This window comes from Mesoplodon bidens (assembly GCF_964165515.1).
Source record: "Mesoplodon bidens genome assembly, chromosome: 12".
NCBI lineage: Eukaryota > Metazoa > Chordata > Mammalia > Artiodactyla > Ziphiidae > Mesoplodon > Mesoplodon bidens.
In genome coordinates this window covers 71,431,134-71,503,222 of record NC_138168.1, presented here as the reverse complement: position 1 = coordinate 71,503,222, position 72,089 = coordinate 71,431,134, and positions in this window count along the sequence as shown.

Here is a 72,089-nt window from a genome sequence, read left to right as displayed (position 1 = left end):
TTATCTAAATACTAATTGCTTTTTTTATTCAGTCTATTCACTTAAGGTGAAATACTAATTAAGGGTTTTCTCTTCATGATTTTTTTTCTGAAGACAACAGGACAGCTAGTGAATGGAAGGGTGTTCAGAGTTTTCAGTGCATACAAATCAATATATATAAGGAGTGTGTATATATTTTATTAGGGTTTTTTTCAGATAACAGATGCATCCTGGTTTGCATAGATTTACCATTAATAAAATTCTCTTGAGTTTCTAAGAGGTCAAATATGCCATAATGGGAGAACAGAATTAATCCCTTGATGTATTTGAGTGAGGCTCCCTACATCTCTCTATAACTTCCCTATCTCCTTCGTGCTGCTGTTCTCCCTCTTCACTATATTACCGTGCTTGAAAGCCCAGCAAGCATGTCTATTCCTGCTGTGAGTGTGTGTGTGAGTTCAAGTTCCTTCAGGAGGCAAAGTCATACTGATAATAACTTTCTATTACTGGCCATTCAGAAAAGCTAAAGACTGCTGCATGCCTATGCTAAGTACTATCTATTGATGTAGATAGTGTTTAAATGTGTTTTTTTTTTGTGAAAAGAAGCTCAAGTTTCTTTAGAAGGAAAAAACGGTTTCTGGTAAACTTGGTTAGGCCTTATTTGCAAGATGAAATGAATAAGTAGTAGAGTATGAAGTTGTTGTTTATATTTTGCAATAGTTTAACTCATAATAATTTGCAATATAGAGCATAACCTGTGATCAGTTCTCCTTCCACTCAGTTTCCTCAATAATACCATCTTAGGTTTTCAAAGCCAGGGAACTGATGTTCATACAATGCTATTAACTGAACTACAGACCTTATTCTGATTTTACCACGTTTTTCATGCACTTGCTTTTGTTTTGTCTTCTGACATGCAACATGATAAAACTTTTATCATACGTACAATTCCATATAACCACCACAAAATCAAGATACAGACTGTTCCATCAAGACAGGGAAAATCTCTAATCACTGATTCCCTCACTACAATTTTGTCATTTCGAGAAAGTTATATAAATAAAATCATGTAGTATGTAACATTTTATGGTTTGCTTTTCCCACTCAGCATAATGCCCTTGAGATCCATCCAAGTAGTTGAATATATCACTAGTTATCTTCTTTAATTGCTGACTAGTATTCCATAGCATGAACATTCTTTTTTTAATTCATGTTTTTTTTTATTTTGTTTTTTTGTTTGCTTGTTTTGTTTTGTTTTAAGAAAGACATTTGAATTGTTTCTAAATTTGGCTATTACAAATAAAGTCACAATGAACATTCGGGTACAGGTTTTTGTGTGGACATAAATTTTCATTTTTGCTGGAATAAATACCCAGGAGTGAAATTGCTAGGTTTTAAAATAGTATTAAAACACACAGATTCATCTCTGAAGTACGTAAAGATATATGAAAAGGAATGGCTATGAAACAGTCTACCTTGCAAATGCATTTAAGTTTTAGTAAGCACACTGAATGTTATTTCCAAAAGGTATGTCCAGGTAGACTTTCTAAGCACTCTCTGTCCTTTACCACTTTCTGATGTGGCATCAGAAGCAGCCTTACAAAAACTTGATCACAATTTTGGAAGCATAAAAACAAAAGGTCCATCTGCCAAGAAGTTTCTTTTTACATACTTGTGCTTAATCACATGGAACTGATTTTTGATATCATTTCATACATGGACATATTCCCAACCCTACCATTGATAATTATCACAGTACAATTATTTAGAATATTCCATCCTTTTCTGATCTGAAATGCCATTTTCATCATATATTAAAATTCCTTATTCACATTTCTGTGTTTTATATCTATTCTAATACTATACTTGTTTAATACTTTCACTAAAAACAGTGTCACAAATTTTAGAGTATCTTAAGATATTAAAATTTCCTATATATCAATATGATATTTAGATACATATTTCTATGTACTATAATTTGATAAAATTTTGTAATTTGTTCCATAAACATCATGCTCATCTTTTATTAGAGATATGCCTATGATACATACACACACACACACACACACACACACACACACACATACATGAACACACATATGGAGAGAGATAAAGTGATTAAGTTGAGAGATTTAGTTGAATTGAGATTAAAACAGACAAAGAGTTGCTATGGAAAATGCAAACCTTTCAAAATTAGGTTTTCTAACTTTGTTGTTTCAGATAGAAAAACAATGATTTTTGTATATTGATTATATATTTACCAAAGTTGCTAAATTCTCTCATTAATTATAAAGATTTTAGATCCCATTGGGTTTTCTACGTAGCCAGTACTTTCTAAACATGACAGTTCTGCTTCTTCATTTATAATCTCTATGACAGTATATCTTTCTCTTTATATATATACTGGCTAGACTGCTTCATCTTCTTTACTTCTTTACTAGAAATGATTGATATGCTCTTCTGGTTTCCTCCCTGCTTTTCTGGCATCTTATTCTCTGCTTCTATATTTTTCCACCCTGTAAATGCTGGATGCCCCAGTAATCAGACCTATGATTTCCTTTCCCTTGTATCTATATTCCTCAGGTAAACTCATTTATTCTTGCTGCTGTAAGCACATAAGAACTTCAAGACTTTCAAGTTTATAAATATAGGTTAGTATTCTTTCTTGAACATGATGTTCATGTGACACTATTAAGTTTCTCCAACTTATATGCCTATTAAGGATCTGAAACTTACCATCTTGGAAGACAAAGTCCAAATACTGGTAAGCTGGAGCATGGGCAAGTTGAAGTGTAAGAGCAGGTAAGGAACAGACTGTGAATTTCATTACAGACATTATGAAATTTTGTCTTTGTTCTAAAAACAATGACAAATTATTGATATAAGAAAGGAATAATAACTTCAAATTTGCCACTTTAAAAGCCCTAGCCATGTATGTATGTATGTAGAATAGATTGACAAGGTACATGAGTATATAAAAAATGCATCCCAGAAATTATCAATAATCTGGATGAGAGATGATAGTAGCTGAGATGAGAGTATTTGGTAGTAGAGATAGAGAGAAAGAACTGCACTTGAGAAATGACTTTTATATACTAAACATACTGAATGCTTACATATAGCTCTGCTTCTGTTTTATGTATTCTAATCTGTTGATTAGATTTTATTCTTGCATAAATACCATACTACTTTAGTTAGTGCAGTTTTCATATGTGTTTTAATATTTGGCAATATACTTACTCATTTTTTTGTCTTTTTCCTCAAATCAAAACAATTTTTACCATTTACTTCCTAGAACAGAACTTATAAGACAAAATATTTTTCTAGATATTTTTAACCAAGCCAACATTTTCAAATAAGGGTATTTTACATAAAAATTGGATTATTTATTTGTCCAGAAATGTCAGAAGATCCAATAATACTATTTCTTATATTTCAACAACTGGCAGGAACTAGGAGACTGCCCTCTTGAGAGAGGATGGTAACATACATGTTCTGGTTTTTCTGGGATAGTCTGGATTATAACTCCTCCCTGGAATAATAATTAATGGTGCCTCTTTTTTTTGCTTATGTGTACTGGGTAGGAAAACAAATTATAGATTTACCCTACCTTTGCATATTTGTAAATGTCCCTTCATTTGTCTTAATTTTGTTATTTAGGTTAACTACTTGGAACCTGTAGGCATTTGAATTTAGGAATATTTTTCTAGATGAACATTAGAATAAATTTGTCGAGTTCCTCAAATCCCATTGCATTTTCAATGGATATATATTGAATTATAAGTGATTTGGCAAGTGATATTTTTGTTTTCATTCCCAATATCACTTGTTTTATAATTCTTGAGTTTAGCTATGGGGTATAATTCAGATTGCAAAGATAACTCTTTATTGGCTTAAGTTAATCAGATTCTGAGATTTTCCTCACCATAGTGATTAGTTAAGAGTTGAACACATCACTTAAAGTTTGACCCAGTAGAATGTACTTCAGGATTTTTATTTGAAGTTTGTGAAAGGCATAGATCTCCCATTCCCTCACCTCCAACGTGGACAAGAAATCCAATAATCCAGGGAACTCTGGGCAACTAACTCACAATCAGGAAAAAAGACAAACCTTAGAATAAAGCTAACAACATACATGGCAGAACATAAAGATCGAAAAATAAACTGAGACTTTGGACGTAAGTCAATAAATTAAGACAACCTTGAATTTCAGTTTTCTCCTGGGCTTCCAGTTACATGAGCCAATAAATACCCTCATCCATAAGGCCAGTTTGATTTGATTTTATGTTAATTTTCACATTAAGTGTCCTGATTAATACAAGAAGAAATAATGTGATTTTTGTATTTCATCTTTCCAGTCAGGAAAGGAATATGACCTGCATTTGTTTACATCTTTTCCACATGCTGCAGTAAAAGTTTGTCTGTTTGTTTTTCTATACATCTCCTACCACTTTATTCATTGTGATCCTCCTGGAAATATTACTATATTGACTAAATTGTCAACATAATCTGAACTTCAGATTTTATATACACTAGCCATACATGCAAAATAGTGAAGAAAAACATTGTTTAGGAATTCTTTAAAAATTCAAAATATAGTTCATATGTTAAAAACAAAGTAAATGTAGCAAATTTTCACTTCTGAAAAGTATACATAAAAACCTAAAATTGACATATTACTTGAAAAAATTGGAGAAAATATCCTGATCATGATTCATGGCTCACAGAACAGGAAATTATATTACAAATGATTCAAAATAGACTAGCAAAAATTTAAGTTTCTACAAAGTGATACTTAAATTTTGACTACAGGTGAAAAATAAAAGGCTTTTATGAATATCAAATATATTGACAGGAAGTTTAAATTTACCTACAACCCTTAGCTTTTGACAAATGGAACATTTCCTAAACGGCTACTGTAAAGACAAATTAAAAACGTTGCAGAAACCTTTAAAAACGATTTAAAATATGAATTCATGTGAAATTTATAAGTTCCTAAAAGAAACATTGCTTTATTAAATTAAGCAAAGGTAGTGAAATTTTTTTTTGTTGAATTGATCATTTGGTGTTTCATTTTTGAAATGGTGTTTCAAATGTTTGATCCATTTTTGTTCCTAATAATATACTATTTGTTCTAAAGCTTATTGTAAAAATTCTTAATTTTTACGTCTTTTCTCTGTATTGGTATTCAGTAACTCTGTGCTTGATATTTCTAAATCAAACTGCAGTATAAACTATATTTGCTTTTTGAAATGTCTATCAAGCACTCTATGGCTCCTAAGCCATTGCAGTTTGTAAAAGAAGTATAAACAACTTTGAAGTTTTGCAGTGGATATCTAATTCTGAGTATAGCCTTTCTTTCCATTTCCTAAGTCCACAGTAAACACAAAGATTTAACTTACTTTTAGAACCTATATCCACAAACTAGATGCATAAATGTTTCAATATAATTAAAATTGCCTTCTGAATTGTAGAAAGAACTAAACTACAGTTTGGCCCAATTCTTAGAAGACTGATTAATTACACACAAGAGACTAATTATTCTTCCCATTTTAAATTAAATTAAATTGTAGTGTGGGTTCTGTGCCTTGGGGTAATTAAGCACTTGTTTGTTTTTAAGGATTAACCCAAATGGCTTACATTAGAGTACTATACCCTGGGAAATCATGCTTTGCTTTAAAGGCAACAGTGAAGAAATGCTAAAATTTCATTGTCTTTTTTACCTTAAGATGATATTTACTTTGTTAAATAATTAGGGCTTTCGTAATTATGACCAAGTTTTACTTTAAAAATAAATGTTATAAAAATGTCCAGTTTAAATACCAATGTTAATTAAATGTAAATAAGTCAATTCTACAATTCATTTCAATTAAGGTCATCAGAAATCCTCAAAACACTTTCACATAAAATAAAGGGCAACCAAACTGAAATTTATCTAATAATGTATGTTTCTGTAATTTATTTCCATGAAAATGGTACATATTGATAAAATGCAATATTTTTTCTTTGATTTGAGCTTTTGAATCTTGCTTGCTTCTTTTAAAATTGCAGATGTGAATTTCTCACTCTGTACTCTTTTGAAAGTTGTATCATCTTGACAAGACGCTAAACTGTATTTATATTCTAACTATAATAATAATGTAGTGACATTATTCAACAGCTTATCTTCAAAGAGCTCAAAGGCTGTAGATAACATGTTATCACACACCTCATAACATTCTTGTGAATTTTGATGCTTTCTTTTCTTTTCTTTTTGTTTGAATTAAATAATCCCAGAATAGGGTGTCGAAAATGAAAACACTTCATATTGGAAGCATTATGAAGAGCTTAGTTCATTATTTTCTTAAGCTCTAAAATAGGATATTTGAATTTGTAAGTTTAATCAAAAGTTACAGAGACATTTAATTAGAAAAAGAATCCAATTAATCTAATTCAACCTCTATCCTACAGCAAGATTACCTTTACTTTATTCCATACACAGTGTCACTCAGTTGTACTTAAATTCCCTTATGTTGGGAGACAATCTCTTCCAGTGTTAAATACTTCTACTTCCCTAAAATACCTTTTTAATATTGAGCTGAAATCTGTCTACATGTACGTTTCACCTTTTGGGTCCCATTCTTTACTATAAAACAACACATCACTTTCTGATCAAAATCCCAGGCCAGTACTTAAGCAGGATTGAGGCATAGCATTTAACAAGTAAAGGCTTGTTAATGTCAGGGTATGACCTGCAGAGGGCCCAGGTTTACAGTCTCTGGGCTTTCTATAAACCATGGACAGCCATGTTTTTTGAGAATGAGAGAGATTTTGAAGAGAGAATGTTGCATTAAGAGAATAAACTGGACAGGGCAGATGCTGAGTATCAAGAAAAGGTTTGCACAATGACCTAGGAAAAAGAGAATGGGGACCTCATCCAATAAGATAATAATAAGGATGAGAAAAGAGAAAGAGTTTGGAATATTTTAGAGTTGACTTGAAGACACGGTGACTCACTAGATATGGGGCAGAACTGCATCAAAGATGACTAATATTTGGAGCCTGATTGACAGTAAGAATTATAGTGATATCAAGAGAGTATCTCTTGTAATCAATAGTTACTAAAAATTCATTTTATATATATATATATATATATATATATATATATATATATATATATATCCCTTTTTAAAGCTTTCAAATGGTTGCTCATTGCACATAGAATAACAATGAAATTCTCTACCATGTTCTGCAAGATCTACATAATCTATTCTTTCCTACCTTTTTTACATCATCTCATGTCACTCCAGCCCATATTTACTGTCTTCCATCCTCACTAGTCTTATACATTTTATAAGTTTACTTCCTTGCACATTTTATCGCAAGCTTGTTATTGTACACTAGTGTTTAATAAATTTGCCATAACCCACCCCTGAAATACTCATTCCTGAAATCTCCATGGTTATTCAGGTCATAGGTAATGTATCATCCTCCTAGAGCAGACTTCCTTGACCAACCATCTGCATTTTTAGCTCACTTTCAATTAAACTGTGGTGTCATGTTTTCTTAGTTTTATTTTTATTTTAAAAATATGCATGTATCATGCATTTATATTTTTTCATTCCTTACTCATATCTTTTACTATATTTAATACATTTTGTTGTAGGAGGTTACTTTCCTAGGACCTTCCATCTTCATACTTGAATCCCAGTCAAGTTGCTTTATTGACATAGTCCTCTTTCTTGTCTTTTAGTGATTGCTTTATATTCATTCCCCACCACCTCCTTTTTGGTATCCCATCACTTCCTCTTTCTTCGTTGGATAAATACTATAAAAAAGAAACCCCAAAGTGAATACTGGCTCAAACAAATTATAAGTGTATCTCTTGACCACATAATAGCACTGGGAACATGAAAACCTTGGTGGAAAGGTCTCTGCTGTATTCTTTTTCAGGGACCTAGATTGATGGAAGTGCTGAGTTTTTCAGGTGCAATCTGCAATAGGGTTTGCGCAACAGGAGCTACTTTTCCATCACTGATAGCCAGAATTCTGGGCATAATGTCTTAACTAAAGTGTTCTTCTTCTGTGGTGGTTCTTTATTTGCCCCTCTGCTTTAACCTTTGTCTCTGCATATACACTTAAAATGATCTATTGGCAGCATTTCTCTTTACTCAGGATTGATGTGCACTGCCACAGATCCATCTAAAGTGAGTGCCCTCATACATTCTGTTTACATGATTTAGGTGAAAATCAGCATTTTTTTACAAAGGCAGCTGAGTTCACCACTGTCTCTGATGATGGAAGAAATTCTAGAGCTCTATTGGTACAAATTGCCCATGACTGATTGGGGTTTGAACCAAAAGTTTCCTCATTTGTGCAAAAGACTAATGGTCAAAATATGAAAGAGATCTTTGGAGGTTATTGTTTGGCTCCTTTCTATTTATCTTCTTGAAATATAAGGTTCAAATATTTCACTGAATCTACATACCACAGGCTCTGCCCCAAAGAAGAACTTCACCACTTATGTTAAAAAAAAGAAAAACCTAAATGATAAAGGAGATTGTGTATAAGATTGTATCTGCAATTCTTTCGGGGACCTTTAAGTGTCACTTACTATGATTAGAAAAATTTTTTCTCTTTCTAGTTTACTTTCCTATTTTCCACATTTGTTTGAGGATAAAATTATATATAGACGAATGCATAGATCTTAAATGTACAATTCACTGAGTTTTGTTGTAGCACGAAGATACAGAAAATTTCAGTCTTTCAGAAGGTGTCTTCAGGACTCTTTCCAGTCAATATCCATACTTACACTCATGTTTTTTTAAGATCAATTTTTGGTTTAAGGCAAAATTGAGAGAAAAGTACAGAGATTTCCCGTATAACACCTGCTCAGGCGCATGCATAGCCTCCCCCATTATCTACGTCACTCACCAGAGGGGGACTCTTGTTACGACTGATTAACTTACACTGATATATCATACTCACCTAAAGTCCATAGTTTACATTGTGGATCACTCTTGGTGTTGTGCAGTCTGTGGGTTTTGACAAATGTATAATGACATGTAGCCATCCTTATAATATCATAGGAACTAGTTTCAACGTCCTGAGAGTCCTCTGTGCTCCACCTGTTCATCTCTAACCCCAACCCTTGACAACCACTGTTTTTTTTTTCTGTCTCCATAGTTTTTGGCTATTTAAAAATGTCATATAGTTGAAGTATATAGTATGTAGTTTTTTCAGATTGGCTTCTTTCACATAGTAATGTAAATTTAAGTTTCTTCTATGTCTTTCATGGCTTGGTAACACACCTCTTTTTACTGCTGAATAACATTCCATTCTCTGTATACCATAGTTGGTTAATTCAAAGTTTTGGAAATTATAATGACACTGCTATAAACATCCACGTGCAGGTTTTTGTGTGGATGAACATAAGTTTTCAACTTCTTTTGGTAAATACCAAGGAGTGTGATTATTGGATAGTATGGTAAGAGTATATTTAGTTTTGTAAAAATCACTAGACTGTCTTCCAAAGTGGCTGTATCATTTTGCATTGCCACCAGCAAGGTATGAGAGTTCTTGTTGCTCCACATTCCTGTCAACATTTGGTGCTTTCAGTGTTTTGGATTTTGGCCATTCTACTAGGTGTGTATTGGTATCTCACTGTTATTTTAATTTACATTTCTCTGATGAGATATGATATAGAACTTATTTTTTTTTTTTTTTTTCTTTTTGCGGTATGCGGGCCTCTCACTGTTGTGGCCTCTCCCGTTGCGGAGCACAGGCTCCGGATGCGCAGGCCCAGCGGCCATGGCTCACGGGCCCAGCCGCTCCGCGGCATATGGGATCCTCCCAGACCGGGGCACGAACCCGTATCCCCTGCATCGGCAGGCGGACTCTCAACCACTGCGCCACCAGGGAGGCCCAGAACTTATTTTTATATGCTTATTTGCCATCTGTATATTTTCTTTGGTGAGATGTCTGTAAAGGTCTTTGATCTATTTTAAAATAAGATTATTTGTTTTCTTATGGTTGAATTTTAAGAGTTCTTTGTATATTTTTGGATAACAGTTCTTTATCATATGTGTTTTTTGCAAATATTTTCTCCCTGTCTGTGGCTTGCCTTCTATTTCTCCTGACATTGTCTTTCACAGAGAAGAAGTTTTTAATTTTTATGAAGTCCAGCTTATCAATTATTTCTTTTATGGAACAAGCCTTTCACATTATTGAATTCCCCTTTTTATTATTGCTTTGTAGTTTTTAAAAAGATATTCTGGAAACAATTGCTTTGTTATGTCTATATGTATTATGAATGATTTTTTTCTTAATGGTAAGCAGATGCTTTAAATTTTAATGAAGTCCAACTTATCAATTTTTTCTTTTATGGCTAATTTTCATGTGTCCTTTCTGAGAAATCTTTCTTATCCCCAAGCTCGTGAAGACTTTCTCCTATATTTTCTTGTCAAACTTTAGAGTTGTTTTATGTTGAGCGGTAGGGTTCAAGGTTCATATTTTTCATGCATCTATGCAATTATTGTAGCATCATATGTTGAAATAGCATTCTTTTCCTTATCAAGTTGTCTTAGGACTTTTGTTGAAAATCAATTGACTTTTTGTGTGTGAGTCTATTTGTGGATTCTATTCTGTACTATCGATCTATTTGTCTCTTCATATTTTGATACTACACTCTTGGTTACTGTAAGTCTATGAGAAGTCAGTTTCAATTGCGTTCCTAAAGATTGTTTCAATTATTTTACGTTTTTGGCATTTCTATGTAACTTTTGTCAATATGTCAATGAAAAGAAAAAGGAATTGGAATTTTGTTTGAGATTACATTAAGCATATAGATTGGCTTGACATCTTAATAATATTAAGGCTTCTCATCCATCAACATGGCATATTTCTCTATTTATTTAGGTCTTTAACTTCTCTCAGCAATGTTTTTTAGTTTTAAGGTAGAGTTTTCTACATCTTTTGTTTACCTTCCTATTTTTATTTCTAATAAATGTCAGTAATTGCTGACATTTTGTTTCCAATTCTTTGTGGCTAGAAAGTAGAGATACATATGGCTTTGTATGTTGATTTTTTATCCTGTGTCCTTGGTAAATTGATTTTCAGATTTAGTCTTTTTCTTGGGTATTTTAAAAAATTTTCTATGTAAATAATTATATCATCTGCAAATAGAATTTTACTTCTGCTTTTGATATCCATGCCTTTTATTTCTTTTAGTTGTTTTTAGTGCACTTCAAATGTCAGTATTCTTTTGACAGGGCATGATGAAATGGGACATCCGTACCTTCTTCCTGAATTTAAATGGAAAATATTCAAGTTTTTCCCATTATGTATGATGAAAACTGAAATATAAGATTTGTGAATTTTCTCAAATGCCTTTTATTAAAAATTTCCCTCGTATTTCTAGTTTTCACACAGTCTGCACCATAAGTGGGTATTTAATATTTTCAAAAATTTTAAGATAACTTGATCTTTCTCTGTTATTTTAGCAATAATAATAAAATAAAACCAATACATTATACATATCCCCAATATTTTCATATACACTATATATATGTCCCAAATATATATCCCATGTATATATGTCCCAAATATTTTCAGAAGTTGGATTTCTCAAACGGAGGAGAGAATCACATAATACTACAGGGAACAATGAGTTCTGGGCTCAGGAGACTCCCAGACTATTCTCCAGGATAGATTCTTAAACACTCTCCTAATAGAGGCATCAAATTCTGCCAACTCCAGTTCCTTGCCCATTCTCATCCATTCTAAATCCACTTCAACTCATATTTCAATTCATAACGGAAAATATTTATTCAGTATTAAGCACAATGTTATTTAGTACAAGTGAATGATGGTACAAACTTTTTTGAATGGCTGGAGTAGAGGCTCTAAGTTTAGCCTCCACTACCGATTCCCAGAAAACACTGCAGAATCGGCCAGCAAGGGAGCTGCCACTTCTACCACACTCACAAAATTGGGAAATAAAATAGCTGCTGTCCAACTGCTGCTCACTGCATTGTACCAACTTAACTTTGATTTCTGGATCGGAAGTCTGCCATGCATATTTATTCCAGTTCTCTGTCAACAGAATGAATGTCGTGTATACAATACCTTCTTTTCCTACCCAAATCATTCAGCTTAAGTTTTCAAGAAGTGTACCTCATTTGTTTAGCTTTCCAGCATCTGTACACCAATGTCGGAAGAGATATTGAAAAGGTAATCTATCATAACCATTTTAGAGGGTGCACTCGAAATCTCCAGCTGTCTGAATCAAATGAGAAGAGTTTTGTCTGGTGGAAATGTGTGAAAAGAGCAATAGTGTATTTTCACTTAGTGGATAGTTTTTCACCAAGAATCATGCCAATAATCATAACCTATATGGGAAAAGAATCGGAAAAAGAATAGATATATGTATATGTATAACTGAATCACTTTGCTGTACACCTGAAACTAGCACAACATTGTAAATCAACTTTACTCCAGTATATATAAAAAAAAAGAATCATGCCTTTGTGCTTTGTTTCTTTTTTTCTGTCAGGAATATGTCCTAAGACCTGAGACAGAACTTTTCTTTTTCTGTAAAGAATATCTCCTGGCTTAATTTCAATTAGGAAAATCAACTATACTTCAATTTAAAAAGTAAATAAATAAAAAATAAAATAAAATAAAATATTATCCAAAAATAATTCAATTGAGAACTACTAATTTGAGCTACTTTTATCTGGCTAAGGATGTTTTTTTAAATACATAATATAAAAGGTTATAGAATGAACACAGAAAAAAATCAACCCAGGTAATTCAAAGATGGAACACTGAGTAGATAATAGTACCTATAGCAGAATAATTGGAGATGTTTGTTATTTTTATCACTTTGCAATGAAACCCATATTTTTTTTTTCAAAAAGTTCTGTCAAAATAGGTAAATCTATAACTTTATTAGCCTTATTCTTTTGTGGATAGAAGAGTTTATTCTTTCATTTTTTAAAACAGAGAAATGGATTAAGGGAGTATGGCTAAAGAATTAATACAATTTTCATTGTGTTTATTACTAAAGAATACACAACATAGTCTCTCTTCAGAGATTTTATAACAATACCTCAAAGAAAATAAAGTACTGAAATCATGCAGGATCAGCAAAGGTAAACCTTCATCCTCTTTGTAGGGATTTGAAATAAAGTGGAAATAAAGTTGTTAGATTTTATAAGGCAGGGATGTATTAACTTATGAAATAGACATTTCTATCTTGTGCTTTTCATTCCAAAATTGAGATTATGAAGCTCCTGAGTGAGAACATTGGTCAAAAATCAATAAAACCAATTATAGTCTGTTTTCAACTTTCTTAGATTTGGGACTTTTTCATCACATAATTGTGTTGATGAGCTAAAAAAGAATAAGAGTGAGTACCTTTATTTGATATATTTTATGATATAAATAGTATTTCTGCACTTCAGTAAAACATTTATTGTTCTAAGGATTTTATAAAATAGGTAGACATATTTCCCAAGAGTTCTAGTTTTTACAGCTGGTAAATAGAATAAATGGAGACAGAAATACATGAGCAATGATTTGGGAAGAATAAAATGTGAATCTATCTTCATTGAGTCTTATACATTAATATTTTCTTTTACTAACAAAACATGCCCATGTAATGCCCCAATATACGTAAAATATTCCCCAGTAACCAAATGGTACCCATAAAAACTGGGTTTATTCTAGGTGTATAAAGTGAAATGTTAAATGTGTGATCCTTATTCTACTATATTGAAAATTTTAGTGGGGTTAACACATACTCCTTTCATAAAATAGATATTAGGTTTTGCTTTGCTTTGTTAGTGGTCGTGTTGCCATTAAAAGCGTTTTGAAAGGGAAGTCTTATCTTTTCCCCAGATGTTTCTTTAAAGACAATTTTGTCACTATTATTGTGCCATTGGATATCAGGAGATTTTGTCAACATCATGGAACTGAAAGGAAATACTGATGTAAGATTCGTCTTATGTAAATAGGTGTAAAAGAAGGAAACCCTTAGAAATAACTTGCAGACTCCAATAGCAAAATATCTTCTCTAACTTCTCTCGGATTTACCCCATCTGGTCACCAGAATAATCCACAACTGATAATAAACGAAAAAAAAGAGCAAGCCGAGCTGTCTTCATAGGCATCTGCTGGGGACCACAGAGTGTTGTTTTAAACCAGTACCTTTTAATTCATACATAAGTTCTTAATAAACTTGGCCTTCATGTTGAGGAGGATTGGGTAGTATAAGAGAGGTAACAGAAAATTCAGATGAAAGGGGAAATAAAAGGACCACATAAAAAGATTAAAGAAAGAAACCATAGGCTTGAAGATCTATTGGAAAATAACTATCTAGACATTGTGAAATTATGAGTTGCATTCCAAAATCTAAATACAGATCTGGTTCTGTAATTAATATTGGCAAGTCACTTTTAAGATGTCAAGTTTTTAGTATTTCATTTCAAAATGAACTTTAAAAATAGGGATTTCTATCTTATAAAACAAACTCAAAGGTCATTAGGATAAAGTTCAGAAGATGACTTACAAGGATGTCAAAATGAAATGCCTTTCTGCTGTTTCAAATACAGAAAAATCATATGTCTGTTTTGGTGAAGAATTCTAAATAACTTTAAGAATACAGCTGTCATCATATTCTGAATCCTTGGCTGTTTCCATTGTGATTTAAGGCCTGGGGACTTTCTCAGCAATTACAACAGTTATTTAAAACAAATCTCATGCTGCATAGATAGTACAACATTACTTTGGACTGATTATGATGTAACAACTTATATTAGGGTGTCATTAATAAATTATTCTTCTTGCATTTCCCAAATCAAGCTACCAAAATCTGCTTATTCTACTTCTGAACCGCCCTCTATTCCTTTCTGATTTCCCATGCTGTTATCTTGTTACATTTTGCTTGAATCACTGCAAAAGCCATTGTTACTCTCTAACCCTCTTTCCATCATTCTAACTTCAGAGTTATATTACATTACATGTGGATTGCTGGTATGGCAGGAATTGATGAATGTGGGGTTATTATTTGTTTCCCAACTAAATTAATGATACATTGTCCTAAATAATATTTCAGTAACCTAAGTAGTTAAAACAACTTCTTCAGGATATTGGACACTGGCAATACCTACTCTGTGTCAGCTGAACTCAGACTGTTTTCAAGAGGTGATGGACGCCCTGGACCTCTCATAAAATAATAAAAGCATTATTGCTAAACAACCCAACAGAATATTCCCTTTATTATCTCATTCTTTCAGTTAATTTTAAAGGTAGTTGGTCTTTATATAATCATATTGCATCCCTGGCCACACTAATGGAAACTGCTTGTACATGGCATTGACAGCCATCTGAATCTCTATGAATTAGTGCACAGTCATTCCCTGTGGAAAAAAATCAATTGTCGTCTGTGTATCTTGAGTTTAAATCAACTTATTTGTTTAAGATTCCTGGTTAAGAAAGATGAATTCATTAAGAAAATTATAAAATAAAGGTAGCAGATCCTATTAGGAGAGAAATGCCTACAAGACTCACTCTGTTTTAAGGAAAATATTTTCTACTTGACATCTCAGTTCGAGCAGAAAATGATAATCTTGTAGACAAAGAAATAAATATCCGGGTTCATTCACATCTGCTTTCTAATAATTCTCTATAGTACAGTTTTGTTGCTTTATAATAATGGGCTTTGCCATGAAGAAAAACATTTTTTTCTCGGCTTTCCCACTGTGATGAAATACAATTACTTTCTGATAAAGTACAAATATAACTTGGCCAATATTAGTGAATACTAAAAAACTTAAGATTACCATATGTACTCAGTTTCTCTTCTTTCCACAGAAATCTTTCTGCTTTAAATGATGAGTGGAGTGGGTAGATTATAAATTCTAAAATCATAATATTTGTACAATATGAATGTTGGCTGAAACATAGGGCTGTAGCCATCAGCTGACTCCTACATCATATTATTCGAAAACACTGGTAAGGATTGAAGTGGAATTCTTCCTGAAAATGTTATGAGGGGAATGTTGACACAGAACTGGCTAGAGTGTTTAGCTAAGTTTTAAGTTAGAAAAAGGTCAGCTTTTCAGAAAATGTTTACTTTCCAAGGAGCAGGGAATGTGGGAGGGAAATGGAGCGAGTTTCCTTCTGAGTGGTTAGAAGAGCTACAACATTTTATTTTCATAAATTGTCTTATCCACAAACTCCTATTCAGAAATACAAATTACGTATTGCCTATTTTTACTTAAGCTGAACAGGAAATCTCATAAAATAGCACTCCTCCTACTGGGTCGTTCAAGCAAGGCTTGGAGACAGTTTCAATTAAGATGGGCGCCAGCAACATGATAGCAACAATTATGGAAGTAAATGGTGAAACTATGCTAATTCTTGCTTTTTTTAATGTTTCTATCATTGAAGATACATATTTAGTATGTAAACATATCCTCTGGAATTTGGAAGATAAGATATACAAATATAGTAGCAGTATCCAAGAACATTGAGCAGATCAATAATTTTACTTGGATAAATGAGAGAAATTCTAACAGGAAATGTTGAGAATATTTTTTATTATGTTATGAAAGCTTACCTGGGTGTTTGTGTTTTACCACTATGTTTTTATATTTGAGTCTCTGTTACTGAGAAATGTGACTTGAACTATATTTTCTTTCAAATGTCTTCCTGGGCACTTGCCTAAGTGAAATATCTGTTTTAAATAACCTGAACTTAGCATATAACATCATTTTATATTAAAAAATTAAGCAGTATTTTCAGATGATTTAATGTATACTGAATTTTCTGGGAGTAAATTTTCTTTTGTCTGGAAATTTACCATGTGTTGTTCACCATTTGGAAACTACCCCCAATAGAACAGCTCATAGTATTTAAGTCACCGATACAATCTTCCTGTATTGATGTCTATTTATAACATAAAACAATATCTATTTCCAACATCATGTTGCTTTCAGAATGATTCCATATATGGGGGAAAGTAAATCTCCCTATTTCATTATGACTTCAAGTGCGGCTGTCCCTGAGTACTTACCTATTAAAATACATATTATTTTAAATTACCTTATTTTTTGTTTTATATAGTTATTTATTTTTTAATAGATAATACATAGGTATATTATCTACGAATACTTTTAAGAGAGAGTAAATGGCATGTGACAAAATAGTTGCTATGAAAAGTGGGGTGATGATTTTGACTGAATTGAACACCATTGTCATATAGGAATTTTTACAATGTACACAAGGAATAATCATGATTGTTCATTGTAATATGACTAAAATTTGGAAATATCATATATATCTCTTCACAGGAAAAGAGAGGATTTTTGGTCTAAATACCAGAAACCCTATGCAGCTATTAAAATGAATGATTCTAAGTTACAAGTATCAAATACATAACTCTTAAAACAATACAGAATTAAAAAAATAGCTTATACATTGATATTATGGCACAGAATAACTTATATGAAGTTTAATATTTGCTTAACCTTATGATACACTTGTGATACACTGTAAAAGCATGTAAAAATGATAAACACTAAATAATGGTATTGATTCCTCCTGAGAATATATCAAAGAGGAAGGAACTTGAAAAAGCACATACATAGGAGATCTAAATCACATCAGAAATGTTTCTTAATAAATAATGGGTGTAGAAGTGTTATATAATTATTTTAAAATTTTGTTTTGTCTGAATTATAACTTTAAAGGGACAGTTTTAATACATTTGTACAAATATTCACTTTAAAACAAGGTAGTTTCAATGGATTCATAGAGAATAAAATATAATGTAGGAACTAATCTCATGCCAGAGCTGTTTTAAGTATCAAAATGAATGAATTTTTTCATATATTCCAATAGCCTTTTCAAACCATACAATTTTAACACCTGTATTTTGACCACGCTTTTCTTGCACAATGGTTTTTCTCTGGTGCTTCTAATTATCTTCCCTTTCTTGTTGACAGATGGCAAGTAAAAAACAAACAAACTATTTTCCTCATACCATTAACAGCTTTCAGATATTTAGTCAACTTATTTGTTAAATGATTTAGCATATACTGAATTATTTCTAGGCCTACTTTACAACTGTCATACTACAAATTCTATTACATGCTCAGATTTCGGTCCACTATATCAAGGATCCCATGTGTCACTTTTTTTTTTTTCCTGAATTATTTCCCCAAGTTTTGTTGTTGTGTGCTTCGGCATGGAATTCTGTGTTAAAATAGTTTTCCTAGAAACTTAAAGACTTTGCTCATTAATTTCCAGCATCTAATATTAAAAAGCTCTTTTCAATCTTATTTTTGCTAATTATTCTGGTTTTTCTTATCTGTAAGATTTTATGCTCCTCAATTTTTCTTTGAAATTTTATGAAAATGAGTACTTTACAAAACTCCTACTTGCTACTTTGTGATTTTTATTATCTGAAAACTTGTATCTTTCTCTAGCCTTAGCAAATCTTCTTTCTGCCATCATTCCCCACCCTTTACTTTCTTTGATGCCTTGTTCTGGTGCCCCATTAGGTGATGTTGGCTTTCTGAACTGATCTTCAGCCAGCTTTTTTTCTCATGCATTTTCTCTCTTCATCTTTTGGCTCTACTTTTCGGGTGATTTGCTTGGCGTTTTCTCTCAATCTTTATTTAGATGTTTATGTTGGCAAACTTTCACTACATAGTATTGTAGTAACAAATAACTGTAAAATATTAGTGGCTTATTCTAACAGTTGCTTTGGGCCAGTGTTAAGTTTTGGCTGTGGCCCTGCTCCAAGTATCTTCTTCTCTTTGAGACCTAGGATGAAAATACAGTTATCTGGTACCTGCTACTTTCTTGGTGGTATGAGAAGAACAATGGTGGAGTCATGCGAGATCTCTTAAAGTTTCTTCTTAGATGTGGTATTTATCAGTCTGCTTGGATTTTATTGCCCAAAGCAAGTCACAAAAGAAGGCCAAGCCTGACATTAGTGGGGTGGAAAACAGACCGGAAAGAGTGCCCAACAGGCTCATTCGAGAATTACAGATCTATTCTGAGCCAGTAATAGGGCTGGCACACATCTTTGCCTTCTTTCTTTTCCTCTGATTGCCTCCTTTACGTATTACCCTGATTTCTACTTTGATCGCAGTATTTAAAAATCTTTCTGAGAATTCTAATTAGATTCTTGTTGTTCTTATTTCCTCCTTTTCAGTAAATTTTTAATGTTTATTCCTGGGACAATTTTTCTATTGTTTACATTGATAATTTACACTTTTGCTGTTGGTTTTCCTCCATTGCTTGGTGATGCCAGATCATGTTTATGAATGTTAGCCTTACTTACTTAATTAAACATTAAGAATTGATTTTCTATACAATCACCTGCATCATTTTTGAATGAGGAGCTTTCCCTGTGTGTGTCTGCTTATCTTTTGACAGGTTATACTTTACTTGAGCAAACTGCAGGGAATCAGAGAGGATGGGCTTTCAGCCCCAAATGTCAAGTTTGGATGGGATGTCAACCCTGACTCTGTGATGCCAGCCTCCACCCACCCCCACTTCCACTCCTGACATGCGGCTTCATTTCTTTAGAAGTTATTTCTCTGACTTCAACCAGCGGGTGAATGGTAATAGTGGAAGTACAGGACTCTGAGTAGTAACTGTGTATTGAAGGCCAGTGAGGGGTAAATTCCACATTGATTCTATAGCCAGTTCACCAGTCAAATTACTTTAGTGGCCAGTCCCCTCATACTCCAGGTAGGGGGTACTGCTGCTTCTTCTGCTTTTCCCTTTGCATGTTCCATGCTCCATCCTCTTAAGCTTTGAGTTAAGGATCAGTTTTGTTCCACGAACACTTTTTTTAAAAAATTAATTTATTTATTTTTGGCTGCATTGGGTTTTCGTTGTTGCTGCAGGCTTTCTCTAGTTGCGGCGAGCGGGGGCTACTTTCGCTGCAGTGTGCAGGCTTCTCATTGCGGCGGCTTCTCTTGTTGTGGAGCAGAGGCCCGAGGCTCATGGGCTTCAGTAGTTGCAGCACGCGGGCTCAGTAGTTGTGGCTCGCGGGCTCTAGAGCACAGGCTCTGTAGTTGTGGTGCACGGGCTTAGTTGCTCCGCAGCATGTGGGATACTCCCGGACCAGGGCTCGAACCCATGTCCCCTGCATTGGCAGGTGGTTTCTTAACCACTGCGCCACCTGGGAAGTTCCCACTAATACTTTTAATACATTTTTCCCACCTACAGTTCATATTTGATTTGTTGAAGTATCTTTTATTATTTCAGTGCCTTAGTAAATGTGTCCCTTTTTAAGACATTTCCCTCTTTTGATAACAGTGACTTTTTAGCAATAAAGGAAGGGAAGCATAAGGGCTATTCGCCATTGTGAACTAGAACTGGCTGAGTGTATTATTTAATTGTTGAGGGAAACTGCTAACTTCTCCAAATAATTGTATTAATTTAGTCTCTCAACATTAATGTGTACAGAATGATTATTTCACCATATACTTGCCATCAGGGAATATTACAATGTTTTATAATTATTGCCAATGTAACAGGAGTGAGGTGTTATCTCATTGTGGCTTTAATTTACATTTCCTTGTTACTAGTGAGGCCAAATGTGTTCATGCATGTTAATTTGGCATTTGTATTTTTCTTCTTTTGATTATTTATTTACTTTGCCAAAGTGTCTCATATTTAATTTTGTTAGAGATTTTAGAATAATTTTATATTTTTCTTGTTTGTTGTTTATCTTTTAACACTTTTATTTTGTCTTTTGCTGCAGAGACTTTTTAATATGATTAAGTAAACTTTCCTTTGTAATTTTTGATTTCATATATTTTTAGAACATTTTATCTAACTCCAGATTATTATAGTTTTATCCTACATTTTCTTCCTTTAATGCCATTTAGTACTTTTACAATTTTGTGTTATACATTTTGATTCTTAACCAACTGAAATATATTTTTGTGTGTGGTATGAATTACATATTTAACTCAGTTCTTCTCCATATGTATAGTAATTTTCCAAGGCCAGTTTCTGAACATTTGTATGTTATTTGAAATACTGCACTGATCCTATACTAAACCTCTCTATCTGTATAGGTATGTGTATATCTGTGTGTATGCATGTGTGCAAGCATATATATATATATATATATATATATATATATATATATATATATATATATATATATATACGTATATCTTAATTCTGCTATGGTTACTTCATTCTTTTAAAATTTTCGGCATCTACTTTTAGCACCAATATCATATGGCTTTACTTAACATTGCTGTTAGCATATTTTGATATCTAAGTGAGAGTGTTTTCTTTTTATTTGGTTAACACTTTTCAGGGTCTTTCCTTTTGAAGACTTGTGCCTTTCATTAACCTTGAGACTTGGTAAATTAAGAACTTCACTAGTCTTTGAAAAATGTTTCCTTATTCCTCCTTGTACATTTTCTCTTCCAGATACTCTTTTAGAGTTAGAAGTTTACTTCAAAGGCCTTGTTTGAAATATTTTAGAAAAAAATTTAAATGTGAAAAGAAACATTTATTACATTAAATGCTTCAATGCATTAATCTGGCATATATTTCTATTATTCGGCCTTCTAATATGTTCTTCATTATCAATTGTTCCTCACTCTGGGTTTGGACATTTCAAAACAGGTTATTACCAAATCTTTTATAGGCTTGTATTGTATTTGTAAACATCCTCCTCCTCCTTCCCTTCTGTCCTCTTATACTTTACATTTTTCTTTCAGTACTGATGAATAAAAAAACAGTGGGTTATATAAATTGAAATATCTTGTAATACCTGATAATTTTTCAACTAGTATCTTGTGTTTCTCTGTAGACTGTTGTATAAATTACCAACTATAATGATTATTTATTCCTTTCCAATATTTAAAAGTCTTATTTTTTAATCCTGCTTTACTGTACTGGGAAATCCTTAGAAAACAACATAGAAATTTAGTAGTAATGGCAAACAAACAGACTCCAACAGAATTGGAGAAAGTATTTGCAAAAGACATATCTGATAAAGGACTATTATCCAAAATATACAAAGAACCCTTGAAACTCAATCATATGAAAATGAACAACTGGATTAAAAAATGGGCCAAAGACCTTAACAGATATCTCACCAAAGATGATATACAGATGGCAAATAAGCCTATGAAAAAACGTCCCACCTCATATGTCATCAGGGAAATGCAAATTAAAACAACAATGAGGGCTTCCCTGGTGGAGCAGTGGTTGGGAGTCCGCCTGCCGATGCAGGGGACACCGGTTCGTGCCCTGGTCCAGGAGGATCCTGTGCGTCTGGAGCCTGTGCTCCACAACGGGAGAGGCCACAACAGTGAGAGGCCCGTGTACCGCAAAACAAAACAAAAACAATGAGATACTACTACACAGCTGTTAGAATGGCGAAAATCTGGAACACTGACAACACCAAATGCTGGTGAGGATGTGGAGTAAAAGGACCTCTACCTTGTTAACGGGACTGAAAAATGGTACAGACACTTTCAAAGACAGGTGGGAACTTCTTATAAAAGTTAACATCGTCTTATCGTACAATACAATGATCACACTCCTTGGTACTTACTTAAAGGAGTTGAAAAGTTATATCAACACAATAACCAGAACCCAGAGGTTTATAGTAGCTTATTCATGATTGACAAAACTTAAAAGTAACCAAGATGTCCTTTAGAAGGTGAATACACAAACTATGATACATTCAGACCGAGGAGTATTATCCAGTGCTAAAAAAAACATGAGTTATCAACCCATGAAAAGACATGGAGTAAACTTAAAATGTATATTATTAAGTGACAGAAGCCAAACTGAAAAGGCCACATACTATATGATTCTAACTCTATGACATTCTAGAAAAGACAAAACTATGGAGATAATAAAAAGTTGCCAGGAGTTAGGGGAAGGAGGAGTGAATAAATGGTGCACAGAGGATTTTTTAGAGCCATAAAACTATTCTGCATGACACTATAAATGTGGGTACACATCATTATACATTTGTCCAAAGACATGGAATGTACAACACCAAAGCGGACCCTAATTTAAATAATGGGCTTTGGGTGATAAGGATTTATCAGTATGGGTTTATCAGTTGTAACAAATGTACCTCTGTGGTGGGGGGTGTTGATGTGGGGTGAAGCTGTGCATTTGTGGGACAGGGAGAAAAATGGAAAATCTCTGTACCTTCTCAATTTCCCTGTGAATCTAAAACCGCTCTAAAAAAAGATCTATTTGAAAAATAGAATTTTATTAATGATGTAAAACAAAGAGACTTGTCTTTTTCTAGACTCTATTTGGAATAACCTGTGAAATAATGTTGCTCAGGATGTTTATTTTTCATTTCTAGTAGATAGTTAAGCTTCCCCATAGCTTCTGTCATGATTCTTATTGCTTTTTCAGGTTATGAAGTTTTGAAGAAGCTCAGAAAAAAGGAAAGTTTGGTTTGTTCTATGATTTGGCATTTGTAGATTATTTGCACTTAATATTGAATATTACTAAAATCCTTGTTTTGAAATTTTACTAAGTAACATATAATATGCATTGTTATATTACACAAAATTTGTTGATTCTAATGAAAGGTGAAAAATTTAAAGAGAAGAAAAATTGCAATCCATTTTGTGGCAACAGCAAAATTAATGATATTTTGTAGTCACAAACCCAAACATCTGTTTTCTGTATCTGTGAGTCTGTTTCTGTTTTGTTATAGTTGTTCATTTGTTTTAACTTTTAGATTCCACATACAAGTGAAAACATACAGTATTTGTCTCTCTCAGAGTATTTTTATAGAATGTAAGACTACATAGAAATGAAAGCAGATGTACTACTAGTACATACAACTACATGAATGAATATCACAAAGGTAATTTAGAGTAAAAGAAGTCAGTCACAATAGAAACAACATGGTTTCTATAGTGTACTCTATGTATTCATAGAGTACTCTATATACTATGTACTCGTATGTACTCTCTTCACATGATTTTCTGCAGTAGACAAAACCAAATCTGTTGTGATAGAAATTAGGAAAGTGCTTAACTTTATCAATATACAGTAATGAATGAGTGGGGAAATGAGCATGAACCTTTTGTTTCTACGAATATTCTGTTTCTTGATGTGGGTGATTTTTACAAGGGTATGTTCACCTTGTGTAAATTCATCAAAGTACACTTAAGATTTTACCTTTTTCCATCCTTTTCATTTTAACAGTTTACCTTAAAAAAGAGAGAAAAATAAAGCACATAGGGTAATTTGACACTGCAAATAATAGAGAAGAGAGCCATTCAATTAATTCAATCAATGACAAATTTATTTTATAGATGATTTACTGATTATCCATTACAGTTTGACACATGTTATGGTATAGCTAATTAATAAGTTAGTACATTTTTAGTAGCATAAAGCTTTAATTAAAAAAAAAGACTTCCAATGGTTTCTTTGAAACAAAGAATATATTTTCATTTTCTGGCAAAAAATAAACCTATTGCAATCATAATTAGAAAGTCAGGTAATATTTTAAAACCATTTGGAATTCTCTCACTCCTTTGTGAGCTTATGCTGGAATTTGTCCTTGCACCCGTGTGCTATAAAAATGTTATTTTACTCAGATATGAAATTGCATTGCTTCTCAACACTATTATCATGCCTCACTTAAAATGTGTCTCAAACCTGTAATGTCTTAAAATTTTTATCTTGCAGCTAGATATAGCATTAATTTAGAATGATGTGTGGCTTGTGAACAGCAATTTTGACATTCAGGTAGATCATTTCTCTGCTCAAAGGAGCTTCTACGTTGTAGGCATAAAATTGTGTGTGTATTAGTATCATGGAAAGTTTTATGAAACTTTATAAGAAATTAAAACACAACAAGTTGTAGTAGAAATGCATGGAAAATTACAACACAAATATATTGGTTATATTTTCTTTGAGAAGAAACAGACACAAACATAGCTATACTTTACCTTTTTCAACATAAGCTAGCTTGCTGTATCACTAATATTTATCAATTTAGCAAATAAAAATATAAAAATAGCTAACAACATATAGAAAATGTAAATTATCTGAAAGAAGAAAACATTATCCAAAATCATATATTCAAAATGTAGGCGGGATAAAAGAAAGATTTATTGCATAGAAATGACTGTATCTAGATAAGGAGTAATGTCCAATTGAACTGAAATATGGAATTCCATTTGACAGTGTTTTGTCTATTAATTGAAAAGATTAATTTCTAATATTTACTAATTTTAATGAAACTATGTTGTGTCAGCATAAAGATCTTCCAAGAAACATAGATAATTCTTTTCTTTTTAAAGAGGCTGTGGTAGACTTTTCTTTTGGTGATATGACTCCCTCAAGCCTGATGGTATTCATGCCCTGATATAGTTCTCTCCCACACCGATTTAGGATTTATGCAATTTTTTTTTTTTTGCGGTATGCGGGCCTCTCATTGTTGTGGTCTCTCCCGTTGCGAAGCACAGGCTCCGGACGCGCAGGCTCAGCAGCCATGGCTCACGGGCCCAGCCGCTCCGCGGCATGTGGGATCCTCCCGGACTGGGGCACGAACCCGTGTCCCCTGCATCGGCAGGCGGACTCTCAACCACTGCGCCACCAGGGAAGCCCAGGATTTATGCAATTTTAACGTTAGAAATCATAATGCAAACAGGCACTTGATAAGCATATATACATTGGGACATGTTCTTTTGATTCACTCTTGAGACCAGACACTATATAAAGAAACAAGGTAGCTACATGAGGACATTAAGAGAGAGAGAGAGAGAGAGAGAGGCACATGAACAATTGCCTGAAAAGGAGAAGGAAAGGAAGGAGAGGGAGGGAGAGGAGGAGAGAGTGAGGCAGCACAGTCTTTAAGCTCAAAGAGTCTTCTTATGGTCAAGAACCATTTCTTTTAGTTCATTCTTTGTCACCATTACATAGTGTAGTCTCTGGACGAATGAATACGTGCATTATTACATAAATTAAATACACATCCAGGAGAAAATAGTTTGTTACTGGGTTTTTCTATTACATTCATAATGAAATAAATAATTAGAGAGAATTACCTTAAACTTGTTTATTTAGAATAAAAAAAATAGATAGCTTTGGCTTTATGCCCTAAAGCTTTCACAGGCTCCAGAAGTGTTCTCAATTTCTATTATACTGGTTGGCCAAAAAGTTCGCTCGGGTTTTCCGTAAGATGTTACAGAAAAACCTGAACGAACTTTTTGGCTAACCCAATATTTACCCTTAACAGTTTAACTCCAGTGATGACCGAGAGTAGGAAAGTCTAGGTTATGAAGACCGGGAAGTTAGAATAACAACTAGGACTTTTGCCAATTTCATTGTTAAAAAGCAAGCTACAGTTATCAGAACCTAGAAAAGAGCTGAGTCACAAGTGAGCATACTATTTCTGAAGGTTTTTCAGATATTTTAAACTGATAATAGTGAAGAATAGTATCCATGAAATCAAGTAGGTTTATAGTGACAAGTATAGACAGAAGAGTTTAAGACAAGAATCATAGCAATAACAAAGCTAACAAGCACACAGCCAGAATAGAGATATTTTCACTCTGGCTTCCTATATGTTCTCTTATCATCTTAGATCAGTGACTTCATATCCATACCTATACTTCCTTAGCAAATATGAGAGAAAGGAAGAATCAGAGGCCTGACACTAGGCTCCAACATAGACAGAGGCAAAGGAGCTAGAATAAGAAGCTGCAGGGCATAGTGACTACCCTGCTCTCTAACTCAAGTCCATATCAGCTTTAGGCAACAGAGTTAAGACTGGCATACTGTCCTGTAGGGAGGAAGAATGATGGTTTTCAAGGCTTTGTCACGTAGGACCATGGAGCTAGAGATAGTCAAGAGGAGTTAGAGATAGTCCTCACCATGAAGGGCTCTGTTCAGTTACATCCCTTGACCTGTGCTGAAACGAAAACCTCTATTTCTAAGAGTAAGTGATCCAGAATGACTCATTACCACATCTGTGGTGAAGGGTCTTGGTGAGTAAAACCTGTCCAGTCATTTCTCCACCTCTCTGTTCTCTATAAATTTCAGAGGCACTGGTGAAAGGAAATGAGTGAATTAGAGAAATTCCTCAGAATATCAGTTATACAAAAATTAAAGGAGTAATAAGGGTTTATGAATTTTGAGAATGAATATGTTTTGCAGCAAAACCAGGTAATTATGGTAGATATAGATAAGGAAGGTGGAATATTGCTTTTTTGTCCTTAGTTTTTCCTTGATGCTTCTTGGAAAAATCATTCCTACAATCACCACAATGTGATTCTCAGGAAATGAAGAAGGTATTTAAAAATATTAATAAGGTCAAAAAAGTAGGCTCGAGCAAATTACAAAATAGTTTATTTCCAGATGGAACTAATGTTGAATTGGAGTTTGAGCCATAAAACATCTTTTCTTGTCTGACCCTACTTTTCATTTCTTCATATTAGCGCCTATTTCCCAATTTTCCCTGTTTCATTTCTGGACTTAAAGTTTATTTTTCTTTAAGGTTCAGCATTCTTATCTATCTCCAAATTATTTCAAGTGGTTCCTTCAGAATCAGGTAAGGACAATGAGGACAGGTTTTCCTATCAAGTGATGCAGGATGTAACGGCAGAAGAATAATACAGCAACACATACTATAATTACACTTTAGATTATATTATTAAGTATATTAGTTTATGTGGTCTTTTAAAATGCAATATAGAAGGTGATATCATATCTTTCCTTGAGCAGAGAGTTGTTTTCTTTTGTGTGTGAGCAAGAGCCACTGGGATATCAGAAAAACAGTTAAAAGTTTTGTTTTATATTTGTGTTGTAGCCAATAGAAGTTGAATTCTTTGTCTTCTCCAAACTCTTTGCCCACCAACCACCCTGATTCCAGTTGTTCCTAATTTCCAGGACAAGATTTTCACTTCATTTTAAAAACAGTTTCAGCTGTATAATTTCTTCTACATACTTTAGTTTAACTTAAAAATCCAATTCTGTTTAGGGGATACCATTTTCACTCCAGATTAATCTCACCTATAAATTGAATGAAATGGTCTTTCACTCCTCTACTACCTGATAGTAACTTACTCTTTTTGCCAGTTTCCCTTAAAAATCTCATGAAATTTAATTAACATATAAACATATAAAGTAGTTGTTACAAACCAGAGACCTAAATTCAGGCCAGCAGATGAGTTTTGTTTGGTCAGGACAGTGGGATTATCTTTAAAATTATTCATAAGTGCTTTTAGGTGAACAGACACAGTGTGACAACACAGTCTTCACTATTTCCTATTACTTCATACCTAATCTGCTCACACTATTTTACCTTTCTAGTCCCTATAAGAATTTTCAGTTTTGGCATTTTAGTAAATGCCAAGGGACACAATTGCAGGATGGTGTGGTAAGAGTATGTTTGGTTTTGTAAGAAGCAGTTGAACTGTCTTCCTAAGTGGCTGAACCCTTTTGCATTCTTACCAGAAATATATGAGAGTTCTTGTTGCTCCATATCCTTGTCAGAATTTGGTGCTGTCAGTGTTCTGGATTTTAGCCATTATAATAGGTGTGTAGTGGTGTGCCATTTTGTTTTAACTTACATTTCCTTGATTACATATGAGGTGCAACATCTTTCTATATGCTTATTTGCCATCTGTATACCTTTGGTGAGGTGTCTATTAAGGTCATCGGCCTATGTTTTAATCAGGTTTTAGTTTTGATATTGTTGCTATATAACATAAAATGATGAGCATATTTTCCTTGCTATACATTTTTTCCTGGACAAGAAGACTGAAGTTCCAGTGGTTTTGGATAAGCCAGTTCATGTCACAAAAGTGCAGGTAATAACTAGCAATAGTATAAAGAAATAAAGTGACACATAAGAGTGAGTGGAATTGGTCTATGGTCTCATTTGATAAGTTCCATACTATTCCCATTACATTCTTCTGGGGCCCTTGGTAAATGGGAAGTTAAAATATTGGGTGTCTGTCATATGATACGGGGTACAAGGTGAGCTGTATGCAACAGGCAATAACTTCTGAAAATTGTTATAAATTCATAATCTAGAATTTTCATTAATGGACATTACCCATGGATGTGTTGGAGAAGTGAAAACAACTTTTGGAGAAGCAAAAGCACTTCAAATCTCTCTTTCCAGGGAAGGTCTGGACCCCCTTTCTAATGCTCACCAAATCAGCTGAGCCCACTCAAGACAGTCTCTCTTTCCATGAACTCAAATCCGCTAAATAGGGATCTTAATTACATCTGGAAAATCCCTTTTACATTTGCCTAATAATGTAACCTAGTCACAGGAGTAAAATTCTGTTATATTCACAAGTCCCATTGAGAAGAGAGGATTATATAGGGATGTATATCAGGGAGTAGAGATTTTGGGAACCATTGTAGAATTCTGCCTACGAGACCATCTTTAACTAGAAGTCTAGTGAGTTCTATTTGGCCTAAACATCTTTTGTATGTCTTTCAAGCTGATTTCAAATGAGCACATTTACTATTGAATAAAAATGATGACATAAAAAAATGGTGACATATCTAAAAACTAGACCTTCTATAACCTGATATCTTAACTAAAGGCATAAGTAGTTATGTAAAATCAGTGACTTATTGAAGGTATGAAATTTATACATTCTACAGTATAAAATCTGATGTGTCATTATTGCTTTAGGCATTTTAAGAACACTAACAATAATATCAAATTTATAAGATAAATCTTCATAGGGGTCAGGTAAATCCTTTCCAGGATTATAGCTTGTATTAGTTTCCTAGGGCTGCTGTTACAAAGTGCCACAAACTATGTGGCTCAGAACAACAGACATATATTATCTCACAGTTCTGGAGGATAGAAGTCCAAAATCAGGATTTCAGCACGGCCACGTTCCCTTCAAAACCTGTAGGGAAAATGTCGTTTCTTGCCTCTTCAAAGCTTCTGGTGGTTTATTGACAATTTTTGGCAGTCCTTGGCTTGTAGATGTAACACACCAGTAACGTGGCCATCTTTTCCCCGTGTGTCTTCACATCACCTTCCCTCTGTGCATTCTGCCTCTGTGTTCAAATTTCCCCTTTTGTAAGGACACCAGTCATACAGGATTAGTACCTACTTAGTGACCTCATTTTAACTTGGTTACCCTGTAAAGACCTTACTTCCAAATAAGGCCACATCCTGAAGCATTGGGGGTTAAGACTTCAACACATCCTTTATGGGGGGAAACAATTGAACCTATAATATGGGCATCTTTAATCCTTGCTATTTGGGTACTACAGACATATCAGTAAGTTTACATGCTCTGTCCCTTTCCCCTTTTCTAGCATGGTCTCCCATTCCTAGGGTGGAACATAAGCCTTGTCATATCCATTTTATTCTTTAATATCTCTCAATTCTAAACACTCCTTTATTCCTACTACCATGTCTTTAAGCCAAACTTCTATCATCTCTTATTTGCACTATTAACTTGCCTACTAATTGGTCTTACATCTACTTTTTCCTCCATACAGTCTCTTCACTGCAATTAGGGACATCTTTCAAAAAAAAGTTTCAGTAAGTTACCGACGTGTTTAAAATTCTTCTAAGGATCTCATTGTTCTAAGGATGAAGAATAAAGACAAATAAAGATTAGTAAGATCAAGTGAAGTGGTCCCTGCTTACCACTTCAGGCTCTACTGAATCCAGTCACATTCTTCTCTCTTCAACAGCTACTGAGCCCTTCTCACAATATGTTGGGTGCACTCTTCTGTCTTCTACCACAGGGCCTTTGCACATGTTTTTCTTTTTCAGGAATGCTGTTCTCACCTTCTCTTTCTTCCTTAACTTGGTGAACTCCTATTCATTATTCTAAATACATTTCTAACTTCACTTCCTCAGAAAAACTTTCCCTGACCTTCCAAATCAATGAATTTCCTTTTTCATGCACTTTCACAGAAATGCAGATTTTTCTCCCAGAACACTCAGTTTCCTTTTGAGTTTTTCTCAGGCAATTATGCTTTAATTAATGTGATTATTTGAAAAAAAAACCCTCTGTTCCACTAAACTATATTTCATTGGATCAAAGACTGCCTTTTTATCTTCATTATACAGAGTGTTCATCACCTAGTAAATATAAATATTTCTTGGATGAATCAATGATTTTGCTTCATGACCATATTTGTGGTCACTTTAGTTGAATGCATCAGGTTTAGGGATACTAACCAGAGGAAGACAAAGAGCTGATCTGGATTAATATTCTCCATCCTAGGTATTCGGAACCTGTAGTAACAGAACTCACTGCAGCTGGGCAGTTAGCACTAAGCTGAATTTATAAAACACATCGGTTACATGCCTGGATGGCTAAAGTTTATAATGTTCAGACAGAGAATACTAACCTGTAGGAAAAAAAGAAAGAAAAATACAACAGTCCTGCCAAGAGAAGCAGAAATGGAAATCATGTGGTGCTTGAGAAAGAGAGAAGCTTGTTTCTGATTTCTTATTCCCAGCTCTAGTCCCCTTAGCTGTGTTTGCCTCATTTACATTCTGTGAAATTCCCATTTGTGCATGTCATGAAATCCCAGTGGAGAATAATTCTGTTTGAGTAACCATACATGCTTTGACTCCAGCAGTTCGTATTCCAGTTTTCAAATATAAAAAGAATCATCTAAAAGAAAGCAAAGGAATGAATATAAGCAAATGATTTCTTGACCTGGCAAATAAATATGTCTAGGATAATATTTTTCTAACACAAGACAGAGCTCATTTGAGAATGATTCAGAGAGGAGTAGATTTTTTTTAACTTTAAGTTAGTAGAGCAAAATCATACTTTTCAATAAGTTCTTCATTTTAGAATGGTTTACAACTACCCCATACGTTTATTTAAAATTCTCTGAGATGCAGTTGACATTTCTTTAAAACTCTATATTTTCAGTGAAATGTTATTTTGATTTTGGTGCTAATGATATTCAACTGTTTATCACTCTCCAAATATACCCAAAGATCCCTTCCATGGTGTCTCCCACTGAGTACAAAATATGCTAACATAGTCATTAGTGTTTCTAATTTAAATCCATTAAAAAAAGAAGATAATATTGAAGATGTTACCAATTTGCAAAATAACCTAATTTATATGCATTTTCTACTCTATTTCTCAACTATAGCTATGTTGGCAGGACATAAAAGCAATTTAAAATTTTCTCTCAAAATATCCTGAGACCATTTAAAGTAGAAAGACACTCGTGATTGAGTTCTTCTGTAGAGCTAAAAGAGGAAATATCGGCAGATTCCCACAAAGTTAATACATAAAAGATGCATATAGGTATATAAATATAGTATAATGCTCTCTTTTCTGCGCTCTCTTAAATCACTATTCAAAATTATTTGGCTCATAAAGCTTTCCATTTGTACCATATTTATTGGCTTTATGTTCATTCCAGGGATTTTGTTATTTAGATTCTACATTTTTCTTTGTCAAAAAATTTTTTGAAAATGTTTAAAGTTGTCAGGTATTAACAAGATTTTAAAGACTTTTCAGCTTTTCATTCACGTGGGTAATAGGTAATGAAAACTGTACAGAAGAAAAAAAGTAATATGCTCTGGGAGTGTAGACTTTCGAAAGCAAAAATTCTAAAAAATAAAGTGTGGCTATGACAGGCGTTGATTTATCTGTGTTACCACCTTATACCAGGGATTTTGGTCCCTGACCCCAAAAGCAATCCATAAGGTTTATAGAATAGACAAGTTTGAAAATCTTGTTGCAAATTGAGGTTTCATTTCTGATTCTACCCTCAAGAACATTGTGCTGGATGACCTTGGAAGAAATTGCTTATGTTCTCAGTCTTACTTATTTTCTAGGAAAACAATATTTGTTATTGAGACTAAATTATTTTAAAAATTGCCTGTATATGTAGATGAATGCACTTGGTACTTCATTCTGTTATTTATTATACTGCCTCAATTTAGGATATGTATAGAATTCTTTCTCTTTTGCAGATAAAGATGTATTATGATGTTTCTGTGATGTTTGAATGAGACACAGGCAGATATATTCTGTATTTTAGTTTAACAGATGAATTAGCCCCCTTCTAAAATATATACTCAAACCCACACATGGGAGAGGGACATAAGCAACTCACCATGACACTGAGAACTGTGCAGCTTTTCTGTTTGTTTGCTTCTGGCATAAAAGTATAATGCACTTGGAAAATGAAATACTTTTTATTCTAGCTTAATCCTTTAATTCATATGAGATATTGCATAATTGATGCCTGTCAATTTAAACAATACTTTATAAACATCAAAAATAGTTTATTTTTAGCAGCTGAAATACATTGACATAGGAAATGCAGAAAAAAAATTTATGACATAAAAATGTTAATTTTGCATTACTCTCTGCAACCCTACTTAAGCCACACTATGTAGCATCTTGGTTCAGGTTGGAAATGACCACATAAGAACTTCTGGAGAGAAGAGAAGGAGGTAGCCCTGAGGGAAGCAATGAAAAGAGGTGGGGTGAGGAGGGTAGTGTATTTCATTCTTTATGGCCTGATGCTCTCCTCCTACAAAATACCAGTTTTTTTTCTTTTATAAACCATCTAAAGTCTGTCTATTCTATAATTTCAACTCAAATCTTATCTTCTCCATAAAATTTCTCTGAATCTCTTGGTGCCATCATCATCATCATAATAGTTAATATTACATGCCCGACATCCTTATAAGCACTTTTCAGATATTAATTTACTTTTTCCTACACATACCCTAAACTTTAGGACTTTATTTTACAGATGAGAATGCGGAAGCTCTCAGTAGCCAGATATTTTGCTCTAAGTCTGCTAATTAGAAAATATTATAGTTGGGGTCGGAAGTCAAAGAGAGTATCCAGAATCTGTACACTTAATCCTCATGTTTAGATTCCCTCTTTTCCTTTGAAGTCTTAGAATGAGTAAATTAAATAGGTACCATGTTTTATTTGGTGCTTATCTTCTCGTACATGCATGTCTTACTTTACAATGTAGAATACAAGTTTCTTGAGTATAAGGACCCAGAGAAGGATCATATAACAATACTTAAAGAAGCTGCTGAGATTTTTCGTGAGTAAAGTCAGTAAAGGGACATCCCAGAATCTGCTGGGCAGCTGACCTCCCTCCTGTACATCTCCATAATTTAGACCAGGGTTTCTCAATCTTGGTGCTGTTGCCATTTTGGACTGGGTGATTCTCTGTTGTAGGTGCTGACCTATGCACTGTAGGATGTTTGTCAGCATCTTGAGCATCAGCAAACTAGATACCAGGGACACTCTTCTTCCCCCATTCAGACTTGTGACCGAATGTCTCCAGACTTTACCAAATGTCCCATTTGGCATAAAATCACGCCAGGCTGAGACCACTAATTTAGACAGATATTCTTGCCTATTATATGGACAAAGCTTCCTTTTTTGTAAATTCTGCTTCTGTCATCATTTAGTCAATCAAGTTCAGCCTTCTAGAGAAACATACATCCTGTCTTCTCATTCATTTTAACGGGAACCCATGAACGATTTCAAGATATATATCAAGAATGCCCTTAGTCTTGCCTCCTTTTAGGGCCAAACATAAATTTATTTCTTTAACTTTTTTAAGGGAACATGTCTCCATACCTTTCAATTTCTTGCTTTCCCTCCTGTTTAGGCTCTTAGATCATCTGTGATCATTATTAACTATGGAACTGAAAACTGAAGTAATTGTTGGACACTTGTTTCCTGTCACTGGAATATTTTAATTCTATATCTGCAAAAAATGTTACATTAATTTTATTTTTATTGCTAATCTTATGACATTTAATCTAGTATTTTTATCAAAAATATTTTAGATTTTGATAATTTTATTTTTGGAGACTTTAAATAACAAGATTAATATATCAATGTAGAAATCAGTGTCATTTTCTCTATATAAATATTTAGAATTGTCTCTGTAAGTGATAAATTCAATTGTTTATATATTTTAAGTTCATGTATTTTAATGTATACTTTTTTCTGAGTTATCTTTTCATTTCTAATGACTTGTATGGCACTTGGCAAGTGAATTGAAGATTTGAACGCAGGGCAGTGGCTGTCGGCAATTTTGAAATGACTCTGAGTTTAATAATTTGTATGGGACCCAAAATTAAAAATTACATATGCGATATGAGTCTTCATTTAAAAATAAACTCTGCAGTAGATGGATTAGTTATGTAAACCCTTCCTGAGTGCAGTATAAAAGAATATGATGGGTCATATATGAGTTGTGTCATTCAGAAAAACTCTGTGGAAGCCAGAACCCAGAAGGTGATTTGAAAAAGAGTTGATTCATCTAAGAATATAGCAGTTTGTTCCAGAGTCGTGCTGTAAATGAACTGGATATAATATATCATAAAGAGGAAGGAATGGGTGAAATGGTAAACAAAAATATTTAACTGGTTTCAGGAGATGTAAAAGGCAAAAGGAAACCTTTGGGGTGATAGTGATATTCTATATCTTGATTGAGGCAGTGGTTACATGACTGAATACAGATCTCAAAGTTTATCAAACTCAGAACTTCTATGGGTGAATTTTATTACATGTAGATTATACCTAAATAAAGAGGTGGGAGGCAGGGGGTAATGTCAGTGGTCTCAGTAACAATTGTGTTAGGTAGTTGGAAGCAACTGCTTTAGGTACCTCTACCTCACAGGGCATACCCAACTAAGTCTATCAGTAGAGTGTTGGCTATTGCTAAATCGGCTTTTTCATAGAAAAAGCTGACTGAATATTATTATTTTCATGTTTCCTGTACTTGGGAATATGTCCTGTAATGATCCCAGTGGAGCAGGATAAGAGATTGAGACTGATATTTTTGAAATCTTTTAGAAAAGAAATAATTGAAGTTGTTGGGTGAACATCATTGTGCATATATATATATTATAAATGTATATAAAGTTTTAACTTGCTTAGTATTTCAACAACAATTTACAAATCATCGTATAATATCAGATTTCTATATTCTTTCTGATGCTTCAATTATAGTTCTATTAGCAAATGTAAGAAACAGACAATAGTGCTTATACACAAGATTACATTGCAGATTAACTCATCACCACAGTAACCAGATGAGATTGTAAAACTTCATCAAAATTTGTTTTAAAGAGAATTGTCTTAGAAGTTTTGTACACAAATAATATTGATATTTAGTCTTTGATATCAAAAACATGTGAGGAATTTTATAATTCTTCCACTTTAAGAAAACATAATTTTATTTTTAAAGTTCTTTCAATTTTATATAAGTCCACTCATTTCAATTTAAAAATCAAAAGTAAATATAGTTTTGGATGTTAAAACAGATTTTTATGTGTGTTGTATGAGTTGAATTCTTGGATTGTTTTTTTACAAGGTCACAGAAATTTTCCAAATACTACAGATAAACAAATGATGTGTAGAGGGAAACAGCCAAGAGGAAAAGACAAATTGCAGATACATAGAGTGAAGTTGAGGCAAAGTTATCAAAACATTATTTTTTGTGTGTGTTGATTGAAGTTAGCAAGATTTTCTATGTAAAACACTCACCGTGTTAGACAACAATTCATTCAGAGATTAATAAATAATATTCCTACTTTTAGAATCTGTAGTCAATTGGAAAAATATACAAGCAAACATAATTAAAACATAACTACATGATAATTCTATAATAGAAATATGTTCAATACGGTTAAGTACTAGTAAGAAGAGTGATTAATTCTGTTCAGATGAGTTTGGTAAATCTTCCTGGAAGTGGTACTGTTGATTGATTTGGGACTTGAAAAGAAAAGAATGAGGAGTTTGCCAAATGTATTAAGTGAGCAAAATCATTATAGCAAAAGGGAAAACAAGTTGAAAGCTAATAAGGTATAGAGGAATGAAAGGTATGGCATGGTTGGTGAACTGTGTGCCTGGAATATAAGATGCATACGAAAAAATTTGAAATGCTATTAAGGGTGTATTCATCAACTTGGGCTGCCATAACCAAATGCCATAGACTGGTGGCTTAAACAACAAAAATTGACTTTTTCACAGTTCTGGAGGCTGGAAATCTGAGATCAGGGTGCCAGCATTATCAGTTTCTGACAAGAGCTCTCTTCCTGGCTTATAACTAGCCACCATCTCTCTGTGTGCTCACATGACCTTTTCATTGTGCATGTTCCGAGAGAGAGATTTCAGGTGTCTCTTTTTATAAGGGCACTGATCCCGTCACGGAAGCCACACTCTCATGACTTCATCCAAACTTGATTACTTCCCAAAGGCCCCATCTTCAAATACCATCACATTGGATGAATTTTTGGGAACACACATATTCAGACCACAACAAAGGGGAATTAGCATTTTAGAGACAAATATACTGGAAACTATTGGAGGTTAATAAGATAAAATGCTCCTGAGAATATTTTAACAAAAATTATAAATGTATATTTTTAATAGTTTCTAAGTTTAAAACTATGAACTTCTCATCCCTTCCCTCCATTTCTCATCTTGAACTTTTTGCTGCTTTTTTCTACATCACTAAATATCTTGCAAAATTTGTATACATGGCTCTTCAGTTTTCAACATTATCTATTGATATCTCAAAATGAAATACTTGATTATTCCAAAAGTGAATAATTGATATCTAATATACTTCCTCCACAGAACAGTTAGGTAATAAACTTTGGTGAGCTTAATATTCAATTTTGCGTTATTATGACCATGCATATTATTCTTATTTGACTTGTGAAAGGTATTATTGATTACATTTACTTTCTGGAACAACACTCATTTTCCCCCATATTGCAAGTTGTCTCTGATTGTGCTTTGTTTTCTATGGTCATAATTATTTCATCCCCAGCATTTATCACAGGAAAATAAATCTCTTCACAACATGATCAAAAATATTCAGAATGCTATAAATTTCATCTTTTTATCGGATATTTTTTTCCTGGAATGCTTTGACTTTCTGCTCTAGCCAGAACTATTTGTTCTCTGAGTCTACTGTATGGATGTTGACCTAGGATTTCCCTTCACCATTATCTGAGTGATTATCTTCATCTTGCTCTTTATTAAACTTCTTGGTTTTGAATCTCATTCCATTATTTGTGAGACAGGCTGAGTTCTCCAGACTCTGAGGTTGATCTGGGCATAGAATGTTCATTAAGACGTACCTTGGGATCAACCAGTGGGAAGAGAGGGGGAGAAGCAAGCCTTGTCAGAGGGGAAGGTTGATTTGCAGTATGGGTTCAATGAAACTTGGCTGATCCTACAAGAAGTCCTAGAGTTAGAATGGCTCTTCAGGAGTTGTCCTAGCGTAAGTCAAAATGTGCAAGTCTTTATAACTACACTTTGGTCATGTCTTTGATATGACCCACCCAGGTAAATGCTATTATCTTGGGTAAGGCAAGTCTCTGCACCTGAGGCAGTTCCTAAAGGGATCAAAAGATGAAGGCTGTCTGCCAACAGTTGAAGAAATATGACCTTAATAAGGAGGAATCTGGACAGCTCCTGAGAGCGTCTACCACATTCTGTTTTGGTTTACTCTCTCTTTTTGGTGGAGCACATCCTCCAGTAGTTGCCATGTCCAAAGTCAACTAGATTTTCTCCTTTGTTATCTTCTAGGAATTTTATAGTTTTGTGCTTTACATTTAGGTCTATGATCCATTTTGAGTTAATTTTTTGAAGGTTGTAAGATATGTGTCTAGATTCATTTTTTTGCATGTGAATGTCTAGTTGTTCCAGCACCATTTCTTAAAAAGACTATTTTTATCATAAATGGGTGTTTGCCTTTGTCAAATGTTTTTTATGCATTTATTGATATGATCATGTGATTTTTCTTTTTTAGCCTATTGATGTGATAAATTGCATTAATTAATATTTGAATGTTGAACCAGTCTTACATATTTGGGATAAATCCTACTTGGTTATAGTGTATAATTCTTTTTATACATTGCTGGATTTGATTTGCTAATATTTTGTTGAGAATTTTAAAATCTATATTCATGAGAGATATTAGTCTATACTTTCTTGTAAAGTCTTTGCCTGGATTTGGTATTGGGGTGATGCTGGCCTCACAAAATGAGTTAGAAAGTATTCCTTCTGCTTTTAACTTGTGGAAGAGATTGTAGACACTTGGTATACTTCTTTCCTTAAATGTTTTGTATAATTCACCAGTGAACCTATCTGACCAGTTTAGCCATTTTTAAAATCTATTTGTTATTTTTTTTAATAATTCATGAGAGGGCTATATTAAGCTTATTTGTTCAATATGCCTTGTTTACTCAGAAATCTGACAATTTATGAGTTAATTGATACAAAAGTTTTAATTTTTAGAAAATATACTTTTTTTTTTTTTGGCAGTGGGAGAAGCTAGGAGGTCAACAGATAGGTGATTCAGAAATAAGATAGGAAGTTTGCCACCTGTCCAGATGACAGATCATAAAAAATCTGGGTTAAGGAAATGAGGGAAAATTTTTGAGAGAATTAGTTGAAGATTGTGTTTTGTAAGCCAAGGAAGAATAAATATTTAAGAAGTATCACCTGGTCAGTTATATAAAGTGCTGCAGAGAGATATTGAAGACTAGGAATATATGATTAGATTTGATATTCACGGGATCACAAATGATCTTAAAAAAAGGCAGTTTAATTAGTGTGTCAGAAAGAGTAGCCAGATTCCATAAAGTTGATGGGTTATCTGTATAAAAAGTGTAGTGATTGATTGACTTGATAATACTCAATCCTTTGAATTTGATTCCTGCAGTATATTAGAGGCCCAGTATAGTATGGCAGTCTCTGTTTACTCAAACTATAACTCATTTAATAATTTCAAGTTATACTTGTTTTGGCTGACAATGTCCCAAATAGGTAGAAATGGCAACACTATATCAGCAGGATAATATAGTTAGAAAAATTGAACACTGAGTATGTTCAAAATTGATGGAAAGGAATAAGAATAATTTATGTATAGACTCAGAGGTAGATATTTATTCCAGTTCCTTGATTCTCTGTATATACTGAATTGGATTCAGTTAGACTGGCAGAATTATAAATCTTTGAACCATGTTATGGAACCCTCTACAAGAGAGCTTTTAGTGAAATCTATTGTAATGCTATACATTTGACTTTACAACACTGAGTCATATAATTGACCTTTCTTTTAATTATAAAAGTCTTATTGGGTTTTTGACTCTTATATTGAACATATGCCAAAGGTACAATGGTAAAATTTTGTCAAGTGGTTTTGAGGGAAACTGAGATTGACATAGACTAAGGATCAGAGCAGAAATGGAAAATATGACAGGCATTGAAGGATAACTGGCTGACATTCTAGTTCTTAATTACATGTTGGCAACTGCATGGGGACTCTCAGAAATGACAGGGAGTGACTTTGAATGCGACTAGAAGTTCTTATATGAGTAAGTAGGGTTAGGGACCTATTTTTTTTTTTTCTTTGATGGTGTGATGACTACTACCGTGGACCCATTTTTACCTAAAAGGCGAAGAGGCCTGGGAAAAACTTAGTAATATCTATTTTATTAGTCTTATTATATGCATATCTTCTTTCTCATAATCTATTTCAAGTCTTCTTGAAAATAGTCTGATATAAGTATGTTATATAACTTACCATTCATATTAAGCAAATTGAATTATACAGAGAAATATTTTCAAATTAGAGAAAGATAGAGGCCTTATTTGTTAATGGTGATGATGTAATGATCTTGGGGATATGTTAGATTATAAAAGTGCTAAATTGTGATTTAAAAACATGATTTGGTAATATTTCATATTTTAGACTAAATATAGAGCAGATGAAATAATTGAGAAGAAAAAATTTCTGGAAAAAGTTCAGGTGTATTCAGAAATGTAAGATACTACATAATAAAAGGAGATGATATATACATATATATGTTTTAAACTACTTGATTTCAAGATTAATATAAATCTACTGTAATCAAGGCAATGTGATATTAGTGAAAGGAGGAACAACTGATATATAGAATAAAAGAGAAGAGGCCAGAAATATAACCACTGGCATAAGGTCAATTTTGACGTATTTATCAAGGAAATTAAATGGAGAAAAAATACTGTTTTCAACAAATGGTGCTGAAACAATTGGATATCTGCATGCAAAAAATGTCAACTCATACCTTGCATTATACAAAAAATTAACTTGAAGTGAATCATAAACCTAAGTTTAAAACTAAAGCTATAAAACTTCTAGAAAATATGGGAGAAATATTTGTGAACTTTTGTTAGGAAGATGGGCCATAAAAAGCACAATTCATTAAAGAAAACTTTGATAAACTGGAAGTTATAAGCATTAAAAATTTTTGTTCTTCAAAATACATTATTTCTTCAAAAGAAAATAAAATTACAAGTCACATTCAGAAAGAAAAAAATTTGTAAAACATATTGGTGATAAAGTATTGATAACCAAGATATATAAAGAACTCAAATTTCATTAGAAAGGAAACAACCTAATTAAAATGCATAAAAGTTTTGAACAGCACTTTATATGAAGAAGATACACAACTGGCAAATAAGTACATGAATGTCATAAATCATTAAGAAAATGCAAATTAAAACTACATATAGATAATACTACATGCTTATTAGCATGGGTCAAATAAATAAAAACTGATGTTAACACATTCTTTTAAGGATGAAAGCAACTGGCCTCTCATAATTGCTGGTGAGAACACAAAATATTACATCCACATTGCAAAATAGTTTGACAGAGTCTTATAATGTTAAACATACATTTACCATACTATCCAGAAATCCCATTCCTAGGTACTTAACCAAGATTAAGGAAGACACATGTTTGCACAGAACTTGTATGCCAATATTTAGGGCTGCTCTACTGATAATCCCTCAAGATGTTAACAACAAATACCCATGAACTGGTGAATTGATTAGCAAACTGTGGACTATTTATACAATGCATACTACTCAGCAATAAAAAGGAATGAACTAATGTTACATGTTACAACATGAGTAATCTCAAAATAATGATATCTAGTAGAAGAAGGTGGTTGTCAAAACACTGCATACTATATTACTCCATTTATCTGAATTCTGGAAAATTACAAAGCTAGAGGGCAAAAATACAATCAGTAGTTTCTATAGATTGGGAGTGATGGACAGGAACAGACTCAAATTAGGGAACTTTCAGGTGATGACAGTATTTTATATCTCGATTGTGGTGATGGTTATTAAATTGCATGAGTTTTTACAAACTCACAGAACGAGGGGACGTCTAGAAAGTTTTCACTTTACTGTATGTAAATTATACCTTTATAAGTCTGACAATTTATTCTGAAAACTTAGAACAAAAATAATATAGCTTCTGTGTGATTCCTAGTACTATCATTGTGTATTCTCCAGCACGTATATAATTTTTCACCTCTCCTTATAAAGAAGTATAATCTGTCATGGTCAATGTATCTCTCTTTCATTCCTAATGTTTTTCCAAAGTAGGATGCATGCATCCATTGGTTTATCTGTCTTTTCCAAATCAACACAAAGTTCTTAGGTCAATTTTACATTCTAGTATTAAATCAATTCATAATCATACAGTCTTATTTTATTAATGTATACCATAAGCTGTTTCTAATTTTTTGCTACCCAAAAGTCATAATACCAATTTTGTTTTTCATTAAAATAAGCTTATTATGTAGGAGAGATCAGAGTTAAAGTAGCGTATGTAAAAGCAGCATAGTATGGGGAAGGAGTTCAGGCTGTCATCACAGTGTAACCATATTTAAAATCCTGAATATAATGCTTTAAGAGTTGTGTAGCTTTGACTAAATTACATATTCTTCCTGAGTCTTAACTTTTCACTCTATAAAATGGAGATAATTGATGCTCTCAAGTTGTTCTTGATAATTCTTCAGAAGAGTTCTACTTCATATTGTAAAATAACATTGATGAAATTCTGACAGACAAATCTTGAAAATCTACACTTAAAGTATTCGTTTCTTTTTGTTTTATATTTTTATTTTAGTAATTTATTATAAACTGAGGCATATTTTATATTTAGAGAAATTATATAGTGAAATGTGTATATCTTATGTTTATAGATTAATGAACTGACAAATGCATACACCTGGGTAATTCACAGCAGTATCATGATAGGAACATTTACATCAGCCCATAAAGTGCCTTTGCATCCCTTCCTCCCAGTCAATCCCCACCCCTACTTCTTGAGGCAACTATTGTTTGAACTCATCACCATAGCTTACTTTCACCTATAGAAGTTCCTGTAAGTGGAATCACATGTAATATACTCATTTGTCTCTGGTTTCTTACAGTAGCCATAATAATTTTGAGATTCATCTACAAATACTATTATTACTGAGTAGTACTACATAGTATGGGCATACTAGCTTTTTATTCATTTCCTGTTCCTGAGCATTCTGGTGTTTGGCTATAGTGAATTAAGATATTATGAATATTCTTGTACATATAGTATAATGGGTATATTTTCATGTATCTTATATAGATATATAGAAAGAGAATCACTAGATTATAAGGTAGGTGAATTTTTATCCTTAAAAGAAACTGTCAGTTTTCCAAAGTTTCTTCACCATGTTTCTCTCCTACTAGTAATTAAAAGAGTTCCAGTTGCTCTATATCCATACCAACCTTTGGTGTTATTGTTCTTTTAAACTTTCAGCCAATTCCAGGAATATATAGTGAAAACTCATTTTGATTTTATGTTTCCCTGACATCAAGTAATGTTGAGCATATTTTATGTGCTTATTAGGTACTTTGTTTAATTTTGTGAAACATTTGTTCAAGAATTTTCCCATTTTTATTGATTTATCTTTTTATTATTGACTTTTAGAATTCTTATCTAGCCTCATTACCCGGTGTATTGATTGCATATATTTTTCCTCAGCCTATGGCTTACTGACTTACTTTCTTAATGGTGTCTTTTTTTTTTTTTTTTTTTTTTTTGCGGTACGCAGGTCTCTCACTGTTGTGGCCTCTCCCGTTGTGGAGCACAGGCCCCGGACGTGCAGGCTCAGCGGCCATGGCTTACAGACCCAGCCGCTCCGCGGCATGTGGGATCTTCCCAGACTAGGGCACAAACCCGCGTCTCCTGCATCGGCAGGTGGACTCTCAACCACTGCGCCACCAGGGAAGCCCCTTAATGGTGTCTTTTGATGAACAAAAGTTTTAATTTTGCTGAAGTTATCATTTTTTCTTTTATATTTAATCTATTTTTCTATTATCTCATAACTTAATATAGAGTAAAATAGGTAAAATAGTAAGTAAAATAATATGCTGGCAGGCAAAGTATATTTTTTGATGAGAATCTTATGATTCATAAGACTAGTAGAAATAGCACAGGTGCTTATTCAAGTACAAAAGCATTGAGATGACAAATTAAATCCATCTACTATAACAGCATTACAAATGTTGTTACTTACTGTGAAATGTAACTTAGACAACAACCAAAGATCAACTATTAAAGGACAATTGATATTCAGTTTATAGAAAAAGACAGCAAGGATACACAAGGAATGTTAAGTAAGCATGGGTGAGAAATATTCCATTCTACTCAAATGAAAAAAAGAAAGGAATAAATTGACTTGAGAATATTATTTTATCTGAAATAAAATAATTTTCTCAGGGGTTCCTAATCTTAAAGTGATATTCTTTTTTACTCATTCAATAATTTATTCCTGTATTCCCTGAATGAGATTCATTAATTATTCAAGAAATATTTACTGAATAGGTACTATGTACTAGACTCGCTTTGATTTGACTTAAGGATGAGGGAATGATAAAGTAAAACCTGTGAGCTAAGCAAGGTGAGGATGCCGCTTGCTTCACTGTGTTCCTTCCTTGTATTTTAAACAGTGGAATTCAAAATTCAATTTTAAAAGTAAAAAAAAGATTAAAAGTGAAAGAGAAGGAAGAAGGAAGCAGTCATGGCAGAGCTTATTACTGTGAGTTTACTAGGGAAGCATTAAAAAACTTTTAATAGTTGGTAGTTTTGAATCTATTAACTGGGCGACCTGAGCTAAACAGTTTGTTTATTTGTCTGTGTGTGTTTGTTTTTTTAATGAGTCTACTTGAGTTATTCTTAACTTTGGGATCTCACTGGTTGTGTTTATTCTGTTATTTTTCTTTTATGTAGATCATTAATAAATGTTTGAGAAAGACAAGGAATTAAAGGACCATGAAGAATAAATGAAAAAGTTATTTAAATTAGTGATCAAGGCAAAATATGAAGTTATACACTTCACAATTTTATAAATACCACTCGGCATCCAGTCATTTCAATAGTTTGTAAGTACTTATTTCATAGTGGACAGATTAAATGATTTCTGAATTGATATTCTTTATGTCCTTTAGAGAATAAGTAATTGCATTTAGAAAATTCTGCATCCTTCTGGGTGATATTCCTTGATCTTAGCCTATTAATAAGTTTCACTTTAAAGGTAGGTTCTGTGATATGTCCTCTTCAGTCATGCAGCATATCCCTAAAATATCTACCAAACCCACTTAAACATCCATCAGGCGTATTTCTGCTTCCAATCATTATGTAGAAGCTATGGCAGCTTCTACATAATAAATCATTTCCACTATTTAAACTAGGGAAAAAGTTATTACAAAAACATATTATTTTAGAAGATATTAGACAGAAAAGAGACCATTCCAGTTAAGTTGATGTCCACTCCGCACCCCCTAACCCCAATTTTTTCTCCAAGGGCATTTGCAGATCTGGACAGGGACTGAGGATCAAGCTTGTCTTAAGCAGAAAGACTCTGCTGGGGTAAAGATAAGCCAGAGGAGCTTTTGATTGCTGCATTGGCTGATGTGACAGTTTGAAATCTGGAGATCCTAAATGCAGAGCTGCCAATTTTCTCCCAGTGGACTGTAGCTAAGAGCTAGGCAGCTTGGAATCAGATGGAAACGTGGAATGAAATTCATACAGTTGAACAGTGCCTAAAAGTCAAAGTCCTGGCAGAGGGACAGGTGTTCAGTAAACACATGACAGGTCATATTCTCAAGATCTTTGAAATCAGCATGAAAATTAGAGTAATGCAAGCTTTAGCCGATCCCTTGTTGTGCTCAATTCTTGATTGGATCAATGTGATCAGTCCATCACTGGCTACCTAAAATAGATAAATGTATATTGCCTCAGGGGAAATGCACCTCAAGTTCAGCCTCTTTGTCATTTTAGAAACAATGTCTGACATTTAGTAAAAATTGAGAGACATATTTAGAAACAAGATATGTGATCCAAAGCAAGAAAATGCGGTCCAAGGAAAATAGAGGCAATACAACCATGCATTTATATAATTCATATGTTAAACTTAGCAGAAAAACTCTTAGTATTACTCCTATAAACATGTTAAGAAAAAATGGAGAAAAGGGTTGTCTTTTGGATAAAAAAACCTGATAATTTCAACAGAGAAATTATATTTGTTTAAAAAGAATCAAATATGCAAACTAAAACTGAAAAATTAGTAACTGAAATTAAGGATTCATTGGATGTGTTTATATAAGAAGAAAACAGCAGAAGATCAGAAACTTGAAGAGGAAATCAATGGAAACTACCAAACCTGAAGCTCAGAGAAAAATAACTTTAAAAGCAGCAAAATAAAACACAACAAAACATGAGATACATGAAGGGACACTGTCAGATTCTGACATAAACTTTGGAGTTCCTGAAGGAAAGGAAAGGAGAGAAAGAACATAGAAAGAAATTGTGTTTTAAGAAAAAATTGTGGAAAAATTTGAAAAACTGATGAAAGAGATCAACAATACATTAAAGAATTTCATTAAATTCCAAGAAGCACTTTGAATTAACTGGGGGAGTAGAATTAATTATTTAGGCATATCAGAATCAAATTGATGAAAATGGAAGATAAAGAGAAAATCTACAAAATAGTTGAGGAGAAAAAAGACAAATTATTGTTGAAAGGGCAACACTAAACTTGATGACAGACTCTCCCACAGAATCATGGAAGCCAGAAATCAATAAAATGATATCTTTGATGTGATAAAAGAAAGATTTTTCTCCCTAGAATTCTATAACCAGCAAAAATATCCTTGAAAAACTAAGATGCCATATAGATGTTTTAAATAACAGACATTGAGAGAACGTGTCACCAACAAAATTGCAATATTATAAATATCAATGCTAAAAATCTTTGAGCTGAAAAGTAGTGATTTCAGGTGGGAGCAGAAAACTTAAGAAAGGAATAAAAAAAACCCTGAGTGGAAATTATGCAGATTTATATAAATAATGACAATGATTATTTAAGGAACAATAGTAATACTGTCTTATAGATTTTAATTTTTTAAAAAAAGTTAGACTTAGTAATAGTGATTAATAACACACTATTTTAGTGTGTAGTCCTATGAGTTTTAAAATTTGGATAGATTCATGTAACCATGACCACAAACAGGATACAGAGCAATTTCTCTCCTAAACTTCCTTATATATTTTACGGTTCTTTATATACTCAAGATTCAATCCTCTGTTTAATATGTGATTTTAAAATATTTTCTCTTGGTGGCTTCTCCTCAAACGAAGAGAATATACTTAACAAATTATGTACAACACTTGTACACTGAAAAGCATAAACCATGTTTAGAGAAACTAAACAGACGTAAATGGAGACATTTATCCTAATCATGAATTGGATGACTCAAATATTGCTAAATATATCATTCTCCTCAAATTGATTCAAAATTCAAAACAATACCAATCAAATTCCTGGCACCTTTTTTTTTCTTAGTAATTGATCATTTACATTTGGAGATGTGAAGAAAAATACATACCCAAAAACAATTTTGAAAGAGAAAAACAGTTGGGGGATTTCACTATCTGATTTCATGTCTTACTATAAAGCTATTGCATTCAAGACAGTGTGGTGGTGGCCTAAGCAAACACACATAGCTCAATGAACTTCTCCAGAATAGGGGATTTACAAGACCATCTATAACATATATGGTCAATAGATTTTCAAAAATGGTGACATGGAAAGGACAGTATTTTCATCAAATAGTGCTGAAACAATTGGACAGCCATTAAAAAATGAACCTCATCTTTTTCCTCACAACAAATTAAAAAAATAAACGTAAATGAAGAAAGTAAATGGTAAAAATTTAGGAGAAAAAACACACACTTGGTATAAGCAAAGATTTATCAGAACACATTAAAAGCACTTACTATAGAAAAAAACATACATTTAACTTCTTCAAAATTAAAATTGTCTTGTCTTCAAAAGATATCATTAAGAAAATATGAAGTTCTGCTAAATACATTGGGATCAAATAAAATTAACACATCTATGTACCAAAGTCTTACGTCAAGAATGTATAAAAAACCCTGACAACTCAATATGAGAAAACAAAGAACCCAATAAAAATAATCAAATATTCAAACCCACTCTTCACAGAAGAAGATGGACAATTAGACAACAGTTTAACATCAGTAATTATCATGGATATGTAAATGAAAACTACAATGGGATTCTACTATATAAATTCTCTAATGGATACTATTAACAACACTAGTAATACTAAGTGTTGGAGAAGTTTGGTGTAATCAGAACTCTCGTACATTCCTGGAGAAATAGAATTAGAAAATTGTACAACCACTTTAGAAAAATATTCAGCAGTTTCTGGTCATCTAAATTTATAATTTATAAAACCCAGAAATTAATGTGAATGATAAAAAAACTTAAGCAAAAATTTTCATAGCAGTATTATTCATAATGTCCCCAAACTGGAAAAAACTGAATGTCCATCAACAGATAGATGGATAAACAAACAGTGGTACATAATGTATGATTCCATTTATTTGAAAGTCCAGAATAGACAAACTTACAAGACAGAAATTAGATGAATGGTTTCCAGGGTCTAGGGGGAGAGGTTATTGGGATTGACTACTAAAGTGTAGGGGGTTTCTTCTTGGAGTGATGTTCTAAAATTATACAGTGGTGATAGTTGACCAACTCTGAAAATATACTAAATACCACTGAATTTACTGACTTAAGAGAGTAAATTTCATGGTACCTGAATTTTATTTCAGTAAAGCTATTAAAAAATAAACTGTGTTATAATAATAAGATGGATTACAACAATACAATTAAAGAGAATGAACTACTAACACCACAAGATGGATCAATCTTAAAAATATTTTACTAATTGCAGGAACCAGAAACAAGAGTACACAGTTTTACTCCATTTTTATTAATTCAAGAAGAGGCAACATACATTGCTGATGACAGAATCATCAGAAGTCAGAATCAGAAGTCAGAATATTCAGTTAGAAGTCAGGATAAATGTACGTATTCTGGAAGGTGGTATGGGGAAAAGGGGCATTTTAGTGTAGCTTAGTGAAATATTCTGCATCTCACCTGTTTGTGATTATTTAAGTGTATATATAAGTAAACATCTCTGAGACACACACTAAGGATTAGTGCATTTCATGCAAATGATTGCATGTATTAAATCTTTACAAAGAAAGTAAGCACTGTTTGCTATATTGTGAAACTTTATAGGGAATTATATTAAAAATTCATATTTTGGAAAGCTCCAATGGTTATGGTAGAATTACTTTCTTTACTTTATCAATTTTCACTTATGAACTTATTAGTAATTGTTAACTGCAAATGGTACAATGTCTTAATTCTTTTTTTTGATCATGACCTTGATGAGACTGTGGCAGATAAAAGGCTTAGTGGGCAAACCCTGAACAACTTCAGGTCTAAAGGATATAATTTGTTGTTCCGGGTAACACTTATACTATGACTCTATTTGTAGCCTTTCCAAAAGAGAAGAAAATGATAACACTGGAGTAATGTGTAATAAACTATGCTTAGAACATTATAATTATAAATGAAAAATATTCTATAAAACATAATTGGATGAAAAGGCATGGAAATATAAGTCTGCAGTAATACATTAAAAATATATATGGTAATCAGTGATGGGTGGAATTTTTCAGAAGTAATTCAAATGCTAATGAATCTGGTCAAATCTTTCAGCTGGGAAATGAGTGGAACTGTTTTTGTTGTTTGCTCTGCCAGCTTCCAATTTCTCTCGGCTGAGAAAATCCTTTTATGAATTAATAAAAGCTTTTCAGACTGAAAATAGAGGAATATACAGCATAATGCCTAGAATGTGTTGCCAGGATTTTGTAATGTAGACAGTTTGTTATGACTAGAACAATGATCCAGTGCGTTGAACTTTAATGTTGAAATGTCAGCTTCCTTTTGAGCAGTTCAGGAGCCAGGCCTACACCTGCTTGCTTTTAGAAGAGTTGTCATTTGCATCCACATCTGGCAAATAGAATCTGTGAAGTCAGTATGATGATAATATTAGGCACTTTTCAACTTCCAAGCATGATAAAAACATGTAATAATAAAAACCTTTTTAAAAAAATCAAATACTCTCCATTTTCAACATTGAAAAAAAAAAAAAAAAAAGAAGAAGAGGAGGGCCCCAAAAATCTGGAGAGAAAAGGCCATGTTATAAACCATTGTATCTTATCTTGAATTCAAGCTTTTTCAAAATATGTTTACTTCTCCTTGAAAAATATCATAATTTCTTAAGTCATTACTTTTCACATTGACACATGAATAACAGATGCAGTTCAATTTACAGTGATTAAGGGTGACCAAATGTGGCTTGATATTAAAGTCTACAAAAAATAAAATGCTTTGCATGACACCATCTAGGAAATAACCTCTGAAGCTCTCAGTTTAATCTATGAGGAACTAAAACAATTAATTTGACCACTGGATGAATTGTTATTCTCAACGGATTTCTAATAATTTAGAACAGGATTATGTCTATTAGTACTAACTACATAGTTTTTACCAAGTTAATCATCACCTCCTGTGTTGTCTCATCATTTTTATTCAGTTATTTTTAGAAACTATCTAGTTTTGTAGGGGAAAAAACCCCACAAACAAACAGGAAACACATATCCAGAGAAATGGGGACACAAGATGGGGACACACACTAGTCATTGAGTACTACTTTGTAAACCAAGAGTAACTGAACTCTGGATTCAGACCTAAAAGATAAGTGGAATCGTATACATGTGCATCTTTGACCAATAACTTGAAGTAAAGCAAAACCTGCTTTTAATGAGGCCATCTGGATGTCCTCTGGATATTCCTTAAATAACCATATACATAATATCCTATATGTCATTTCCAGTGTAATTTTTTTTTTTTTTTTTTCTTTTTGTGGTATGCGGGCCTCTCACTGTTGTGGCCTCTCCCGTTGCGGAGCACAGGCTCCGGACGCGCAGGCCCAGCGGCCACGGCTCACAGGCCCAGCCGCTCCGCGGCATATGGGATCCTCCCAGACCGGGGCACGAACCCGTATCCCCTGCATCGGCAGGCGGACTCTCAACCACTGCGCCACCAGGGAGGCCCTCCAGTGTAATTTTTATTTAGAGTGAAGTTACAAAGAGAGTTGCAAAGCAGTCACTTGTAGAATTGTTCTCTAATTTAAAATATCACCCCCATTTTCTTTACGTTTGTCTTAATTTGAGTGCATTTTTAAACTATATATTCCAATGCTGACAGGATAGGGCATTATCAAGTCTGAAACATTCAATTTTGATTTCTCCAAACTCCTAGCCTTTTTCTATTTATATTTAATCAATTTATATCATATTTAATGAAATAATGTAGTCTCAATAACAACTTGACATAAAGAGATGGAACTAGTCAAAGGAGAAGAACAAGGATTTATGTGAGAGTAGACATCATGATCCCAGAGTTCAGTGTCACATGGGATACCTAGATGGTGTTCACTGTAAAATGTATAGAGAAAGTTTCTCTGACAAAACCAATAAATGAATGCCACTTAAGAGAGTATCTACTATATAAGTTCAGAGTAAAATAAGCCATATCCTTTCACTATATCCTGATTGAATATGAAATCTTAATCAAGAATTTGGATAAAGTTCTAACATGGGGTTGGCTATTATCCTGTTAAATGGTAACTATTACTTTAGATATGAAATATCTGTGAACTTGGTAGACAGACTGTTCAAAGTGTACTCAAGAGAGAAGAGAAGATAAATGGAGAAACAAAACATGGCTGGTCTTTTCAAGTTGCTAGTATGTTTCAATTGTTGGGTTTCATTGGTATTCACTTTTGCTTCCATTTTTGTTTGTTTTTTTCTTTTTTTAACTCTAATTATTTATCATAGAACATGCCTGAAGATTTTCCTATATATATGCAAATATAATAATATTTCCTATATAATATGCAAGGAAAAAGTACATAACATTTTGCTATGGTTTTCCCTATAATTTCTAATTACCTCACTATAAGAAAAGTATAAGATACAGGACATTTTTACATCCTACTGATATGCTACTTCAATAATCTTAACTAAAAAGACCAAAAGCAATCAATCTTTTTAGATTTATTATAATATTATTTTATTAATTGTACATAATTACTTTTCTGTCCAGGATACTATACACACAACAATGATGATAGTAACCATTTGGGTGCTTTTTTTTTAGATGTTGGGGGTAGGAGTTTACTTATTTATTTATTTTTGCTGTGTTGGGTCTTCGTTTCTGTGCGAGGGCTTTCTCTAGTTGTGGCAAGCGGGGGCCACTCTTCATCGCGGTGCACGGGCTCCAGACGCACAGGCTCAGTAGTTGTGGTGCACGGGCCCAGTTGCTCCTCAGCATGTGGGATCCCCCAAGACCAGGGCTCGAACCTGTGTTCCCTGCATTAGCAGGCAGATTCCCAACCACTGTGCCACCAGGGAAGCCCCATTTTGGTGCTTTTTACATGTCAAACTTGTAGGTAGAGATTTTGAAGAACCATGTTCTTGTGTTGGGAGATGAAAGGAAGATAAAATATTGTAACTACAGAGTATTTTGAAAGACATGTTTTAATATAATATTATAAGTGAAATCAAAAGGGTAACACAAAGGAAGTAGGATAACCCAATAGATGTTTTGAATATCAGACTATGCAGTCCAAGATTAAGTGACATCCCATCAGGTGGTTTTAGGAAAATCTCATAGTAAATATTAGAATTCCAGAGCACAGAAAAGAAAATGGCAAAAGAAAGGTAGTCTAGATCTGAAATGTTAGTATGCCTGGGGGCATATATGAGCAACTCATTAAATATGCATATTTCTTCTTTATGATAGATATTCTTTTTTTTTAAACATCTTTATTGAAGTATAATTGCTCTACAATGTTGTGTTAGTTTGTGCTGTATAACAAAGTGAATCAGCTACATGTATACATATATCCCCATATCCCCTCCCTGTTGTGTCTCCCTCCCACCCTCCTTATCCCACCCATCTAGGTGGTCACAAAACACCAAGCTGATCTCCCTGTGCTATGCAGCTGCTTCCCACTAGCTATCTATTTTACATTTGGTAGTGCATATATGTCAATGCTATTCTCTCGCTTGGTCCCAGCCTACACTTCCCCCTCCCTGTATCCTCAAGTCCATTCTCTATGTCTGCATCATTATTCCTGTCCTGCCCCTAGACTTATCAGAAACATTTTTTTTGATTCGATATATATATATGTTAGCATACGGTATTTGTTTTTCTCTTTCTGACTTACTTCACTCTGTATGACAGTCTCTAGGTCCACCCACCTCACTGCAAATGACTCAATTGCGTCTCTTTTTATGGAAGAGTAATATTCCATTGTATATATGTGCCACATCTTCTTTATCCATTCATCTGTCAGTGGACACTTAGGTTGCTTCTATGCCCTGGCTATTGTAAATAGTGCTGAAATGAACATTATGGTACATGACTCTTTTTGAATTATGGTTTTCTCAGGGTATATGCTGAGTAGTGGAATTGTTGGGTCATATGGTAGTTCTATTTTTAGTTTTTTAAAGAACCTCCATACTGTTCTCCATAGTGGCTGTATCAATTTACATTCCCACCAACAGTGCAAGATGGTTGCCTTTTCTCCACACCCTCACCAGTATTTACTGTTTCTAGATTTTTTGATGATGGCCATTCTGACTGGTGTGAGGTGATACCTCATTATAGATTTGATTTGCATTTCTCTAATGATTAGTGATGTTAAACATCCTTTCATGTGTTTGTTGGTAAACTGTATATCTTCCTTGGAGAAATGTCTATTTAGGTCTTCTGCCCATGTTTTGATCGGGTTGATTGTCTTTTTGATATTGAGATGCATGAGCTGCTTGTATATTTTGGAGATTAATCCTTTGTCAGTTGCTTTGTTTACAAATATTTTCTGACATTCTGAAGATTGTCTTTTCGTCTTGTTTATGGTTTCCTTTGCTGTGCAAAAGCTTTTAAGTTTCATTAGGTCCCACTTGTTTATTTTTGTTTTTATTTCCATTTCTCTAGGAGCTGGGTCAAAAAGGATCTTATCTTGCTGTGATTTATGTCATAGAGTGTTCTTCCTATGTTTTCCTCTAAGAGTTTTATAGTGTCTGGCCTTACATTTAGGTCTTTAATCCATTCTGAGTTTATTTTTGTGTATGGTGTTAGGAATTGTTCTAATTTCATTCTTTTACATGTAGCTGTCCAGTTTTCCCAGCACCACTTACTGAAGAAGCTGTCTGTTCTCCACTGTATATTCTTGCCTTCTTTATCAAAGATAAGGTGAACATATGTGAGTGGGTATATCTCTGGGCTTTCTATCCTGGTCCATTGATCTATATTTCTGTTTTTGTTCCAGTACCATACTGTCTTGATTACTGTAGCTTTGTAGTATATTCTGAAGTCAGGGAGCCTGATTCCTACAGCTCCATTTTTCTTTTTCAGGATTGCTTTTGTTATTCGGGGTCTTTTGTGTTTCCATACAAATTGTGAAATTTTTTATTCTAGTTCTGTGAAAAATGACTTTGGTAGTTTCATAAGGTTTGCTTTGAATCTGTAGATTGATTTGGGTAGTATAGTCATTTTCACAATGTTAATTCTTCCAATCCAAAAACATAGAATATCTCCCCATGTGTTTGTATCGTCTTTAATTTCTTTCGTCAGTGTCTTACAGTTTTCTGCATACAGGTCTTTTGTCTCCTTAGGTAGGTTTATTCCTAGGTATTTTATTCTTTTTGTTGAAATGGTAAATGGGAGTGTTTCCTTAATTTCTATGTCAGATATTTCATCATTAGTGTATAGGAATGCAAGAGATTTCTGTGCATTAATTTTGAATCCTGCAACATTACTGAATTCATTGATTAGCTCTAGTAGTTTTCTGGTAGCATCTTTAGGATTCTCTATGTATAGTATCATGTCATATGTAAACAGGGACAGTTTTACCCTTTTCTGATTTGGATTCCTTTTATTTCTTTTTCTTTTCTGATTGCTGTGGCTAAAACTTCCAAAACTATGTTGAATAATAGCAGTGAGAGTGGGCAACTTTGTCTTTTTCTGATCTTAGAGGAAATGGTTTTTGTTTTTCAGCATTGAGAATGATGTTGGCATGGGTTTGTCATATATGGCATTTATTATGCTGAGGTAGGTTCCCTCTATGCCTACTGTCTGGAGAGTTTTTATTATAAATGGGTGTTGAATTTTGTTGAAAGCTTTTTCTGCATCTATTGAGATTATCATATAGTTTTTATCCTTCAATTTGTTAATATGATGTATCACATTGATTGATTTGCATATATTGAAGAATCCTTACATTCTTGGGAAAACCCCATTTGATCATTTGTATGATTCTTTTAATGTGCTGTTGGATTCTGTTTGCTAGTATTTTGTCGAGGATTTTTCATCTATGTTCATCAGTGATATCGGCCTGTTGTTTTCTTTTTTTGTGTGGCATCTTTGTCTGGTTTTGGTATCAGTGTGATTGTGGCTTCGTAGAATGAGTTTGGGAGTGTTCCTCCCTCTGCTGTATTTTGCAGGAGTTTGAGAAGGATAGGTGTTAGCTCTTCTCTAGTTGTTTGATAGAATTTGCCTGTGAAGCCACCTCATCCTGGGCTTTTGTTTGTTGCAAGATTTTTAATCACAGTTTCGATATCAGTGTTTCTCATTGCTCTGTTTATATTTTCTCTTTCTTTCTGGTTCAGTCTTGGAAGGGTGTGCTTTTCTAAGAATTTGTCCATTTCTTCCACGTTGTCCATTTTATTGGCCTATAGTTGCTTGTAGTAATCTCTCATGATCCTTTGTATTTCTGCAGTGTCAGTTGTTGTTTCTGCTTTTTCATTTCTAATTCTATTGATTTGAGTCTTCTCCCTTTTTTTCTTGATGAGTCTGGCTAATGGTTTATCATTTTTGTTTATCTTCTCAAAGAACCAGCTTTTAGTTTTATTGATCTTTGCTATCGTTTCCTTCATTTCTTTTAACCTTATTTCTGACCTGATATTTATGATTTCTTTCCTTCCCCTGACTTTCGGGTTTTTCATTCTTTTTTCTCTAATTGCTTTAGGTGTAACGTTAGGTTGTTTATTTGAGACTTTTCTTGTTTCTTGAGGTAGGATTATATTGTTATAAACTACCCTCTTAGAAATGCTTTTGCTGCATCCCATAGGCTTTGGGTTGTTGTGTTTTCATTGTCATTTGTCTGGGTATTTTTTGATTTCCTCTTTGATTTCCTCAGTGATCTCTTGGTTATTTAGTAGTGTATTGTTTAGCCTCCATGTATTTGTTACAATTACACTTTTTTCCTGTAATTGATATCTACTCTCATAGCTTGTGGTTGGAAAAGATACTTGATAAGATTTCAGTTTTCTTAAATTTACCAAGGCTTGATTTGTGACCCATGTATGATTTATCCTGGAGAATGTTCCATGAGCACTTGAGAAGAAAGTGTATTCTGTTGTTTTTGGATGGAATGTCCTATAAATATCAATTAAGTCCATCTTGTTTAATGTATCATTTAAAGCTGTGTTTCTTTATTTTCATTTTGGATGATCTGTCCATTGGTAAAAGTGGGGTGTTAAAGTCCCCTACTATTATTGTGTTACTGTCAATTTCCCCTTTTATGGCTGTTAGCATATGCCTTAGGTACTGAGGTGCTCCTACGTTGGGTGCATAAATATTTACAATTGTTATATCTTCTTCTTGGATTGACCCCTTGAACATTATGTAGTTTTCTTCTTTGTCTCTTGTAATAGTCTTTATTTTAAAGTCTATTTTGTGTGATATGAGAATTGCTATTCCAGCTTTCTTTTGATATCCATTTGCACGGAATATCTTTTTCCATCCCATCACTTTCAGTCTGTATGTGTCCCTAGGTCTGAAGTGGGTCTCTTTTAGACAGCATATATATGTGTCTTGTTTTTGTATCCATTCATCCAGTCGGTGTCTTTTGACTGGAGCATTTAATCCATTTACCTTTAAGGTAATTATCGATATGTATCTTCCTATTACCATTTTCTTAATTGTTTTGATTTGTTTTTGTAGGTCTTTCCCTTCTCTTGTGTTTCCTGCCTAGAGAAGTTCCCTTAGCATTTGTTGTAAAGCTGGTTTGGTGGTGCTGAATTCTCTTATCTTTTGCTTGTCTGTAAAGGTTTTAATTTCTCTGTAGAATCTGAATGAGATCCTTGGTGGTTAGAGTAATCTTGGTTGTAGGTTTTTGCCTTTCATCACTTTAAATATGTCCTGCCACTACCTTCTGGCTTTCAGAGTTTCTGCTGAAAGTTCAGCTGTTAACCTTATGGGGATTCCCTTGTATGTTATTTGTTGCTTTTCCCTTGCTGCTTTAAAAATTTTTTCTTTGTATTTAATGTTTGATAGGTTGATTAATTTGTGTCTCGGTGTGTTTTTCCTTGGGTTTATCCAGTATGAGACTCTCTGAGGTTCCTGGACTTGATTAACTCTTTCCTTTCCCATGTTAAGGAAGTTTTCAAGTATAATCTCTTCAAATATTTTCTCAGACCCTTACTTGTTCTCTTCTTCTTCTGGGACCCCTATAATTTGTATGTTGGTGTGTTTAATGTTGTCCGAGAAGTCTCTAAGACTGTCCTCAATTCTTTTCATTCTTTTTTCTTTATTCTGACCTGCAGTCGTTATTTCCACTATTTTATCTTCCAGGTCACTTATCTGTTCTTCTGCCTCAGTTATTCTGGTATTGATTCCTTCTAGAGAATTTTTAATTTCATTAATTGTGTTGTTCATCATTGTTCATTTCTCTTTAGGTTTTCTACGTCCTTGTTAAACATTTCTTGCATATTCTCCATTCTATTTCCAAGATTTTGGATCATATTTACTATCATTACTCTGAATTATTTTTCAGGTAGACTGCCTATTTCCTCTTCATTTGTTTGGTCTGGTGGATTTTTACCTTGCTCCTTAATCTGCCGCGTGTTTCTCTGTCTTCTCATTTTGCTCAACTTACTGTGTTTGGGGTCTCTTTTTGGAGCCTGCAGGTTCGTAGTTCCTGTTTTTTTTGGTGTCTTCCCCCAGTGGGTAAGATTTGTTCAGTGGCTTGTGTAGGCTTCCTGGTGGAGGGGACTGGTGCCTGTGTTCCAGTGAGTGGGGCTGGGTCTTGTCTTTCTGGTGGGCATGGCCATGTCCGATGGTGTGTATTGAGGGTGTCTGTGAACTTATTATGATTTTAGGTAGCCTCTCTGTTGATGGGTGGGGTTGTGTTCCTATCTTGCTAGTTGTTTGGCATGGGGCGTCTAGTACCCAACTTGCAGGCCATTGCGTGGAGCTGGGCCTTAGTGCTGAGACAGAGATCTCTGGGATAGCCTTCCCCGATTGCTATTACATGGGGCCAGGAAGTCTCTGGTGGTCCAATGTCCTGTACTCAGCTCTCCCACCTCAGAGGCTCAGGTCTGACACCAGGCCGGAGCACCAAGATCCTGTCAGACACATGGCTCAGAGAAAAGGGAGAAAAAAAATAAAGTAAAATAATTAAAATAAAATAATTATTAAAGTAAAAAAATTAAAAATAAAAAGAAGATAGCAACCAAACCAATAAAAAAATACACCAATGATAACAAGCGTTAAACACTAAACTAAGATAAACGTAAAAATCAGAAGTAAGTCAGTCACAGACAGCAAATCCCAAATCTACAGTTGCTCCCAAAGTCCCCCATCTCAATTTTGGGTTGATTCATTGTCTATTCAGGTATTCCACAGATGCAGGGTACCTCAGTTGACTGTTGGGATTTAATCTTCTGCTCCTGAGGCTGTGTGGAGAAATTTCCGTTTCTCTTCTTTTTTGCACAGCTCCTGGTTTTCAGCTTTAATTTTGGCCTCTCTGCTCTGTGTAGGTTGCCCTCAGACTTTCGTTCCCATCCAGATAGGATGGGGTTAAAGCAGCGGCTGATTAGGGTGCTCTGGCTCACTCAGGACGGGGGCAGGAAGTGGTACGGTAGTTATAATCAGGATGTGGGGCAAATCTGAGGTGGCAGAGGCTGACGTGACATTGCAACAGCATGAGGCGCAGCATGTGTTCTCCCAGGGAAGTTGTCCCTGGCTCATGGGACGCTGGCAGTGGCGGGCTGCACAGGCTCCCAGGAGGGGAGGTGTGGATAGTGACCTGTGCTTGCACACAGGCTTCTTGGTGTCTGCAGCAGCAGCCTTAGCGTCTCATGCCCGTCTCTGTGGTCCATGCTGATAGCCACAGCTTGCGCCCATTCTGGAGCTTGTTCAGGTGGTGCTCTGAATCCCCTCTCCTCGCACACCCCAAAACAATGGTCTCTTGCCTCTTAGGCAGTTCCAGACTTTTTCCCGGACTCCCTCCCAGCTAGCTATGGTGCACTAGCCCCCTTCAGGCTGTGCTCACTCAGCCAACCCCAGTCCTCTCCCTGGGATCTGAACTCCGAAGCCAGAGCCTCAGCTCCCAGCCCTCACCCGCCCCAGCGGGTGAGCAGACAAGCCTCTTGGGCTGGTGATGTGGGTCAGCACTGATCCTCTGTGCGGGAATCTCTCTGCTTTGCCCTCTGCACCCCTGTTGCTGCGCTCTCCTCCGTGGCTCTGAAGTCTCCCCCCGCCCACCCCCAGTCTCTGCCAGTGAAGGGGCTTCCTAGTGTGTGGAAACTTTTCCTCCTTCACGGCTCCCTCCCAGAGGTGCGGGTCCCATCCCTATTCTTTTGCCTCTGTTTTTTTCTTTTTGCTTTTGCCCTACCCAGGTATGTGCGGAGTTTGTTGCCTTTTGGGAAGTCTGAGGTCTTCTGCCAGCGTTCAGTAGGTGTTCTGTAGGAGTTGTTCCACGTGTAGATGTGTTTTTGATGTATTTGTGGGGAGGAAGGTTATCTTCATGTCTTCCTACTCTGCCATCTTCTTCTTTAACAGATTTTCTAATTTATTAGGTCCATGGTGGTATCTAGAGGTCTGCACACTTTTAACACTAGAATGTTAGACACATAGAACATAATCTCTATGAGAACAACAACAATAAAAAAACGGTGTGCACTTTTTTTTCCTCAATGTTTTATCCTCAAGACCTAGAACCATTCCTGGCATACAGTAACTGTTTAATATGTATTTATTGAATAAATGAATAAACACCTAAGATAATGCTTGTACAGATTGACAACAAATTTTGAAAAACACTCTTGTCTTAGGCAGATAATTAGAATATCAACTTTGGCACTAAAAACTAGCCAGTAATTCAGATAACAAATGCAGTGCATAAAGTTTTGTCTATTCAGCCTCCTTCCCCTGGAGAGACAGAAAGTCTCCCATTCCTTAGTGAGTGTTCTCAGTCAGTGTGCTTTTGAAGTTTGTGATGCTCACTCTTTTTCCCCCTCACTTTGCCAGGAATAGGCATTGACTCTGAGCCCAGGGAGACCAGAACACTCTTATCATGTAACTTCAGCTATGAGGCCTAAGAGACTGCATATCCATAAACCAAGAGGAGGACTGGATTTTGTTGAAACATTTCCAATAGCTCCAGATCTGTATTTGTAGTCAGAATATCTTAAATCTCAGTCCTTTCTCAATAAGGGTATCTTTTAAATTGTCTCTCAATGTTTTAGAGGCCACTTAGACTATGAAGTCCGAGTGGTGTCTCTGAGAGCCTGTTAATAGTAGCAGAGCTTTAAATGATATTTAATTAGTAAATAAATATAATTTCTTCAGTAAACCATTTATAAAAGATGGAATATAATTCAGAGATCTGGTGATAGCACCATGTCACAGCTCTGGATTTCAGTGTTACTTTTTATAATTTATATCCCATTAATATCTTATGCAAATAGGCAGCTACAACTTAGTGATTTTTTCTAAGAAATGAGCATTATGTGATTGTAATTTTTAGTTTATACAAATTTCAGAGCTATTTTCAAGTAATCTTGTCAAAGAATAAGGCATTAAATAATATTTAAATAGAAAATGATTTTCTACCGATTTTTATATTTTAATACAGTCAATTAATAATGTTTCTTTAGTGCAATTTTCCAAAGAAATATAGATATACACATAGACATAGACAAAAATGATGGAGATGGAGACATAGACAAAGATATGAACATAGATGAATATATTAGTTATCTATTGCTGTGTAATGAATAACCCCAAAACTTAGTAGCTTAAAACAAGTGTTGTCTCACAGTTTCTATAGGTCAGGAAATTTGAAGCAGCTTGGCTGGTGGTTCTGTCTAAGTATCTCTCATGAGGTTGTACTCAAGATACTGGCCAGGCCTGCAGTCATCTGAAGTCTTTGACTGGGTGGAGTTTCCATATCCAAGATGGGTTTCTCACATATTTGGTCAAGTTCATGCTGGCTATTGATGAAAGGCCTAATTTCCTCACCACATAGAGCTCTTAATCTGACTCTTTAGGTGTCCCTACCATTTGGCAGCTGATTTCTCTCAAAATGAGTGATCCATCCCTAATTTCATTCTGGAATGCAGCTAAACAAAACAAGGAAACACACACACATGAACTCCTACCAAATACCGCTTGGGGTTTGAATCAACCTGTATGCCTAGAGAGGTGAAAAGAAATAGGCACAGCCTTTCTATCAGGGATGGGCCAAGTTGTCCACCAATTCTGTGACTGAATCTGCCATCTACCAATAAAACCACAGGGCCTTAACTCCAAAGAAATATTTTAAGATCTGGTTTTCAGTGAGGAAACAGGGACACAGGCTGCCACCTGGAGACAATCAAAAATAGAAAATAAACATACACACACACACACGGGAAGCACAAGAAGGTACAAAGTGAGGAGAGAGAAAATATATAATAAAACCAAACAAAGCAAAAAGCTTCCTAAAAATGAATCTGAAAATGAAATCGCAGTATACAAATAGCCATTAGCAGATATCCAAAGCTGAGAAAGCCAAGAGAACCAACAACCAGAAGATGAATTTTGTCCAAGTGAAAACTTTTTAGAGCAATTTGACAAAGATTAACGTGTATTTGGGTGTATATAGAAGATTGAACACTTATGTGTATTTAAGTTCCATCTCAAATCCCCATGTATGCTAGAGTAAGTGGGGACTTTAAAGCATAAAATCATATAGATGGTAATAACAACCTAACCAGAATCCAGAAGATCACAAAACTTTGCCTTTAGAATTATCTTCAGTGTCTTCTTTACATTCCAGATATGACAAAAAAATAGTTGATGAAACGATCTCCAAGTTTCAAGCAACCACTAACAGTGAAGGAAATGTACTACATAGGAGGTCACTGAAATATACTAGGACAATCTCTAACTGCTGCTCAGCTAAACAGAACAGGGCTGTCTCAAGCAAATGTGGAACAAAGAAAAGTTCCTATAAGAATATAGTTTAGATATTTTCTTGCTGGAATAAGTCTTCTTGCCTAAAATTAAACCTAAATCATCTCTTTTTATTCTATCTAATATCTGTTTATAGTCTCCCAAGGCTATTGGTAAACTGAAATGCCATAGAGTGAATCAGAATTATAATGGTTATCTGTGAGTGTTTTGTTATGATTTGTCCATTTATTCTTGTTTCATAGTAAAGTGGCCAATTATACTTTTTCACACATTTCCCTCTTTAGACTACAATAAATTATTATCACTCCTGTGAGAAAAAACAGCTCATATATATGATTACTAATTTCTTCCCTATGTCAAGTGACAGTGTCTTCATCTTTGGTTATTTTTTTCAGAATTATTCTCAGAGGATTGTCACCTTCAAGATCATTTAACAATCATTTCCAAATAAAGAGTCATTTTAAAAATCGGAATCGCAGTTTTCCAGAAGTTACAGATTGTGCATCATAGTTTTTGTTTTTGAAACAGAGCAGCTGGCTCGGTGTATGTGTGTTTTGCTGGTGAAGAATGGTCTTTCTTTTAACAAAATTAGAAATATGAGATGTTAAGAGCTTTTTTAAAATAAAAATATATCTTTAAAAAATCAATTCCATACACATAAAAAATATCAGTGTTAGGGTGAGAGATGCTTCCATAGTAAGCTGACAGAGAAAGAAAGGAGAGTGTGAAAAAAGGGGGGTGTCAAGGGATCAGGCAGACATGAGCCAGTTCTCTTAAACATCAGTTCTTAGAATTTTTAAAGTCTGCATTATCCAGGTCTTAAGGTATACTCTGGAGATTGTGACCAGCACTGCAAACCGAGATACTGAAGAGAAGACAATCATGAAACCCTTAAGGGTAAATATATGTGCCATAGTTATAATAAAATTTATCCTGTAAAGTTGTTCTGAAGGCACAAAATGTACCTTGCACAGGACCTGGATTGTGGTGTGTACTCCTTGAATGAATGTCTATACCTTCTTCTTAAAGGTGCAAATAAAAATAAAAGGGATGAAATAATGATATCAAATAGACAATATTTAATGATATATGCTCTGTATCTGGGTTTTCGATGTCGGATAGAAAATTTTTAGCATTATTCAGATGTGCGACTTTCAAGGCCAGTGTATAGTCTTTAAATAATCAGCAGGGAAATCTCTCCTATAAAAGGGTCAAGGTAAGTGGAATGACATAGTCCTGAAAGCAAATTTGCTATGGTCAGTGTCAGATTCAGGGCAGTTTTAATAGGAGAAAATATTTAAAGAAGAGAGATACCTTTAAAATCAATCTCATTGATGAATTTACTAATAATGTGAAACATATTTGAACACTAATACCTAAATTTTAAAATACAAATTAACCTCTCGATTTGGAAGCTAGGTTATATTGAACAAGTGGGTTTTATGTTTTTGGATTAAAATGTCTATCTATTTTACCAGATTGACTATAAAGTTTTCAGACCCTTTTCCCCTAAAGCTCAAATATACAATCAATTCCTTCCTCTTTGGCATCAACATTATGTGTTGTTGATATTTTAGTGTAACTCCTATCATATTCCAAATAGATTGTTTCCACGTTTTTCTCCCTTAATATGCTGTAAGCTCTTTGAGTCTATTTTGATTATCTTTGTATCCTTACTACATAGGCCCATAATTGGAAAGTCAAATGTCTTAAAATAAATGACCAAAATCATGTGTCAAAGAAAATTGATATCCCCAATTTTGTTTTCCATAACTGATTCATTAGTTTAAAGATTCCAGTATCAGGCACTCAGCTCTTTCAGGATTAGCTGAATTAAAAAGTACATGTTATACCTATCAATGTGAGATTATATGTCTAAAATAAAACTATTTTCTCTCAATCAACTAAGAGGTGTAAAATCTCTCCCAATTGAAACAAGTTTAGAAAAAAGAACCTCAACTTGGATTTAAAGCTGCTTTGAGTGCAAAAGTAAATTACATAATTAATTTTTCCTAAATCTTCCTCTGATAATGATGTTTTGGTTTTTATTTTTTCCGGGTACGCGGGCCTCTCACTGCTGTGGCCTCTTCCGTTGCGGAGCACAGGCTCCGGACGCGTAGGCTTAGCAGCCATGGCTCACGGGCCTAGCTGCTCCACGGCATGTGGAATCCTCCTGGACTGGGGCGTGAACCCGTGTCCCCTGCATCGGCAGGCGGACTTTCAACCACTGCGCCACCAGGGAAGCCCTGATAATGATGTTTTAAAGCAATCTATTGGACTATATGTGTATATAAGATTGTTACTATGGTTTAATTACCATATGTTTCTCTGTTTTATAAGACAGTAAATGTAATACATAGGTTAAGAAAAAGGCAATGGGATATAGCAGACAAATTGCTGTGTTTGAGGACATACAGAGTCTGCTATATGACTTGGGAAAATGTCTTGTTTGATTATATTTCTCTCCTTATCTTGAGAAGTAGAGTCAAACTAAAGAAGGATGCTATGAGGATTGAACCAAAATATGTACTAAAGTTGTTTGGTATGTTGTAGGATTCTGAAATTTTTATTTATTTTTTCCTAACCTACATTAAACTTTAGCTTGAAATTGTACCAAGAGAATTAAACCTATGTGTTACTTTGTAATCATATATAGATATATCCATGTATCAGTATGGCATTTTTATCTAGAGACCTCTTAAATGTTCAACCATAAAAGCCAAGGTAAAAGCAGAGAGCTAGATTAAGGTCAGCTGATGGCAACACACATAAAATGGGAATTGTTAAGAGAGATCCTGTTGTCGTCCTAGTGTTCATTTTTTTTCTGTTAAACAATGATTGTATGCTAAAAAGTAATAAAATTACTTCTGTATATGCAACTTTTCCCCTTAGAGCCAAACACTCCATGCCTAGGATAGCCAGAATTATTTTCCAATAAATTACGTACCTTACCTGTTCATAGCTTTTTTAGTAAATCAAATTCTTTGAGGTAAAGATTACATACACATATGGACCAATTTTAAGTACGCAGTTCCATTTTCTACTTCATTTACTTATGCTGCATCTTTTTACTTCCCTTCTCTACTTACTTTGGGTTTAGTTGTTCTTTTTTTTTTTGTTTCTTAAAGTGATAGCTTAAGGCTTACTTTTAGATATGTCTTATTTTCTGGCATATACATTTAACACTATAAGTTTTCTTCTACACTAAGCTTTAGCTGAAATCCACAAATTTTTACATAAAGTATTTTTATTGCCATTTGAGCAAAAGATATTCTAATGTGTCTTGTGGTTTCATTTTTGATTGAAAAGCAATTTAGAAGTTTGTATAGCTTATTTTCTAAATATTTGGAGATTTCTCTGATATCTTTCACTTGTTTAACTGTTGTGAAGATTAAACATATTCCATATCATTTTAGTCATTTTATTCTTATCAAAACTTGTTTCATTGCCCCATATATAGTCTTTCTTGGTGAACCTTCCCTTTTATACTTGGAAAAAAATGTGGATTTTTCTATTGTTTGTTGGAGTGTTCTATAAATATCAGTTAGGTCAAGTTAGTTCATATTATTGTTCAGTTCTCCCATATTTTTAGATTTTTTGTCTACTAATTTCATGCAATTCCATCTTTCTATCAGAAAGGAATGTTGACATCACCAGTTCTGATTGTGGATTCGTCTTTTTCTCCTTTTAGTTCTGTCACGTTTTGCTTTGAGTAAAATGAAGCTTTGTTATTAAGCGTAAAAACACTTGGAATTTTTATGTCCTTGGTGAATTGTTCCTTTTGTCTTTATTACATATCTCTTGTCGACCCTAATAATATTCTTCATTTGAAATCTGCTTTGTTGTTAGTATAGAGGCTCAAACCTTGCTGTCATTATCAACAGATTGGGATTGTCAAGTAAAAGAGCTGGCTTAAATGCTTAACTAAAGAATTTATATCTAATTTGGCTGGCACTTGAGAACTATGAGTAATTTAATGATGTTCTCAGCACTTTCTATTGAATGTATGCACCAAGGTAACACAGGAGAACTGTAATAAATTAAATATTTATCTTTGCCTAGTGGGTGAAAACACAATTTACGGAGTGTGACAGATACGATATATTACTTGCTGCACATCTGCTTTGAAAAATATATTTAACCACTTTAAGGTTTAGGATTTTTTTAGTATTATTTTTTTATGATGGAATAGTCATATTATAAAAAGTTATCTATAATTTATGTGTATGGTCTAAAATATTACTACAAAGCAAACACGTTATTTACTAAATTCTGGTTTAAGAAATAGAACAATCCCAGTATCAATATCCTCTTCCCTGAGGTAACTGCAAGCCTAAATTTTGTGCTTATCCTTACTTTGTAGTATTACCGCTTATGTATGCTCTTCTTTCTTTTTATAAATTTATTTATTTTTGGCTCTGTTGGGTCTTTGTTGCTGTGTGTTGGCTTTCTTTAGCTGCGGCAAGCAGGGACTACTCTTGGTGCACAGCATGGGCTGTAGGCACGCAGGCTTCGGTAGTTGTAGCTTGCGGGCTGTAGAGCGCAGGCTCAGTAGTTGTGGCTCACTGGTTTAGTTGCTCCACGGCACGTGGGATCTTCCTGGACCAGGGCTCAGACCCGTGTCCCCTGCCTTGGCAGGAGGATACTTAACCACTGTGCCACCAGGGAAGCACCTGCACTTTTAATATATAGTTTAATCATATGATTTAATTATCCATTTTGGACTTCACATGAAAAGAACCATCTTATCCCTATATCTAGCAATCTATTGATCTATACATGCTAACCTTTTGTGATTTACTTTTTTCTATTCTCTTTGTGAAATATGTCCAGATTGTTATGTGTAGCTTTAATTCATTAATTTTCACTCTCATGTAGAATATTTTTTTTGCCTGAATCTGCTATAGATTTTTAATTCAATTTCTATTGAGTGGTAATATTTGTGTTATTTGTAATTTTATATATTATAAACTGCTCATATGTCCATCCTGGGATGAAAGTATTTCTCAATAGTATAGAGCTGGAAATGAAATTTTAGGTTATAGAGTTTTCAAGTATTCAATATTACTACAAAATATTACTATAAAAGTTGCCCCAATTTACACCATCATTAGCAAAGTTGAGTGTTGAACTTTTCTACCAATTGTTAGTATTGGCAGGCTTTCTCCATTTTTGCAGATCAGAGTGAGGGTGCGAAGGGTATAAATTTTGATCTAATCATGGTTTTAAATTTTATTTTCCTATTAGTTTATTAGTTTTTTTCTTTATTGACTTTTTTATTAACTTTTTTATGCATTCAAGATAATAATATTTTTCTTTGGATATGTTGCAAATATATAATCTTCACCTAGTTTTTAGCTTGTACAATTTCTTTATGGTATGTTAACAAAGTTACTTTCTTAATTTAACAACTTTTTTTATGTTACATGCTTTTATTTTTTTCCAAGAAATCTTTTCCTATCTCAAGATCTTAAAAGTGATCTTCTGTATTAAAATTTTAAGAAAATTGTCATTCATATTTATATTCATATTTATATCCTTTATATTTATATCATTCATATTTATATCCTTAACCCAGTGGTTCTCAACTGGGGGTCATTTCGCCCCCCAGGAGACACTTGCAAATGTCTGGGGACAGTTTGGTTATAATAGTTCTACTGGCATCTATTGGATGGAGGCCAGGGATGTTGCTAAACATTCTAAAATGCACAAAGCAGCCCTCCACAACAAAGAAATATTTGACCAAAAAGGTCAACAGTGCTGCTATTAAGAAACCTTGCCTTAATCTACTGGAAACTATTTTTTAATGACCTACTGCAGGAATCTTTTAATTTTGAGACTATCTGTACAAATTATATATTGTTCCATTTACTTTCATGGCCTTTCATGTGCTATTAGTGACATTTCTCATTATCTATATACAGGTCTTAATTATATATAATATTTTTGCTTTTATTCCTGGGTACCTTATAATTTGTGATTCTATTTGAATTATCTTTTTCTAAAATTATAATATCTAACTATATGTTCATATATAGAAATGCAGTTGATCTTATATTTGGCAACTGTCTAGTAAATTGATCTTAAATATTGCAACATTGCTAAATATTTGTTTTTAATAATTTTTCTTTAGATTACTTACAGGCTTTTATGTGGTTAATCATATTATCTATAAACAATGAGAGCTTTATTTCTTATATTTGCAATTTTGTTTTATTCATTTATGATTTTTAAAATATATGTTTACTTAATGTAGCTGCCTAGGACATCTTGGAAATGCTAAATAGGATTAGTGAGAACAGTATATTTTTCCTATTTGTAATTTTAAAGGAAATTGCTTTTATGTTTCACTATTAAGATGTTAGCTATAGGCTTTGTTTTGTAGCTAGAGTTTATCTGTTTGAAAAAATTGTTTTCTGTTGTTAGTTTGATTAGAGTTTTTATCTTTGATGGATATTTGATTCTATTAAATGACTTTTTATTTCATCTGTGAAATGAAATATAAAAGTAGCACAAATGTACAGAGGTATTCCCATGATTATGTAAGGTGATCAATGTTAAGTACTTAGGATAATGCCTAGTAATTAATATTAGTTATAATAAATGTAGTAATTGCAATGGTGGTGAATGATAATTGCTCTTGAGATCATCCATTAATTTGATTTTTTTAAAATTTAGCCTTTGATCATTTGCACAGGATGTTTTCATGGATGAATATCTCAATCTGAGGAAATAGCCCACCTTTGTCAATTACAAATATCTTTTTTAATTTGGAGGAAAAAGACTTTTAAACCTGTTGTTATTAGAGGTTGTATTATATTATTTCATTGCAAATAATAAAGGATTGTTTGCCATGATTTCCCTCAGCCATCTGTGCTCCATACCCACTCCCTTAACTGGCAAACTGTACTCATGCTTCACCAAACTATCCTGGTAGTCATCTCCTCTGTGAACTTATTTGTAACTCTGCTTCAGGCAAAGTTGATGTTCTGTTCTCTGTGCTCCCAAGACTACCTGATTAATCAAATGAGACCACAGAAATCATAGATCTTGCCAATAACAAAACTGCTAATGATTCAAAGGATATAGGTAAACATTAGTCACAAATGAAGCATTCTTTTTTTTTTTTTTTTTTTGCGGTACGCGGGCCTCTCACTGTTGTGGCCTCTCCCGTTGCGGAGCACAGGCTCCGGACGTGCAGGCTCAGCGGCCATGGCTCACGGGACCAGCCACTCCGCGGCATGTGGGATCTTCCCGGACCGGGGCACGAACCCGTGTCCCCTGCATCGGCAGGCGGACTCTCAACCACTGCACCACCAGGGAAGCCTGAAGCATTCTTTCCTTTGAAGAGTGTAAAGTGGTCATACACAGCTCTCTAGAAATATCCTTTCTGTTATGCATTAGGCACATTTTGGTTTTAGAATAACAGACATATTGAGAATTTGTGTAATGGAATTATTATTCTGCTGTTTCAGTGTTTTTACTGTCAACTACATAGACAGAAGATTGTTTGTATGACTGACTTCTTTATTCAGACTGCTTTACCCCATTTATTCATATTTCAGACTGATTTACAATAAGTGATCTGGACAAACTTGGTATATCCTGCTCAAACCCTTCTATATATAGGAATTCTCTGTTATCTATAGCATTAGCATGTTTACAACTCCTTTTTTTGGCAGAGAGGAATGGGTTCAGGTCATTTATTTATTCATCTAGGCCTCATTTGGGCTTGTAAGTTATAAACCTACCTGCCACGAATACTCTTCTTCCGAGTTTGCAACATAGGTTAGTGGTTGGGAGTATTGGTTTTGTCGTCAGATAATCTTGCATAAGATACAGAAAATGATGACTTTTTAGCAGCATAAAATTAACCCCTCTTGAGCTTCAGTTTCCTCATTAGTAAAATAGATACAATATTTGTCTACCATAGATTTATTTTGATAATCAAATATGAAGTAAATATCTAAGTTATGACTGCATATTAATATAGCACTGGTCACACACAACTGTACTTACTTATTTGTATGTCTCGCTACCTTCTCCTTAACTTAGTAGTGAGTTTTACAAAGAAGAGAAACACAGCATCTTCTTGTTAACCACAGGTACAATGCCTATTAAAATATAAGGTATCTTACTGTCTAAATGGAAGGAGATTTGTTTTGTCTCAATTTTAAACTTTCAACACAAGAAACTTTTGTTATTGTGAAATTGATAGTTATTTTGCAGTGTATTTTAAATACATTCTTGTTCTGCTACAAAGATTTAAAATATTACATGAGACAATTGAAGTTCTTTGTTGAATACATATTTCCCAATGCTTTTTAAAAAAAGATAGATTCCTTAGGTTGAAAATATACACGTGAATTTTTATCTTCTTTTTTTAAATTTTTATTTATTTTTATTAGTTTCTGCTTTATAGCAAAGTGAATCAGTTATACATATACATCTGTTCCCATATCCCTTCCCTCTTGCATCTCCCTCCCTCCCACCCTCCCTATCCCAAGCCTCCAGGCGGTCACAAAGCACCGAGCTGATCTCCCTGTGCTATGCGGCCGCTTCCATCTACCTACCTTACATCTGGCAGTGTATATATGTCCATGCCTCTCTCTCGCTTTGTCACAGCTTACCCTTCCCCCTCCCCATATCCTCAAGTCCATTCTCAAGTAGGTCTGTGTCTTTATTCCTGTTTTACCACTAGGTTCTTCATGACTTTATTTTTTCTTAAATTCCATATATATGTGTTAGCATACGGTATTTGTCTTTCTCTTTCTGACTTACTTCACTCTGTATGACAGACTCTAGGTCTATCCACCTCATTACAAATAGCTCAATTTCATTTCTTTTTATAGCTGAGTAATATTCCATTGTATATATGTGCCACATCTTCTTTATCCATTCATCCGATGATGGACACTTAGGTTGTTTCCATCTCCGGGCTATTGTGAAGAGAGCTGCAATGAACATTTTGGTACATGTCTCTTTTTGAATTATAGTTTTCTCAGGGTATATGCCTAGTACTGGGATTGCTGGGTCATATGGTAGTTCTATTTGTAGTTTTTTAAGGAACCTCCATACTGTTCTCCATAGAGGCTGTACCAATTCACATTCCCACCAGCAGTGCAAGAGTGTTCCCTTTTCTCCACACCCTCTCCAGCATTTATTGTTTCTAGATTTTTTGATGATGGCCATTCTGACTGGTGTGAGAGGATATCTCATTGTAGTTTTGATTTGCATTTCTCTAATGATTAAAGATGTTGAGCATTCTTTCATGTGTTTGTTGGCAGTCTGTATATCTTCTTTGGAGAAATGTCTATTTAGGTCTTCTGCCCATTTTTGGATTGGGTTGTTTGTTTTTTTGCTATTGAGCTGCATGAGCTGCTTATAAATTTTGGAGATTAATCCTTTGTCAATTGCTTCATTTGCAAATATTTTCTCCCATTCTGAGGGTTGTCTTTTGGTATTGTTTATGGTTTCCTTTGCTGTGCAAAAGCTTTGAAGTTTCATTGGGTCCCATTTGTTTATT